The sequence below is a fragment of the Heptranchias perlo genome, chromosome 35, assembly GCF_035084215.1.
Source record: "Heptranchias perlo isolate sHepPer1 chromosome 35, sHepPer1.hap1, whole genome shotgun sequence".
In the NCBI taxonomy this organism is placed as follows: domain Eukaryota; kingdom Metazoa; phylum Chordata; class Chondrichthyes; order Hexanchiformes; family Hexanchidae; genus Heptranchias; species Heptranchias perlo.
Window position 1 is genome coordinate 24,002,375 of NC_090359.1, and position 72,089 is coordinate 24,074,463.

General features: G+C 46.1%; 2 protein-coding genes across 4 annotated transcripts in view; one reads left to right on the plus strand and one right to left on the minus strand.

Moving 5' to 3' along the window:
- The first annotated feature begins 547 nt into the window (after nt 1–547).
- On the plus strand, nt 548–19,485 carry tm4sf5 (transmembrane 4 L six family member 5). The gene is made up of 5 exons (XM_067971839.1): nt 548–837; nt 5,411–5,491; nt 7,843–7,988; nt 12,125–12,317; nt 17,341–19,485. Exons 1-5 carry the CDS (start codon nt 667–669, stop codon nt 17,353–17,355), a joined length of 606 nt encoding a protein of 201 aa, XP_067827940.1. The 5' UTR covers nt 548–666; the 3' UTR covers nt 17,356–19,485.
- A 48,352-nt stretch (nt 19,486–67,837) lies between these two features.
- The window catches only part of LOC137302460 (histidine N-acetyltransferase-like), a 28,492-nt gene continuing 24,240 nt past the window's right edge, over nt 67,838–72,089 (minus strand). For 2 of the 3 annotated variants that reach the window (XM_067972146.1, XM_067972145.1), the window contains exons 5-6: nt 71,034–71,243; nt 67,838–69,483 (exon numbers count right to left, since the gene is read on the minus strand). In XM_067972146.1, the coding sequence (XP_067828247.1) occupies nt 68,914–69,483; nt 71,034–71,243 (780 nt within the window). In that variant the 3' untranslated portion in view covers nt 67,838–68,913. The remainder of the gene's footprint in view (nt 69,484–71,033; nt 71,244–72,089) is intronic. The other variant, XM_067972147.1, reaches the window with a different exon arrangement.

Below are 72,089 nucleotides of genomic sequence, written 5' to 3' on the forward strand. Positions count from 1 at the left end.
ACCTCTATCAAATCACCCCTCAGCCTCCTCTTTTCGAGAGAAAACAGCCCCAGCCTGTCCAATCTTTCCTGATAATTATAACCTCTCAGTTCTGGTATCATCCTTCTAAATCTTTTTTTGCACCATCTCCAGTGCCTCTATATCCTTTTTGTAATACGGAGACCAGAACTGTGCACAGTGCTCCAAGTGTGGTCAAACCAAGGTTCTATTACCAGTTTAGCATAACTTCACTGCTTTTCAATTCTATCCGTCTAGAAATGAACCCCAGTGCTTTGCTTTTTTATGGCCTTATTAACCTGCGTCGCTACTTTTAGTGAGTTGTGTATCTGTACCCCTGGATCCCTTTGCTTGATGACTCCATTTAGACTCTTATTTTCCAATGGGTTGAATGGGTTAACCACACGTATGTCATGCACTTTGAATCTACAGCTGCGAGCCAGTTTTCTTTCCTATCTCCACTCACTGGTTATCTCTTCAGTTGGTATCTCAGGTTGTTTGCACGGTGAAGTAATTCGGCTCCCTTATCAGAGAGCAAATACTCACGACTGCGCAGCACCAAGAGGTACCAGCCCCCGAAACCTGGGCTGAATCTGCCGAGATACCAAGGAAGATACGGTGGCTTTCCAGTTCTGGTGGCGATCTTGGTTTGGATCATACTGAGGGACAATGTGCACAGGGAAATGTGCCCGATGTATTGGCCTGTTCCTGATTCCGCTGGCATTTATTTGTATTGTGGCCAACGTCCTTCTTATTTTCCCTAATGCAGAGAGGACATGGACTGATCATATCACTCTGCAAGTCTGGCTGATGGGAGGAATAGTCGGGGGAGGACTTTTTGTAAGTGTATTTTCTACTTTCTTTTCATTTCTTGGTTGTCTCCTTCTCCTCCCCCCACGCTCCTGTTTATTGAAAGTGTTGGGCACGGCTCCACAGGAGTTGGCCGCCATTCAGGACCCTGCCCGAGTGGCCCATTCTTGGACGGCGAGTATCGGCAGGTCATTCAGCTGTGGAGGGGGGTGAGAGTCCATCCCTACCCCCCCACCCTCTCTCTCCAATGGGCACCACTGGGTAAGTGCTCAGGAGCAGGAATGCCAATTCCATCCCCCGAACCCAGTGGCATTGAGTCTAATCATGGCATCCCCAACGTCTGCCTCGGCTGGGGCCAGCCAACTCAGCACAGACCAGGCTTCAAACCGGAAACCTTCTAGGCTGTGCACCAGGCAGAGTCTATCCCCACTCAACCCATCAAAGGAGCTTTTTTTTAATCAATGTTAAAGAAAAAGACATTGTTGCTTCCCTTTTGTTTAACCAGGGTGGTAAAGCAGCATTAACCCCTTTGGTATTTTGCTGTTTCATGCATTGCCCAACGAATGTGGGCGCAGCCTGCAAGGGATGTGATTATGGGGCCATTGTCCGCTCAACCCCACCCATGCTGCCCTTGTGGGGAAATGGGACATCTACTCCATTTGGAATGACTTTTATTGAATTAAGAAACTTTCATGCATCGCAATCCTAATTTGTATGATATATGAGTTTGAAGAAGTGACTCATTGGTACTCACAAAGTATAGAACGCGAGGTCTGGTTGAATCTTAATTCCCTCTCATATCGCCCACGTAGGTTACCTAATAATATTCCTCCATCAGGAATATCAAGAGTACATTTTGAAGACCTGTGGGGTGTGGGATGTATTGAATAATTCAGGACCATCAAAACCATTTTAACACTGAAAAACGGGTGGGTTGGGGGTCAGGGGGCATTGAAAATCGCACCTATTTCAGACCCGTCTCCAATCCGCCCATTTCACCGGGGCAGGACGAGAGGTGGGCAACCAACCCACTCCCAGGAGGCGGGTTGGTGATTAAAACCTTTCAAGGAGGCTGCGGGCCTGCCATTTTTACAGGCCATTTTTGCAATTTCAACCCCTGGGGGCCGGGATTCCCGGTCCTTCTTCACACCGCGTGAGAGGAGGCGAGAAGGCCCGAAACTGCAGGTAAGTGCCTTTCTGGCACAGCTTGTGGGTCCGGAGGAGCAGGGGTGCTTCCCCCAGGCCCAACAAGCCTACCTGCAGCGATCATGGACCTCCGCAATGACCCCCGATTTTACCCCCCCCCCCCCACGATCGCGGACCCCCGCAATGACCCCAGATCCCGATACCCCCCCACCCCATGACTGAGCCCAGATCCCTCCCCCCATGCCTGCCTCTCCCTCCAGTGAACCCCATGCCCATCAGTGCCCATCAGTGCCTCCGTGCCCCCACCCCTCATCAATACAATCAAAGCCTTACCTGAAGACTTACCTTTTCACACCCTCTCCCTGGCTGCTCTCCCGTCCGACTGAGGCCAGCCTGTCAATCAGGCCGGCCACTGGATCGGCAAACCGACAAAAAAAAGACATCCTTCCGTCAAAATCGTTAAGGTCGTCCGGGAAACCCGTACTTCCGGGTTTCCCGTCTGCAATTTGACCCCTCCTGCCCCCTTCCCGGCTCGGGGTCAAAATCATGCCCTAGGAGTCTAGACCAGAATCAGTCATAAGGTATAGCCATCGAGTATTTGTATTGAATTCTGCTCATCCCATCATTCACCCTACGGAATAGAATTCAGTAACTGTAATTTAGTGAAGATGTGAAGGGGCGTGTGAAAGTGGTGCATGTTATTCCTTTGTAGTTGGGCTGCACTTCATCTGGGGTGGTGTGAGTGCTGATAATTCTATTGCTGTGTGGTGTGGGTTCAGAATCATAGAATGATACAGCACAGAAGGAGGGCATTCGGCCCATCGTCCCCGTGCCAGCTCTTTGAAACAGCTGTCCAATTAGTCCCACTCCCCACAGCCCTGCAAATTTTCCACTTCAAGTATTTATCCAATTCCCTTTTGAAAGTTGCTATTGAATCTGCTTCCAAGCAGCGCATTCCAGATCATAACAACTCGCTGAATAAAATATTTTTCCTCATATCGTCTCTGGCTCTTTTGCCAATTATCTTAAATCTGTGTCCTTGGGTTACTGACCCTCCTGCCAGTGGAAACAGTTTCTCCTTATTTACTCTATCAAAACCCTTCGTGATTTTGAACACCTCTATTAAATCTCCCCTTAACCTTCTCTACTCTAAGGAGAACAACCCCAGCTTCTCCATTCTTGCCACATAACTGAAGTCTTTCATCCCTGGTACCATTCTAGTAAATCTCCCCTGCACCCTCTCCAAGGCCGTGTTGTACCGAACTGTTGGGGATGAACTGGGACAGATCCCAATTTAGTACCTCGGCTATGCCCTCTGCCTCCACGAGAAGATCTCCTTTTTGGTCCCTAATCTGCCCCACCCTTCCTTTGACTACCCTTTAACTACTTACATGTTTATTAAAGACATGTTAGTTTTTATTTTTATAATGTGTAGAACCCCTGAACTCCATCTGATGGTGTGGGTTTAGGATGTTAAAATTGTGAACATTACCTCATTCTATTGTGGATTTAGAAAGTTCAGATTGCTAAGAAAGAAAAGAATTTGCATTTTTTAGTGACTTTCATGACCTCAGGACGTCCCAAAACGCTTGACTGCCAATTAATCACTTTTGAAGTGTAATGTAGGGAAACGCAGCAGCCAATTTGCACACAGCAAGCTCCCACAAACAGCAATGAGATAAATAACCAGATAATTTGTTTCAGTGATGTTGGTTGAGGAATTAATATTTGCCCAGGACACCGGGGTGGGGGGAACTCCCCTGATCTTCTTCAAATAGTGCTGCGGGGTCTTTTACTTCCTCTTGAGAGGGCAGACGGGGGCCTCGGTTTAATGTCTCATCCGAAAGATAGTCTCTTGTTCTCTCGTAGGTGTGAACATTCTCTTTACTCCATTGGTTCGGTCTTCGATTTAGAATATTTACACTGTGAACACTCTCGTGCTCTATTCTTGTACGATGAGAGTTTAGAATGTTTACACTGAACGTTCTCATCGAAATAATTCTTATCGGAGAATTAAGTTCAGAAACGATATAATTAATGGTATGTAATCTGTTAATTTAAGCAAGATATTAGAATTTAATGTGGAAACAGTGAAAAATTAACATTTAAGTGAATGCAAAAAACTGTTTAAGTTTTCTGTAGAATAAAAGATCCTGAGAGTGAGTTACAGGCTGGAGTCCATTTAACAGGTTCTGGTGGTTTATATGTGGATCTTACAACACCAGGTTATAGTCCAACTGTTTTATTTGAAAATCACAAGCTTTCGGAGGCTTTCTCCTTCGTCAGGTGAGCGAGTGTGTCCTCCTGACGAAGGAGAAAGCCTCCGAAAGCTTGTGATTTTCAAATAAAACAGTTGGACTATAACCTGGTGTTGTAAGATTCCTTACATTTGTCAACCCCAGTCCATCACCGGCATCTCCACATCATGTTTATATGTGGAATAACAGATACTCCGACATGAATTACAGGCTGGAAGCTAATTGAGGGGGTTTTAAGCTGTGGGAGCAAACACCAGTAGTTTATATGTCACCTCAACCACGAAAGGGGATTGCAGGCTAGAAATCAACCCCTCATACACATTTTCTTACAGTCTAAATTTTCAGTGGTAGTTTTATTTTGCTTTCATTCTGCGTGTCCTTTTTTTGCCTGAGAACAGGTGTCAGGGCAAATGTTAACTTTTTTGTCTAAAATTAGGTTTATTGCTTAATTGGAGCTGATCTGCCTGGTGCTACCTAGTACTGAATGCAGTGACGCTGGGCCATAGCTGTCTTAGTAACAGGTGTGGATTTGGAAACACAGGTTAGTGATTAACCTGTTTCCCTCCAAATTTCTGCTCTCCCCTCCTAAGGGCACCGACTCTCACTCATTAGGCAGTGGCAGGCTCTCTGGTGCCTCATCCCAGTGCCCATTCTTTGCACGAGAGCCCAGACAGGGAGTGCTGGCAGACTATTGAATCACGGGGGGCATCACATCGGTGTCCCATCCTGCCCTCTGTGGGCGGTGAATCAGGAGTAGGGGCCTGGCTGTTCCTCAGCCTAGACCAATTGTAATGGCCCTACCGCTATGCTGGCATAGATCAGCCAACCCAGCAGAAACTGGGGATTCAGTCTGGGGCCTCCCTGCTCTGTGCGGCTCATTACCACACTTGGCAGTTCAAGTCGCCACCCGAGCCGCTGGAGGAGGCCGAAGGTTTTATTTCAAGTGTCCGTGCTTTCGTTTCCTGAACACGCGCGTCCGAAAGAGGGTTCATTAAAACAAAGGCAACCTGGCTCATCCACAGATCAAAGAAAACCTACTTGAATTCTTGCTTTACGTGGCCCGGCCCTGGGGAGGTCAGCTCTCGAAATGATATCTCATGCAGGGACTTTTCCCCTGTTTGGTGTGGGACAAATCTCTGCTTTCATCACCCTTTCAACCTTCAGCTTAAATATCGGGAATGTTTTTTTTTTATCCCCAGATCCTATGTCCCGGATGTGCTGCAATCCGGGCAGGTGGAAAAGGATGCTGTGGAGCCGGATGTTGTGGGAATCGATGCCGGGTAAGATTCCCGATGCCTTTCAAACTGACCTGTTGAACCTGACCACTTACTGAATGCATTGGCAGCACATTAATTTGAAGATAATATTTAATAGAGATTGTTCTCTAGCCAAGATAGCAACCAAGAGAAGATTAATGGCATTTAAGTTTCTTTGTGAATAATTTGAAGGTTTTTTGTGTTCATTAATGTGAGCACTTTGGGTAACGAACTTTAAACTCTGGTCCCAGGGCAGGTACCAAGTATGGACAAATGTAAGGAATCTTACAACACCAGGTTATAGTCCGACAGTTTTATTTGAAAATCACAAGCTTTCGGAGCTTTTCTCCTTCGTCAGGTGAGTGTGGGATTCCATGGAAGGTACCGCATATATAGTCAGAGAAAAATGCCTGGTGATTACAGATAATCTTTCCAACTGCCCGTTATCAAGGCAATCAAAGGAGTGTTCAGACAGAGAGACATTACATACAGGACTACTGAATATACAAACGGCCAGAACCCAAAGACAGAGAGAGAGAGAGAGTACTAAGTACGCAGAGGAAAGCTCTCTCTATGCTGTTCCTACCACTTGCCCTAACCGTCTCAGAGCATCTTCACTGTACAAGATTGATGCTTTGCGCAGGTTTTTGTGTTTGGTGCTTGGAACCTGCAACCAGGACAGAGGGCGTGGGGGGGAAGGTAGAAGGACCTTTGTGAACCTGGCAAAAGGGGAAGAGTAGAAACTTCCCATCCGTCTATTCCTCATGTGCACAATGGTGGAGAAGACTCCTAACAAAAGGCTGGTGTGCCTTGTAGTGTGTTAACCCTAGCGTAAGTGAACAGTGTTGCACTCCTGCGTGAGGGCCATGATTTGTAATCCAACGCACTAGAATTAGGAAAACCAGCAGAAGGAAGGACCTAGAGTTACGTTGACCAGTTAAAGTGTGACTTTTCAATCACATGGTAACAGTTCAATGTTCCTATGCTGATGTTACTTTCACTGGGTGCTATTTTTACTCTTATTCTTGTACTGTGATACTCTGCTTTATCATACTGATATTATACTTGATCCTTTACTGATACTGTCGTTAATTATTGACAAATGTTACTTTTGATCTTCACTGATGTTACTCTTGATCCTTTACCGATGTTACTCTTTATTCTGGCCTGCTATTATTCTTGATCCTTTGATGTTGTTACTCTTGATCCTACACTGATGTTATTCTTGGCGATGTACAGCTGTTACTCTTGGGTTGTTACTAATATTAAATTTGATCCTGTCCTGATATTACTCTTCCCCAGTATTAACCTTGTCATTCCTCATTTTTTTCCTGCTATTTGTTGGTCCCAGTATATCTCAAACCGACTGCAATGAACCATTGTCAAGTTGTTACTCTTGAATCTACCCTGATGTTACTCTTGACCCTTTACTGATGTTACCCTTGACCCTTTACTGATGTTACCCTTGACCCTTTAGTGATGTTACCCTTGACCCTTTAGTGATGTTACCCTTGACCCTTTAGTGATGTTACTCTTGAATTTGCCCTGCTGCTGACCTTGATCTTTTACTGATGATACCCTTGATCTTTTGTTACTCTTAACCCTTTACCGATGTTAATCTTCATCCTTCACTAAAATTCCCTCCCTGAACCTCCCCACCTCTCTCTCCTCCTTTTAAGATCCTCTTTAAAACCTACTCACCTGTCTTAATGTCTCCTTTGGCTCGGTGTCAGTTTTTGTTTGATTACGTTCCTGTGAAGCACCTGGGGGCGTTTCACTACATCAAAGGTGCTACATAAATGCAAGTTGTTGTCGATGCTACTCTTGATTCCACACTCAACTTACTCCTGATCTTTTAGTGCTGTTACTCTCGATCCTACACTGATGTTACTCTTGGCGCTTCACTGCTGTTCCTCTTTGTTTGTTACTCCTATTATACTTGATCCTGCCCTGATATTACTCTTCCACAATATTAACCTTGCCATTCCTGATTCTTTTTCCTGCTTTCTGATGATCCCAGTATATCCCAAACCAACTGCACTGAACCATTGTCAAGTGATATATAAGTAGCTTGTGTACTTGTAGCCTGCCTTCTGTAATAAATTGGATAGCCAGGTGGTGAAGGATAGACTACTAGAGCCTGGTCTTCAGTTGCTTCCAAGCCTTTATTCACAGAGATCCACTGTGCACCCCCTAGATAAGCTCTCATATAAATGGATACAAAAGAGTCCCCAATTGATAAGCACCACCTGAATATAATTAACACTAATTGATATAATTAACACCCATTGATTATAAATCATATGGATACAATTAACACCTGCCCGTTAAATCTTTTGCTGCTACACAGCTGATGATGTTTGCATTTCTTGCAGATGCTACGATCCGTGTTCTCTTCCATCTTTGGAACCTTCGGCTCTGCGTATTGTCTGATTGTGTCAGCTACAGCCTTAGCGCATGGCCCATTGTGTGATTTGGGGTCTGGGGACTGGCAATATCCTTTTAAGGACTATGCAAACGGGTAGGTCATGAATTCTGACAGCTGACTTTCGTTTGATGCTGCCCCGATTAACTCAAAACTCAAACGGTAAAGAAAGGGCCGTTATGGCTGGGGAGAATGGCTTGACACTAAACTGACTGTATCACTCACAAAGGGACTCCCTCAATGGCTCAGTCAGTCGATGTGCAACTTAACCATAAGAAAATAGGAACCTAGGAACAGGAGTAGGCCATTCAGCCTCTCCAGCCTGTTCCACCATTCAATTAAATCATGGCTGGTCTGTACCTCAATATGAGGAGAGGTTGAGTAGATTGGGACTCTACTCATTGGAGTTCAGAAGAATGAGAGGCGATCTTATTGAAACATATAAGATTGTGAAGGGGCTTGATCGGGTGGATGCGGTAAGGATGTTCCCAAGGATGGGTGAAACTAGAACTAGGGGGCATAATCTTAGAATAAGGGGCTGCTCTTTCAAAACTGAGATGAGGAGAAACTTCTTCACTCAGAGGGTAGTAGGTCTGTGGAATTTGCTGCCCCAGGAAGCTGTGGAAGCTACATCATTAAATAAATTTAAAACAGAAATAGACAGTTTCCTAGAAGTAAAGGGAATTCGGGGTTACGGGGAGCGGGCAGGAAATTGGACATGAAGCTGAGTTCGGATTGGTCAAGGCCCTGTGGGTGGCGGAGCGGGCCCAGGGGCTGAGTGGCCGGGTCCTGCTCCTACTTCTTGTGTTCATGGATCAGATCAGCCATGATCTTATTGAATGGCGGAGCAGGCTCGAGGGGCCGATTGGCCTACTCCTGCTCCTATTTCTTATGTTCTTATGTTCAACTCTATTTACCTGTCTTAGATCCATATCCCTCGATACCCTTAGCCAACAAAAATCTATTGATCTCAGTCTTGAAATCTTCAATTGACCTCCAGCATCCACAACCTTTTAGGGGAGAGAGTTCCCACTGCCCTTTGTGTGAAAAAGTGCTTCCTGATTTCACTGCTAAATGGCCTGGCTCTAATTTTAAGGTTACGCCCCCTTGTTCTGGATTGCCCACCAGAGGAAATAGTTTCTCTGCATCTACCCTATCGAATCCCTTTATCATTTTGAAGCCTTCGATCAGATCACCCCTCCGCCTTCTAAACTCAAGGGAATACAAAACAAGTTAATGCAACCTGCCCTCGTAATTTAAACCTTTAAGCCCTGGGTATCATTCAGTGCCCAAAGCTGAACTCAGCACTCCAGGTGGGGCTTTGTACAACTAAAGCCGTGTAGACTCAGACACTCGCAAGTTTGATCCCTACTTTATGTAGAGTTTGCTGCTCTCAGCATTCAGGTTGTTACAATTGTCACAAGCCCCCTCCCCAGGCTAAAGATGGGGCAAATTTAACCATGGTTCTCTTTCCAATGACCCCTGCTTGAAAGTGTGTGTGTGTGTGTGTGTGTGTGTACTGTCAGGAAACATAGAAACAGGAGTAGGCCATTCAGCCCCTCGTGCCTGCTCCGCCATTTGATAAGATCATGGCTGATCTGTGATCCAGCTCCATATACCTGCCTTTGGCCCATATCCCTTAATACCTTTGATTGCCAAAAAGCTATCTATCTCAGATTTAAATTCAGCAATTGAGCTAGTATCAATTGCCGTTTGCGGTAGAGAGTTCCAAACTTCTACCACCCTTTGTGTGTAGAAATGTTTTCTAATCTCGCTCCTGAAAGGTCTGGCTCTAATTTTTAGACTGTGCCCCCTACTCCTAGAATCCCCAACCAGCGGAAATAGTTTCTCTCTATCCACCCTATCTGTTCCCCTTAATATCTTATAAACTTCGATCAGATCACCCCTTAACCTTCGAAACTCCAGAGAATACAACCCCAATTTGTGTAATCTCTCCTCGTAACTTAACCCTTGAAGTCCAGGTATCATTCTAGTAAAAGTCAGGTCAGAACAGCACTGATTATGGCTGTAGTGGTGTCTCAGTAAAATAGCCTGAGGATTTCTGGGCTCACGTGTGACAAATTAAACAAAAATAAAAAGGTTTGCAATGGAGGGAGAAATGGGTGTGTGGTGGTGTAATGGTCATGTTACTGGACGAATAATCCAGAGAACGTGAGTTCAAATCCCACCACGACAGTTTGTGAATTGGAATTCAGTTTAAATAAAAAAAAGTTGGTATCAGCAAAAGTGTTTGGATTGTTGTAAAAACCCAACTGGTTCACCATACAGCAGAAAATTTACAGCACAGAAGGAGGCCATTCGGCCCATCGTGTCCGCGCCGGTCGAAAATGAACCACCCAGCCTAATCCCACTTTGCAGCACTTGGTCTGTAGCCCTGCAGGTTACGGCATTTCAGGTGCACATCCAGACACCTTTTTAAATGAGTTGAGGGTTTCTGCCTCTACCACCCTCTCAGGCAGTGAGTTCCAGACCCCACCACCCTCTGGGTGAAAACATTTTTTCCTCAGCTCCCCTCTAATCCTTCTACCAATCACTTTAAATCTATGCCCCCTGGTTATTGACCTCTCTGCTAAGGGAAATAGGTCCTTCCTGTCCACTCTATCTAGGCCCCTTATAATTTTGTACACCTCAATTAAATCTCCCCTCAGCCTCCTCTGTTCCAAAGAGAACAACCCCAGCCTATCCGATCTTTCCTCATAGCTAAAATTCTCCAGTCCGGGCAACATCCTCGTAAATCTCCTCTGTACCCTCTCTAACGCTTCTGACCAATGTCATTTAGGGAAGGAAACCTGCCGTCCTTACCCGGTCTGGTCAATATGTGACTCCAGTCCCACACCAAGGTGGTTGACTCTTAATTGCCCCCTGAAGCGGCCCAGCAAAGCCCCTCTGTTGTATCAAACAGCTACGGAGAATAACCACACGGCCTGTGGCGGTTCAAGAAGGCAGGCCCTCCACCGTCTTCTCTGAGCAACTAGCGATGGGCAAATAATGCCAGCCTTGCCAGTGACGCCAACATCCCGAGAATGAATATAAAAAAAATATATGGCACTGTGCAGCAGGAAGCTTCCTCTCGAGATGGCTGGATTTTCCTGATGGCGATGACCAATTGCATTAACAGTACAACTATTCCCAGTTTTTTTTAACTGTCCCTCCGCTCTCCGGTTCGATGCATGGAGTTCGAGCCGAGGACAGCTGACCATTCCAAAAGGGGATATGTTGGTGGGAATTGTTGCCCAGTGAGCAGTGTTGCTTTTCCCCAGTGGGGTGAACAGCATGAATACAACCCCACTGGGGCCAGGTTTGTCAAATGTAGTGGACATGCGTGGGGTCCTCCACTCACCAGGGCATCGACAGTAGGCTGCAAATTCATGGTTGTCCAAGAGATAAATTGCCAACTTGCCCATGTTGTCCAGGACAGTTGCCCCCGCCCCCCCCCACCCCATTTCCCCCTACTCAAAGTGCCATTCACTGGCACAATCACCCCACTTGGCACAGCGATTCTCCTGAGACAAGTGTCAACAGTCACAGTGAATCCCAGCTCCCTTTACGCCCTCAATCATTGGTGCATCACTCTGTAAGGAGTTCCATCACCGTCCTTCCATTGTGGTTTTCTTTAGGAATTAGAGATTGCGCTGGGTGTCCCGCGTTTGGCCACAGTGACCCATATAGGCCGATGTTTCTTTCTGTCATTAGACGGGCAGCAGAATCTTCCACACAAGTAGGTTGGTGATCTTGGATCATGTGGGATTTCATCGCTGCTGCCTCTCAGAGATGATACACTGCTAAATTCTACAAGGATCCAATGCATCTGAGGTGGCCACCATCCCTTTCCCCTCTATAACCGTTCTGCCTCTCCTACTTCATTCAATTTTGATGTCCTGCTCTGTGGAGCTTGGTCTTTCACCTAGCTTTCTTGGTTTAAAAAAAGTCAGTCCTGGAACAGTCACCCTGTGTGACGGAGAAACTCTCTCTCTCTCTCTCCCCCTCTCGCTATCTCTCACACAAATCTCCAACTGATGGCATATGTTATGGCATCATTAACAGGGCATGGGAACAGTTTCGCTCCCTGCCTTGACTCGCGAAAGAGTGGTGAGAGGGAGACGGGCACTAAATGGATAAGGGAGGGAGGACGAGAAAATGAGTGTTGGGGAATAAAATTATCATTTTCTCTCAACTAATGCCCCATTGAAATGCATTTATTTTCTCAACAGGACTAATTACCTAGTAAACCAGACTTTGTGGACGATTTGCAAACAGCCTAAGAATATCGTCATGTGGAATGTAGTCCTATTCTCCATTTTACTTGGGGCCAGTGCAATCGAGCTGGCTTTCTGCATGCTACAGGTTGTTAACGGATGCATCGGAGTTTTCTGCGGAGACTGCAGGAAGAACAAAAGGAAGGAAGTAAGTATTAGCTTTGCATTATCAACCTCGGTCAATCATTCTCTTCAATTTTATCTTCTACTTGGCACTTTGACAATCAATGTTGTGTCTCCAGTTGGGTCTAAGTCTCTGGTTTGAAGAGCAGGTGATTAGGATGACTCTTGTCTCCAGGCTTCTTTTCTCCACTACAAACTGTCTCCTTAAATCCCTCGCCCCTGCCCCCTCCACCCTCATCTCCAACAACAAGTGCGAGGAGCTCATGGACTTCTTTGTTACTAAGATGGAGACCATCCGTTCAGCTGCCTCTGCCGCACGCCTCCCATACCCTTGTGCTCCAAGTTACGCTTGCACCAAGGTTCCCCCCTGACCTAGCCCCGAGCCCGCATCTTTCTCTAGTTTCTCTCCTATCTCCCTGTAGTCCCTCACTGAGCTCATCTTGCCCATGAAACCCGCTTCCTGCTCTCTCAACCCCATTCCCACTAAAATGCTGGACACCCAACTTCCCTTCTTGGCCCCCATGCTAGTAGATATTGTAAACAGTTCCCTCTCCTCGGGCAATGTCCCCCTCCCTTTCAAATCTGCCGTCATCACCCCACTTCTCGAAAAATCAACCCTTGACCCCTTCTGAGCTTGCAGACAACTACCCCATTTCCAACCTCCCTTTCCTCTTCAAAGTCCTTGAACGTGTTGTCGCCTCCCAAATCTGTGCCACTCTTTCCCGCAACCTCATGTTTGAACCTCTCCAATCAGGTTTCCGTCCCTGCTTCAGAACTGAAACGGCTCTAATCAAAATCACAAATGGCGCCTTCTATAAATGTGACGTGGTGCACTATCTCTCCTCGTCTTTCCTTCTCTCTCTGCAGCCTTTGACCCGGTTAACCACTCCGTTCTCGTCCGTTGTCTAGCTGAGTGGAACTGCCCTCACCTTGTTCCACTCTTACCTATCCAATCATAGCCAGAGAATCTCCAGCAATGGTTTCCCGTCCCACATCGTTACCTCTGGAGTTCCCCCAACGATCTATCCTTGGCCCCTTCCTATTCCTCATCTACATGCTGCCTCTCGCGACATAACCGAAGACATGATGTCAAGTTCCGCATGTACACTGACGATACTCAGCTCTACCTCACCTCTCTCGGCCCTTCCACTGCCTCTGATTAGTCAGCCTGCACGTCCAACATCCGGGGCTGGATGAGCTGCAATTTCCTCCGATTAAACATCGGGAAGATTGAAGCCATTGTCTTCGGCCCCTGCGACAAACTCCGTTCCCTCGCCACCGATTCCATCCCTCTCCCTGGCCACTATCTGAGGCTGAACCAGACTGTTTGCAACCTCGGCGTCCTATTTGAACCTGAGATGAGTTTCCGATCTCATATCCTCTCCCTCACCAAGACCGCCTACTTCCACCTCCGTAACATCGCCCGTCTCCGCCCCCGCCTCAGCTCATCTGCTGCTGAAACCTTCATCCATGCCTTTCTTACCTCCAGACCTGACTATTCCAATGCTCTCCTGGCCGGCCTCCCATCTTCCACCCTCCATAAACTTCAGCTCATCCAAAACTCTGCTCTCCGTATCCTAACTGGCACCAAGTCCCGTTCCCCCATCACCCCCTGACCTGCATTGGCACCCGGTCCATCAACACCTTGATTTTAAAATTCTCACCCTTGTGTCAAATCCCTCCATGGCCTCTCCCTAGAACATAAGAAATAGGAGCAGGAGTAGGCCATACGGCCCCTCGAGCCTGTTCCGCCATTCAATCAGATCATGGCTGATCTTCAACCTCAACTCCACTTTCCTGCCCCATCCCCATATCCCTCGATTCCCCTAGAGTCCAAAAGTCTATCCATCTCAGCCTTGAGTAAATTCAATGACTGAGTATCCACAGCCCTCTGGGGTAGAGAATTCCAAAGATTCACAACCCTCTGAGTGAAGAAATTCCTCCTCATCTCAGTCTTAAATGGCCGACCCCTTATCCTGAGACTATGCCCTCTAGTTCTAGACTCTCCAGCCAGGGGAAACAACCTCTCAGCATCTACCCTGTCAAGCCCTCTCAGAATCTTATATGTTTCAATGAGATCACCTCTCATTCTTCTAAACTCCAGAGAGTATAGGCCCATTCTACTCAACCTCTCCTCATAGGACAACCCTCTCATCCCAGAAATTAATCTAGTAAACCTTCATTGCACCGCCTCTAAAGCAAGTATATCCTTCCTTAGATAAGGAGACCAAAACTGTACGCAGTACCCCAGGTGAGGTCTCACTAAACCCCTGTACAATCGTAGTAAGACTTCCTTACTCTTGTACTCCAACCCACTTGCAATAAAGGCCAACATGCCATTTGCTTTCCTAATTGCCTTAAGTACCTTCATGCTAACGTTTTGTGTTTCTTGTACCAGGACACCCAAATCTCTCTGAACACCAACATTTAATAGTTTCTCACCATTTAAAAAATATTCTGTTTTTCTATTCTTCCTACCAAAGTGGATAACCTCACATTTCCCCACATTATACTCCACCTGCCACCTTCTTGCCCACTCGCTTAATCTGTCTATATCCCTTTGCAGACTCTTTGTGTCCCCCTCACAGCTTACTTTCCCACCTAGTTTTGTATCATCAGCAAATTTGGATACATTACACTCGGTCCCTTCATCCAAGTTATTAATATAGATTGTAACTAGCTGAGGCCCAAGCACTGATCCTTGCGGCACCCCACTAGTTACAGCCTGCCAACCTGAAAATGGCTCGTTTATCCCTACTCTCTGTTTTCTGTCCGTTAACCAATCCTCTATCCATGCTAATATATTACCCCCAACCCCATGAGCCCTAATCTTGTGTAACAACCTTTTGTGGCACCTTATCGAATGCCTTTTGAAAATCCAAATATACCACATCCACTGGTTCCCCTTTATCTACCCTGCTAGTTACATCCTCAAAAAACTCTAATAAATTTGTCAAACATGATTTCCTTTTCACAAAACCATGTTGACTCTGCCTAATCATATGATGTTATAAGTGCCCTGTTACCACTTCCTTAATAATGGATTCCAGCATTTTCCCGACGACTGATGTCAAGCTATCTCTGTAAGCTCCTCCGGCCCTACAGCCCTCCGAGAACTCTGGATTTCTCCAAATCCGACCTCTTGTGCATCCCCCACTTCCTTTGCCCCACCTTTGGCGGCCGTGCTTTCAGCCGTCTCGGCCCTAAGCTCTGGAATTCCCTCCCTAAACTTCTCCACCTCTCTCTCCTACTTCAAGTCCCTGCTTAAAACCTACCTCTTTGACCAAGCTTTTAGTTGAGAGGCCAGGCCATGAAGGGATATAAAGACGAGGATGAGAATTTTACACTGGAGGACTGGCGTCAATGTAGGTCAGCGAGCACAGTGGTGATGAGTGAGCGGGACCTGACAGCCCAAACTGATGTGTTGGAAGTCTCCTCATTTGTTGGCTGATTTCTCCTCATTTCAGCTTGTCCTACCTCAAATGGGTTTGGCCAGAAATGGGCCTGAGGGCATAAAATGACCCGTAACACGCCACTGACTGGCAGTGTCGCTCATGCAGTAAAGGATTCTCTTCTGAGGTGGGAGATAGAGGGACAGATTCTCCTCTTGCTGCACCTGAGTCAATTGGATCGTCCGAGTGCAGCTCGGAGAGGAAAATTGGGTCGGAAATTACATCGAAATTATAAAACAGACAGGCCATTCGGCCCAGCGAGTCCATGTTGGTGTTCCTCCTCCATCCATAGAAACATAGAATATAGGAGCAGGAGCAGGCCATTCAGCCCTTCGAGCCTGCTCCGCCATTCAATACGATCATGGCTGATCTTCTATCTCAATACCATTTTCCCGCTCTCTCCCCATACCCCTTGATGCCTTTTCTGTCTAGAATTCTATCCAGCTCCTTCTTAAATATATTCAGTGACTTGGCCTCCACAGCCTCCTGTGGTAGAGAATTCCACAGGTTCACCACCCTCTGAGTGAAGAAATTTCTCCTCATCTCAGACCCAAATGCCCTACCCCTGTATCCTGAGACTGTGACCCCTCGTTCTGGACCCCCAGCCAGGGGAAACATCCTCCCTGCATCCAGCCTGTCCAGCCCTGTCAGAATTTTATACGTTGCAATGAGATCCCCTCTCATTCTTCTAAACTCGAGTGAATACAGGCCGAGTCGACCCAATCTCTCCTCATACGACAGTCCTGCCATCCCAGGGATCAGTCTGGTGAACCTTCGCTGCACTCCCTCTATGGCAAGTATATCCTTTCTTAGGTAAGGAATATCCTTTCTTAGCTAATCCCATTTTCCCGTCTTGTTCCCATATCCCTATATCCCCCTTCAACCACCTATCTAATGCTGATGTGGTCTCTGCTTCAATCACTAACTCTGGTCGTGCATTCCACAGCCTCTGTGTAAATAAGTTTCTCCTACTCTCTGTTACATTTAATCTTATATCTATGTCCTCTCATTCCAGACCCCCTCAACCACTGCAAACGGTCTGATTCTATCTACTCTCTACCAACTCTTCAAACACTTGTCAAATCACCTTCGACAACTCTGCATTCCTTCAACTCCGAACCTTTTGTGATTCCCCCACCCCAAGTCTGCCTTGGTGTTCCTATTTGCTGGAATGCACCCTCTCGAGGGACAGGGCCAGCTTTCCCTCTCTGTGCTGCACCCAGGCAATCCAAGGCGTAGAAAGGCGCGCGTCTGTCCCGCATTACTTGAAGCAGCATAGGTGGAGTTTTAAAGTGACAGTAAAAAAAAATAGTTGACGTGTTTCTTAATTTAATTCTTTGCGGCTTTCTTTTTTTTAAACAGTAAAGTTTAGTGATGAGTGGATTCCCGTAGATCTCAGTTACCCAAATGTTGGACCTCATTTTGAATCCTGAGGGGAGTCTGAGTGTGCGAAGCTTCCTATGGGAGTGTTTGATAAAAGCCCTGTCCACTCTGTGCGTGCTCAGCGTTAATGCTTCAGTTTGTGCGATTCTGAATGTTGCCTTTTAAGTCTCGCTCATTGTAACTTTGCTTTGTGCTTTTTTTTTGTGTGTGCAGGACGATGGTTTGTAAACACTCGGACCTGAGGTGGAGGCCCGACGCACTCGCGTAGATCTAGCAATTTGAAATGTGTTTGCGGCCCTCGTCAGTGGCTTTAGGCTCGCTCTGTCTCCTGTTTTTGCCTCTCCGTTTAATTAAAAAGACCGAAAATAAGTCTTGGACTTTATTTCGGTTCCAATCAGAGCCCTGCTGATTCACTCATTGTTCCACAGTGCCCCACTAGTGGGCATCCAGTGGCATTGCTCATTGAGGATCCATTCTCTCTCTGTCGCGCTCATCTTCGTTTGGCTGCTTCTCTCTTTCTCTCCTCTTCTGCCCCTCTCCCCGTTTCTTTTCTCTTCTGGGTTCCTCTCCTCCTTTTATTCCGTTTCTCTTTCTCTCGTTTCGTTTTTTTTTTTCTCCTCCGGTTCTGGGCTCTCTGTTCTGCTCTCTGTGGTGGGAGTCGGTGGGTGACGTGCTGAGGATAACGGTATTTTCCTGGTGGGGCGAGGGATCCAGCCAGTGGTCTAAGCCGGCGGGCTGTGGCTTTTGATGGCGGGAGAGGCCGAGGCCGTAGGCTGCAGCTTTTGGTGGGTGAATATGGAACTTCAGGTGGGCAGGAAGACGGTTTAGGAGTGGAAAGTGGGAAGAGGAATAGGGAAAGAGTGAGGAATGGGAGGGCAATGGGTGCACAGGGTAAGAGGGATAAGGAAAGGGAGAGGCTTGCAGGCATTTAAAAAGAGGTTGAGGCTATTCTCCGGGGCAGAATGTATTTTGGTAGCAGCTCTTTTAATGTAGAAATTGGTTCTTTATGAGGTCTGTAGGTAGCAGTGTGTGTGAGAGACAGGGAGAGAGAGCAACGCCACAGCACCACTTAGTATCATAGGAACAGGAGGAGGCCATTCAGCCCCTCGAGCCTGTTCCCCCATTCAATTACATCAGAGCCGATCTGTACCTCAACTCCATTTACCTGCCTTTGTTCCATATCCTTTGATACCCTTAACTAACAAAAATCTATTGATCTCAGCCTTGAAAATTTCAATTGATCCCCAGCGTCCACAGCCTTTTGGGGGAGAGAATTTCAGATTTCTGAGGCCTTAGGTGAGCATGTGTGCGTGTGTGTGTGTGTGTCTATTTATGTGTCTGTGCATGTGTATATTTGTGTGTGTGCACATTTGTGGTGCATTTGTATGTATACGTGTGTGTGTTTGTGCATTTGTGTGTTAGTGTGTGTGTGTGTATACATGTGTGTGCGTGCATGCATGTGTGCTCGTGTCCATGCGTGTTTCTGTGTGTTGCGCACGTGTGAGTGAAATTGTTCAGCCCATACTCTAAGATGGCTCTGTACTTGGACTCAATAATGAAGTCAGTTGCTTCAGTTCAGCCAGTCACTCACATCTCCCATGAGTTTGCTCATCTCTCTGTGACTCCCTTGAGATAGAGAGTGGGAATGTTTAAGTTAAGGGCTTGACCGTCAGTATCTGGGGAAGAGGAGAATTGCATAGAATTGAACAGCACAGAAACAGCCGGCCTTTATACTCCACACGAACCTGCTCCCATCTTTCTTGATATTATCTTATCAGCATATCCTTCTATTCCTTTCTCCCTCATGTGTTTATCTAGCTTCCCCTTAAATGCATCTATGTTATTCGCCTCAACCACTCCATGTGATAGCGGGTTCCACATTCTCACCACTCTCTGGGTAAAGAAGTTTCTCCTGAATTCCTCATTGGATTTATTAGTGACTATCCTATATTAATAGCCCCTAGTTCTGGTCTCTCCCACAAGTGGAAACATCTCTACGTCTACCCTATCGAACCCCTTCATAATCTTGAAGACCTCTATCAGGTCACCCCTCAGTCTTCTCTTTTCTGGCTCTTCTCAGCCAGAGAGAACTGACTGAGGTGAAATTCCCCCACCCCTTCTCCCTCCATGTACCCATCTAGTACAGCATGAAGCCCCAATTGGTGGCTCTGCCATCTTTGTAACTGGGAGTCAGCCGTGGGGCTAAAACCCACATGTAAAAAATGGCGTGAGCAGCACCGTGACCATTGGGATTCTTTGAAGGTGGATCGCCAAGAAATTATAGCTTGCAAGCCAGAAATTTCTGATGTAAACTTTGTACCTGGATTTGCTGACCAAATAAATGCAAATTTTTAATGACTTCTGGTGCATCCATTTCCAATTGGAGGAGGGGAGGAGACTCCCGCCCATTGTGCCAGCCTTGCTTTGGGCTCGAGGAATGGGCTTTGTATCAGGAGACCCGAGAGGCAGTTTTTAACTCTCTGGAAAAACCCTGAATCGTCCGACAGATTTTTGCCAGCGAGGATTGATTCAAAGCGAAGGAGACTTGACTATTTATGTACGATACCCTCTTAAAGTTCCATTAAGCCAATCTGGACATGTAAAGGAAGAATAAGCAGAACGGCGACCATGCCCTTCAATTTTCCTATTTCACTGCGTCGCTGTTGGAGGTAATTCAAGAACTGCTTGGAGATCAGCTCTCACGTAAAGCTTTCCAACACAAACACATTGTCCAAAGTTATTGAAGAGAGCTGCTAATGCTTAAGAACGTTTATTATTTGGAACCAAAGGTACAAAGTCAAGTGAAGTACTGTAATCTTTCTAATCTGTTGCTTGGCTCTTGCTTCTGTATAATCTTACTTCTTAATAAATACCAGTTAGTCTGTAGTAATGGTCAGCTGGGGACAGCAGGAGTATGCAGCGGTATTACTGTATTACTTCTAGTGTATACCCAAACAGTAAAAGGGTTCATTCTTCACATTGCACCATCCTGCAAGTGTCAGGCTTGTCTACGGAAGCCGACTGTTGTGTTAAGCACGAGTAAAATGTATCGGAACAGGAGCCAGAACAATGTTCTGGTGGTTGGATGGACCTTGTTTTGTCAGCCCTTTGCTTCCGTCTGTGTCTGCCATAAGGATGACAAGAGGGTAGTTCTGGTCTCCCAGGAACCATCCTCCCAGTCTGCATTCAACTTCAGATAGGCCTGGGACAGATCGTAGTATAGGAAGAGTTTCAGGTTGGAGAAGACTTCAGTCCAACTAACCCACTTTAAAATTGAAGTGTTTCTGGACAGGGAGTCAAAGTAGGTCAGCGAGCACGGGGGGTGACGGGTGAACGAGAGGGCCAATGGTAGACAGTTGAGAGTTTGAAAGTACAGTGGTAATTGACTTGGGGGAGAGTTTTTCCAGGGACGGAAGCAGAAGGAAGTGGTTTAGGAGTAGGGGGATGTAAGTGGTGAGGGATACAAGGAAGTGATCAGACATGGCCTTGTTCTGCGATCGAGACGAAGGGAGTAGAGAGGCCATATGAGATGGCAAGGTCAAGCTCCAGCCTCCGACTCATTGGCTGACACAGTGGTGTCAATAGTCACAGCGATAATAAAAGTCCAAGTAACATGCATCCAAATAAATCCAGCCCAGGCACGAGCGAGGAAGGGCTCCCCTCTTTCTCTGTTGTGGACTAGTGTAGGGGGGGGGGGGCCGACACTGTCCTTTTACCCTCTGCAGGTTGAGCTCAGATTAACAAAATTCACTCTTGTAAGTACGGGTCAGCCTCCACCGAACATCACGGTGACGATGTAGTTTTGCCCAGAGATAGTAACACCAGCCCTAAACCACAACACACACTGGAAATTCATTCCCACTTTCCTTCCCAGCCTCCAGGATTTTACCCATTTCAAGCCGTCACCAAAAAATTAAAGTTACCGCCAATAAATGCTTCGAGTCTCAAAGTTACCAGTTTTGTGGATTCTCGCCTGACAGTACGAAGATGCTACTGACGTGTTTTATAGTGTAAGAGAAAGTCATTCCTTTACAAATAATCAAACACGGTACAAGCATTTGTTCTTGAAATTCCCAGCTAGCTTTAAATAGCACAATAATATTTAGCAAATAAAAACAACAGCTACCTTAGGCGAAACATAATATAAAACACAATTGTGCATCAGAACAGTGGTAGGATTAGAGGGGCTGTCTATAAAACCCTTGGGCAGTGTTAGGTTCGATGCCAGGAAGTGTTGATTTTCATAGAGTCAGCACCCCTGGAACAGACCAGCTGAACATGCGAGGAGTTTGGATTCATGCAAGTTCCTGAGTGAAGAACATATTTTCAGGGTAGGTGGTAAATTGGTTGCTGGCTGGGATGATGATGAATAATGGGCTATCGCACTCTCCTGGAGCCTCCCTTGATTGCCCGTCCCCTCAACATTGAGCTCTCCACCAGTTCCCCGATACCTGTCCTGTGATCTATCCTGTAGCCCCCGATGCCATTGATCCCGCATCCTCATTGCTTATTCCTATCCCCAGTCCCATTAACTCGCAATCGCTCACACTAAGCAAGAGCTCGATTCCCCCAATCTCTCCAGGTGGCGCTGGCTTGTCCACTTGGCCTCTTTTATTTGCAACCTCCCCACTGCCCAGTTTCATTAAACCAGAAAACTTGGGCAGTTTGAACCCTGTTACTGTTGGATAGTTCATGAGATAATTTCACATGATCTGTCTCTATCTCCTCTGTCCCTTCCCTTCATAATCTTAAACGCCTCCATCAAATCACCATGAAAATCTCGTCTGTTCGGACAAAAACAGAATCAATTTTTCAAGTCTTCGTATTTGTGTTTCCTCATACCGGGCAGCACACTAGTGAATCTGCATTGTGCCCCCTCTATTGCTTAAACACACTTCCTATATGGTGTGGAACCCAAAACTGTACACAATGCTCCAACTGTGGTCTTACTAAGTTTCGATACAGATTCAGCAATACATCTCAACTTTTATATGCTCCACCTCTTGCCTTAAAACCCAATATTTCATTATCGTTTTTACAGCCTTATCCACTTTTAAGTCCCTGTGAACCTGGACTCCTAAATCCCTCTGCTCTACCACAGCACTCAGCCTTCCCCATTCAAAGTAGAATTATCACTTTTATTTGTTTTTAACCAGTAATGTACCATCTCACATTTTGTGGCACTGATATCCATCTGCCACTTTTTTTGTCCATTGCGCCATCTTGTCAATATCCCCTCGCAGCTTCCTTTGGTCTTCCAAAGTAGCGGCCCGAACACCCATCCATGCGGGACTCCATTTGCAACTGGTCCCAAGCAGAGCCACTACCATTAATGCCAACCCTTTTTTTTATTTGTTCATGGGATGTGGGCGTCGCTAGCAAGGCCAGCATTTATTGCCCTTGAGAAGGTGGTGGTGAGCCACCTTCTTGAACCGCTGCAGTCCGTGTGGTGAAGGTTCTCCCACAGTGCTGTTGGGAAGGGAATTCCAGGATTTTGACCCAGCGACGATGAAGGAACGGTAATTTTTTCCAAATTGGGATGGTGCGTGACTTGGAGGGGAACGTGCAGGTGGTGTTGTTCCCATGTGCCTGCTGCCCTTGTCCTTCTTGGTGGTAGAGGTCGCGGGTTTGGGAGTTGCTGTCGAAGAAGCCTTGGCGAGTTGCTGCAGTAATGTATCAGGAAAAAGCGGGAACACGGTACTGAGTTAGACGATCAGCCATGATCATTATGAATGGTGGAGCAGGGCCGAATGGCCTACTCTTGCTCCTATTTTCTATGTTTCTATGTACTAGAACACAATTCAAAAGACAGCTTCATTCTGTCTGTGGGCAAATTCTGTCGGTATTTCTATCTCACCCAGTGTCAAGTCTTTCTGCACTGCTGTCAAAGCTGACGTGTCCTGCTGTGTTCCCACTGATATTTTTACCAGCCCCGCCCACAGTTTCGGAAGCTGCTCTGAGATATATATCATGCTCTGAAAGGTGTACCGATTGCTGTGTGCCAGTCTGCTCCAAATACCATTTCATCAGATTCAATTGAACCAGCACATCAGCAGCAGAGAGCTGGGTTCAGTGGATCAGTATTCTGCGCACACACACACACACACGCGGCAAGAAGGACTCAAGAATATGGGGCTCTCTCTCTCAACTTGCAACAGGTAATTGTTTTATTGGGCACCAGGTAGATTCGTTAGCACAGAGAGAAATGGGGAAATCACTCCCTCAGTGTATTCTCTTTGTTTGTATTCCAACTTTCTCACATACTCTGCTCATCCTGTCTCCTGGTTTGTCATTTTGAGTTATTCTAATCAATAAATCTTTCTCTGTCTGCCATTTCAATGTCCTTCCAATTCCATCCCTAACCCTCTCTTTCTCCATGCTAACTGCTCTATACCTCGAGGCCAATGTTATGTTGCACTCCATAGTCAAAATAGCAGAGAACAAGTCAGAGGAAGTCGTGATCGAACTCTGGTCAGACCACAGCTTGAGGACTTGGTCCAGTTCTGGTCAACAAGACACTGTGGAGACATGGGGCATTGGAGGCAGTGCGGAGAAGAGTCACGAGGCTGATCCCTAGCAATAGGCTTCTGAGTTATGAGGAAAGACTGGAGAGACTTGGGCTTTTCAACCTGTCTGAGAGGTGATCTTATCGAGGGATATATGATAGAAAATCAATTGGAAAGGGTTAAACTGACAAGGAGACGCAGGGTTCAAACTAGGAAAAGGCAACTTTGGTTCTTCTCCACACAGAGAGTTATCAATACTTGGATTGGACTTCCGAGCAGAATGGTGGAGGTGAAGACCTTGGAATCATTTAAGAAAGGTTGGATAGGGAATTGGTCGTATTCTTGCGGACAAAGAGTTGTCATTAATGGTCGTGGCTCCGCGTTATGAGTGGAGTCCCACAGCAATGGGTTTTCTGGCTGCTACTCTTCACGGTCTATAACAACGATCTAGGCAAAGATGTTGGGGATACTGTCCACAAGTGCGTGGAGGACACAAAGATCTACACTGGTGTCAGAACCCTTGAGGAGAAAAAAAGATTGGAATCTTATCCAGATGTGATCTGGCAGATGACATTTAATGTAGATAAATGTAGCGTCATGCTTGTGGGTAGGGCTAATATCAGGGATCTGCATACCATGCTGGTCTCTGAATTAAAGTTTGTTGAGGGGGAAAGAGACCTGGGTTTTACTGTGCAGGGGTCTCCAAAGGTCCACGAACAGTGCTGAGGGGCTATAGAGTAAATAAGAGTATTCGGATGTATAGATAAGGTGGCCCAATATAAAACAAAGAGCTTTATAGGGGCCTTGTACCAGACTGTGGTTGGGCTCCATCGAGAATACTGTGTCCTGTTCTGCTCCACTCATGTGGTGGGAGATATAGAGACTCCAGGGAAGGTTCAGAGGAGAGCCACCAGATTAATACCGAGATTAAAAATCCTTAGTTATCACGATTGACTCAGGAAGTTGAATTTTCTTCTAGAAAAGCGTAGAACTTGGGGAGACTTGATTGAAGAATTTAAAATGATGAAGGGACTAAATTGTTTCCATGGGGACCGATTATTTGAATGGGGTAAGGTGGGGAGAATGAGGGCATTGGAAGTTTCTCGAAGTCCTCTTTTTGAAAAAGGTTAGATCACTCAAAATGCAGCGCTGTGTGCAGAAACAAAAATGGGCAAAAAGGTGATTTGTAAGAATGAGTAACGTCACTCTCCGGCCCCAGCTCCCGGTAAGGTCGTTAATCCAAGTTCCCAAAACAAACAAAGATAGTTAGTTGGAAAATGCCGGAGCTGAGAAGCACAACTGATGAAGGAAATATGTTGGAATTTGCCACGCTCTACCTTGGGTTTAATATGTGATCCTGCATGTAGTTTGCATTGAGTTCTCTCACAATGAACCAACCTGAATAACTTTAATAAGAGAGCATTCTGCCAATAGTCTGAATACATTGCAGCATTGTTTGAAAACCACTTAACTCTTGGCTAACCAGAGATCAAGAAATGAACAGCAACACAAGGCTGTATCTCCAACACTACTTTATTTTCCTAACTACGCACATAAAGATAACCTGGATATCAGAGTGAGCATCATGACAGTTACAACAGCCTGGGTCAGAGACACAACAGCCTAGCAGCTGAGTTCAATTTAATGTGATGTAACTGAGCTCAGCATTACAGCCTCGCAGCCTTTGCTGGGTTTAGCTTAATGTAATAACATTAAATTAAACTATGTCACTTTACATTCCATTGCATGATATAATGTAAAGAAACCGAATGTAATGTACTCTAAAATAACAATGTAATGTAACATAATGTAATGTAACAATGTAATGTAACACAAAATAAAACGGGTAATTTTAATTTTTGGCAGTGGCACGGGAATGCTTGTTATTAATCATTAATCCGTTTTCTGTATCCTCCGAAAGTTAAATTACCTTTAATATAACAATGTAATGTGACATAACACTTTATAAATTAAAATAACAATAGTGTAACATAACATGTAATGTAAAATAACAATGTAATGCAACATAACCACATCCTAGACATTTAATTATTTTTAGCACAATGATAAATTAATAATCACTGCTGAAAGGTGCATACTGTCTGTAGCTGTATAGCAGTATGACCATAGCAATCATATGGTCTCTGTTTAAGTCCGATTGTGAATTGTGAATTATTTGCTCTGGAAAATTGCTGCAGCATTGGGTTAAAATGAACCACATCGTAACTCGTTGGATTCAGTATTCTGCTACAATTTCTAAGAATTCCATTACGGTATTACGTGGTTTTGTTTTCTGTTCTTGTATTATGTTGTATGTTTCTGTGTTATATATTATTATATTATATTGTTCGTTTGATGAATGTAATACATGACGAACTAAACCGCTGAAAATGCATCAGTTCGTTACACTGCAGGAGGAAGTACATTTTACACATGCTTTAATACATTAAAGATTCTTTGTATTTGCCTCCATCCTCTGCCGTGCCACCTCCAACCCTCCTGCATCCAGGGGGCTGAGGCGTTTTGGTATCCTGGGAGCACCAGGCACACAATTAACGGACTGGTTAGGAGTGAGGAGGTGCCATACCAGAGGGGTAAGTTGCATTTGGCTCCCTTCTTGGTGCTTGTCGGTAGCAGTGCGGCCCTTATCACCATATTAGACCACGGTCTCTACTCTTACTCCTCTGACACCTTCTCCTCCTTCCAGCACCTCCATCTTGCTGGAGCCCTCACCCCTCTCCTTGTTCTCTACAATCAGCCCAAGCCTCACCCCAAGTTTCTCACCAATATATTCTCACTCCTCTTCTCCCTCAGCCTCTGCACTAAGCGACTTTCTCCCAAGTCAATTACCACTGCACTTTCAAACTCCCAATAGTCTAGCCTTTGGCCCTCTCGTTCACCCATCACCCCTGGGCTTGCTGACTTACTTTAAATCCCGATCCAGCAATGTCTCAATTTTAAAATTCTCATCTTCATCTTCAAATCTCTTCATGGACTTGCCCATCCCTATCTCTGTAACCTCCCGTAGTCCGAGAACTCTGCGTTCCTCTAACTCCGCCCTCTCGTGTATCCCCACTCCATTCACCCCACCATTGTCGGCCGTGCCTTCAGCTGCCTAGGCCCGAAGCTCTCCAATCCCTCCCTAAACTCTCAGCCTCTCTTTCCCCCTTTATGACCTTTTCCAAACCTCTCCACCTATCTCTCCTCCTTTAAGACTCAGCTTAAAACCTATCTCTTTGGCCAAGCTTTTAGTCGCCCCTCCTAATATATCCTTCTTTAGCTCGGAGTCAATTCTTGTCCAATTTAAGATGGGCGGGAGAGATAAACCAGGAAATTATAGACTTATTAGTATAACGTCTGTTATGGGGAAGTTACTAGAATCTGTCTTTAGGGGCAGAGTGACTGAGCATTTGGACAAATATGAACTGATCAGAGAGCCAGCATGGATTTGTAAAAGGTAAGTCATGTCAAAATAAACTAGTTGAATTGTTTGATGAGGTCCCTAACGTGGTCGGTAAGGGAGTGTCTATGGATGTTATTTATATGGATCTCCAGAAGGCATTGGATAAGGTTCCACACAAGAGACTGTTAGGAAAAATGGAGGCATATGGAATTGGAGGCAACCTTTTGACGTAAGTAGGGAATTGGTTAGGAGGTAGGAGACAGAGAGTAGGGACTCCAATTGGCAGGATGTGACTGGTGGTGTCCCCCAGGGATTTGTACTGGGGCCTCAGCTTTTCACTATATTTCTAAATGACACATAAAGGAATAGAGAGCCGTGTATCCAAATTTGATGATGACACTAAGTTAGGCGGCACAGTAAGTAGTGTAGATGGGAGTAGAAAGTTGCAAAGGGACATTGATAGGTTAAGTGAGTGGGCGAAACTGTGGCAGATGGAGTTTAATGTGGGGCAGTGTGAGGTCATCCACTTTGGATCCAAGAAAGACAGATCAGAGTATTTTCTAAATGGTGAGTAGCTCGGAACTGTGGAAGAGCAGAGAGATTCATGTACAGGGACAGAAATCACTTAAAACTAGTGGACAGGTACAAAAAATAATTTAAAAGGCTAATGGAATGTTAGCCTCCATCGCAAGGAGGCTGGAATACAAAGGGGTGGAAGGTGTGCTACAGTTATATAAAGCTCTTGTCAGACCCCATCTGGAGACACTGGGTTCAGTTCTGGGCACCGCACCTCAGGAAGGATATATTGGCCTTGGAGGGGGTTCAGCGCAGATTCACCAGAATGATACCAAGGCCAAAAGGGTTAAATTATGAGGACAGGTTGCACAGACTAGGCTTGTATTCCCTCGAGTGTAGAAGATTAAGTGGTGATATAATTGAGGTGTTTAAGATGATTAAAGGATTTGATAGGGTATTAAGAGATACAGAAACGAGGCGGGTAAATTGAGGTAATATACAAATCAGCCATGTTCGAATTGAATGGCAGAACAGGTTTGAGGGGCTGAATGGCCTCCTCCTGTGTAATTACGCTTCCATTAAACGGTTTCGATTGTTTTTCCATGTTTAACGTGCTTTATAAATGCAAGTTGTTGCTTGTCGACTCACCTGCCATCTAGTGGCCCAGACGTGAACCATCAAACCTAAATAAACACGGCTCTTTGTGCCTGAGTGACAGGCAGCCCCTGAGGCCCGGGATCAACACATTCTGTCTCTAAATCAAAACCCAAACCTCACGGCATATTCAGCGATGATATTAATCTTTGTGTTTCACTTGACTATGTCAAGTACTCAGCGTCGGAGCTGGACTTTTGCCTGGCTAAAGAAGAGGATTTTGAGCAGGTTCGGTCAATTTATGTCGATGAGATAGATTACATGACAGGCACTGACCATTACTGGCTCCAAGAGACAAACCCAATGGCCATTTTGGCAAAACGGAACAGTCGCGTGGTGAGTTCCGTTTATATCAGACGCTGATTAAAATTGTCAAAATACTCCCATTATAAACTTTCAGATTTCATTTTGCGTCAATCTTAATTCACATGTTCTCTTTTCACTTATGTCCATTTAAAATATTTTACAAACAAACATGATACTGAAATCAAACTGTGATATTAGTAATAATTAGAGGGTACTGTAGGAAATTCACAAGCCTGTTGGCACAAGGTTTAGAGATTAGGGAAATCCTTCCCCCCTGTCGATAGTGGATGCATGGAGCAGACGCCCAGAAAATTATGAGGGGCCCAGATAGAGTAGACAGGAAGTACCTGTTTCCCCCAGCAGAGAGTTCAAGAACTGGAGGACACAGATTTAAGCTGATTGATGGAAGGATTAGAGGGGACATGAGGAAAAACGTTTTTACCCAGAGGGTGGTGGGTGTATGGAATTCACTGCCCGAATTGGTGGTAGAGGCAGGGACCCTCAACTCTTTTAAAAGTACCTGGACCTGCAGCTAAAGTGCTATAACATAGAAACATAGAAAATAGGAGCTAGAGTAGGCCATTCGGCCCTTCGGGCCTGCTCCGCCATTCAAAATGATCATGGCTGATCGTCTAACTCAGTACCCTGTTCCCGCTTTTTCCCCATATCCCTTGATCCCTTTAGCATTAAGAAATATATCTATCTCCTTCTTGAATACATCTAAAGACTTGGCCTCCACTGCCTTCTGTGGTAGAGAATTCCACAGGTTCACCACCCTCTGAGTGAAGAAATTTCTCCTCATCTCGGTTCTAAATGGCATCCCCTGTATCCTGAGACTGTGACCCCTGGTTCTGGACTCCCCAGCTATCGGGAACATCCTCCCTGCATCTAGTCTGTCTAGTCTTGTTAGAATTTTATATGTTTCGATGAGATCACCTCTCATTCTTCTAAACTCTAGTGAATATAGGCCTAGTCGACCCAATCTCTCCTCATACGTCAGTCCTGCCATCCCAGGAATCAGTCTGATAAACCTTCATTGCACTCCCTCCATGGCAAGGACATCCTTCCTCAGATAAGGAGGCCAAAACTGCACACAATACTCCAGATGTGGTCTCACCAAGGATCTGTACAACTGCAGTAAGACATCCCTGCTCCTGTACTCAAATCCTCTTGCAATGAAGGCCAACATACCATTCGCCTTCCTAACTGCTTGCTGCACCTGAATGCTCGCTTTCAGTGACTGGTGTACAAGGACACCCGGGTCTCGTTGCACCTCCCCTTTTCCCAATCTATCGATTCAGATAATAATCTGCCTTTCTGTTTTTACAACCAAAGTGGATAACCTCACATTTATCCACGTTATACTGCATCTGCCATGTTCTTGCCCACTCACCCAACTTGTCTAAATCACATTGGAGCCTCTCTGCATCCTCCTCACAGCTCACATTCCACCCCAGCTTTGTGTCGTCTGCAAACTTGGAAATGTTACATTTAGTTCCCTCATCCAAATCATTGATATATATTGTGAATAGCTGGGGCCCAAGCACTGATCCCTGCGGTACCCCACTAGTCACTGCCTGCCACCCGGAAAAAGACCCGTTTATTCCTACTCTCTGTTTCCTGTCTGTCAACCAATTCTCAATCCATGCCAGTATATTCCCCCCAATCCCATGTGATTTAATTTTGCACACTAATCTCTTGTGTGAGACCTTATCAAAAGCCTTCTGAAAATCCAAATACACCACATCCACTGGTTCTCCCCTATCTATTCTACTCGTTACAGCCTCAAAAAACTCCAGTAGATTTGTTAAGCATGATTTCCCTGTCATAAACCCATGCTGACTTTGTCCAATCCCGTTAATGCCGTCCAAGTGTTCTGTTATCACATCTTTTATAATAAGACTCTAGCATTTTCCCCACTACTGATGTTAGACTAACTGGTCTGTAATTCCGTTTTTTTCTCTCCCTCCTTTTTTTAATAGTGGGGTTACATTTGCCACCCTCCAATCTGTAGGAACTATTCCAGAGTCTATAGAATTTTGGAAGATGCATCCACTATTTCCAGGGCCACTTCCTTTAGTACTCTGGGATGTAGATTATCAGGCCCTGGGACTTGTCGGCCTTTAGCCCCATTAATTTCCCTAGCGCTATTTTTTTTTACTAATACTGGTTTCCTTCAGTTCCTCCCTCTCACTAGACCCTTGGTTCCCTAACATTTCCGGGAGGTTCTTTGTGTCCTCCTTTGTGAAGACAGAACCAAAGTATGTGTTTAATTGTTCTGCCATTTCTTTGTTCCCCATTAGAATTTCCCCCATTTCTGACTGTAAGGGACCTACATTTGTCTTCACTAATCATTTTCTCTTGACATATTTATAGAAGCTGCAGGGCTACGGATGGGTGCTGGCAGGTGGGATTAGAATGGGCACCTGGTTGTTCTTCGAGCCGGCACGGACTTGATGGGCCGAATGCCCCCCTTCTGTGCTGTATCTTTTCTATGGTTCTATGGTTCTAAAAGGGAGCCGATTGAAATCTTTGGCTTCTTTAAAAGGAGCGAGAAGGGATTTTTCAACAGTTAGGGAGGGAGATTAGGGGAGGGCAGTCGGTGATGGAACAATCAGACACAGGGTCTGTACTGAGGGGGGAGCTGATGGGCTGAGTGGCCTTTTCTCACTCTGGATTTGCTTTTCTTTAAAAGCAAAAGCAAAAAACTGCAGATGCCGGAAATCTGAGCCAAAAACTGAAAATGTTGGAGGGTTTGATGAAAAGCCAATTTACACCCACAGCACCAGCTAGATAGAGCAGGTCCATCACTACCTGGGTTTTTGGCACCTGGGCTTTTGGCACTTAGGCACCAGTGAGAAATCTCCCTGTATTCCTCTCTATTTCCAGATCGCTCTGTGTTCCGCTCACGTCGTGGATTACGGACAGACAGCCCTCATCCAAGGTATAAAAGTAGAGCGTTCAGAAAGGGGCAAAGGAATCGCACAACTGACTCATATGCACACCCTCGAGCGCGTAAGACCCTGAGGTGAAGGAGCAGAGGGCTCTCGTGAAGCAAGGGATCTTTAGGCGAACTCGTGTGATAAACAAACAGGTGCGATTAGTGCTAACTGTTACCATGCAATTATACTGTAGATATTCCCATGCTAGTTAATACAAATCTGGCATACGTTAGCATTTAGTATAATGATTTTACCTGGACTATATTAACAAACACCAGTACTAAACAGTCTCTAACAACTGGAAAACAGTTTCAAATAAGGTTTGGCAGAAAAACCCATCAGAAATTGAATTTCACAGGGAGGAGATTCTATAAGTATTTTTCCCATTAAACATTTTATGAGTGAAGAACAATATTTAATCTTCATTCCCCATTTCATCACTAATCCTTTCCCTGATCTCTTTTGTTTGTAGGCCTTGATTTCTCTTCACTTTCCATCGATAAATGTCCCCACTCTGATGAACGAGGTGATCAGTAGAATGAAGAAAAGTGGGGCTGAATATTGGGAACCGATTTCCCTCCAACCTGACGATGTGAGGTCGATATTCCTGAACAGAACCGTGATTGACACAGTGCTGCCGGGCAGGAGAATCATTCAAGGAGGAGCAGTGTTCAAACCACTGGACAGCAACTTGGATATTTTACTGAAGCGAGATGTAGTCTGGGTAGCAGATAAGAAGACAAACACATGCGCTGTGAGTTTGGGCGCAGCTCCTTACAAAGGCCCAATGGGAAACCATGTTTTCAGAATAGACGTGTTTGGGAAAGATTTATCAGCTGTGAAAAGTGTCTTCCTCTCTCAGCTGCAAAAACCTGCCTCCTTTACAAGGGCAACATAATCTGCCTACTCTGTGTGAATCCATCACTGTCCCACCAGATGTGGGAATTCTGCACCAAAGAGGTGGGGCTCAAAAAAGGGAAACAATACTGGAAGGAGGAGTTTGTGCGAGAGGGGGATATATTCCAAACCAGTCCTGGATTATAATGGGGCCTAATTAAGTCCCTGACTCACTCTCCCTAATATGTTGAAGTCAAGACAACGCAGTTTGCTCGTCTGATTCAACTCCACAATCACAAAGCTCTGAGAATCCTTATCTCCCTCAGTCATTCTGTCCTCCTACAATCATCGGGTTTTAAAACCCAAATTAGTCACACTAATCACACCTGCCGGATTTAAACAGCCTTCTCTTTTATTATTTCTTGATGTTGTCCATCACTGTGGAATTTGTTTTACACCCTCGTTTCTCATTTAAAAAAAATGCGAGTATAGATTGAGAGTCGGTGAAAACAGAAACTTTTTAAAGCGCTGATTGAGAGTTAAAATCGAGCGGCACTTTTCCTGCTCCGATACTGTCTTGCAGCGATTTTAGCGGTTGAGTTGTCCTCCTTACTATTAATATTATATTGTACGCACATATATACTCACTCACATGTATACACACACCCTCACTGACACATTCACCCTCACTTACACATATATACACAAACACAACCTCACACACATATACGCACACACTTGCACCTACTGACACGTGTACACGCACTTGCATCTACTCACACATATACACACTCACTTGCACTCAATCACTTACTCACACTTCACATCTGCACACAGACACATTCACAGATACACTGTCACACGTTCACTCAAGCACACTTGCACACGCTCACACAAATCACACACAGGCTCACAAACTCGCACGCAGTCACACACATACATACACACATCCATATTTTCCCACTCGCACTCATGCACACACACAGGGCACTCATACACACACCATATACTCCCAATCCCTGAATTGTTACGATAGTTGTGAATTCCCTTTCCACAGATTTGTTTATTAATCTTGTGTCTGTGGGCTAAACTTGTTTAAAATAGGTGGAGGTTTGTGATCTACTATTAGATGTAAGGTGAAAATATTCAGCACCAAAAGGTGAAAATTCCTGTTTTGGTGATTAATAAATGACTTGTTAATGTTGGACAATTTGTGAAATGGAGCCCAAAGTAATTTCAATTAAAAAAAACTTACATTAACATCGGAATAGTCGAGTCTGGTGGTAACAAAAGCATGGATGAGGATAGCGTTTTAAACATTGTAAAACGTGCCAAGGCGGTTCGCTGTAGCTTAATAGGACAAAAATTGACACCGAAGCAAAGGAGACATTAGGACAGGTGACCAAAAGCTTGGTCAAAGAGATAGGTTTTAAGGAGCTTCTTAAAGGAGGAGAGGCGGAGAGGTTTAGGGAGGGAATTCCCTCCCTCTCAGCAGATGGGCTGAGGCAGGGGTGGAGACGGGCCATATTGCAGAGGTGGAAGTAGGCGGAATTGGTGATGGAGAGGATATGGGGTCGGAAGCTCACCTCAGGGTCAACTAGAACGTCGAGGTTGACAACATACTGGTTCAGCCTCAGACGGTGGCCAGGGAGGTGAATGGAATTGGTGGCGAGGGAAAGGAGTTTCTGGCGTGGGCCGAAGATAATGGCTTTGGTCTTTCCAATGTTCAGTTGGAGGAAATTTCTGCTCGTCCAGTACTGGATGTCGGACATGCAGTCTGACAACACAGAGGCAACGGAGGGGTCGAGAGGGGTGGTGGTGAGGTGGAGCAGGGTGTCGACAGCATACATGTTGAACCTGACGTCGTGTTATCCGATGATGCCGCCAAGGTGCAGCATATAAATAAGAAATAGGAGGGGGCCAAGGATAGATCCTTGGGGGACTCCAGTTGTATCGGTGCGGGAGCAGGAATAGAAGTTATTGCAGGAGATTCTCTGGCTACCACCGGAACCAGGCGAGCGTAGTCCCACCCAGCTGGACAACGGAGAAGAAGGATCGGAGGAGGATGGTGTGGTCAACCGTGTCAAAGGCTTCAGACCAGTCGAGAAAGATGAGAAGGGATAGTGCACCATGGTCACAGTCACCATAGGATGTCATTTGTGACTTTGATAAAGGCAGTTTCAGTGCTGTGGAAGGGGCGGAAACCTGCTTGGAGAGGTTCAAACATGGAGTTGCGGGAAAGATGCACATGGATTTGGGAAGCAACAACACGTTCAAGGACTTTTGGAGAGGAAAAGGATTTTGGATATGGGGAAGTAGTGTGCAAGGACAGGGCGGTCAAGGGAGGATTTTTTGATTAGATGGGTGACGCCGGCAGATTTGAAAGGGCGGGGTCACTACCAGAGGAGAGGGAGCCAATTACAATATCAGCTAGTTGGGGGCCAGGAAGGCAAATTAGGTGGCCAGTAGTTTAGTGGGAATAGGGGTGACAAAGCAGAAGGTGCGTGTCAAGAACAAGATAGGCTCGGAGAATGCATGAGGGGAGATAGGAGAGAAACTAGAAAATGATGCGAGTTTAGGGCTAGGGCAGGGGGAAACATTGGGGGAAGCTTGACTTGGTGGGCTAGGGGAAGGGAGGGATGCGGCAGATGCAGCTGAACGGATGGTCTGTCTTAGCGACAAAGAAGTCCTTGAGCTCCTCGCAATTGTTGTTGGAGGTGAGGGTTGAGGAAGGGAAGATGGGTTTAAGGAAATGGCTTGTAGTGGAGAAAAGAAGCCGGGGGTTATCTTTACATTCCAGGATGTTTGCACCCTTTGGACTTAAGGGAGCGAAGGTGTGGGGTCATACCAAGGGGAACGACCAGGGTGAGAGGGAGTAATGGTTTTAATGGGGACAAGTGCATCAAAGCTGGAGGTGAGGGTGTGATTGAGATCAGTAGCTGCATTGCGCTCTAGACGTGGCGACGATGGAATCGGTAAGAGTGGAACAAAACGAGGCCAGTCCCGCCGATCTGGACAACGCAGGAGTGGCATTGGAGGAGGATGGTGTGGCCAAACATGTCAACAGCTACGGTGAGATCAAAGAGGATGAGCAGCGTTAATGCACTATGGTCAGACACACAGAATTTCATTGATGACTTTGGTTAGGGCTGTTTCAGTGCTGTGGAAACCTGATTGGAGAGATTCATATAGGGAATTTGGCTAAGGATGGGCACAGATTTGCCAACCACCAACACATTCAAGGACTGTGTGGAGGAAAGGGAGGTTGGAGATGGGGCAGTAGTTTCGAGGACAGAGGGTTTTTTGAGGCAGAGAGTGATGAGGGCGGTTTTGAGAGGGAAGGAGACAGCATCTAAGGAGAGGGAACCATTTACAGTGTCAGCTAGTATGGGGGCCAAGAAGGAGAAGGGGTAGTTAGCAGTTTAGTGCGAATGGGGTGAAAGAAGCTGAAGGTGGGACACATGGACCAAGTGAGCTCAAGGAGGGCATGGGGAACTTGGCAGAGAAGCTAGAGGGAGTGACACGGATTCGGGGCCTGTGGAGAGGTTTGACTTGGTGGGCTAAGGGAAGGGAGGAAGCAGAAGAGGCGGCTGAACAGGTGATCGTAATCTTGGTAATGAAGTAGTTCATCAGCTTGTGCACTTGTTGGTGGAGGCAAGGCTAGAGGGGGCAGGCAACAAGAGCTTGATGTAGTGGGGGCAGGGAACAGGGGTTTGATGCTGATCCTTGAGTATTGCGTGATTCTGGCAGAGGAATTTGAGGCTCAGAGGTTAGTTGTAGGCTTGTCCAAAGCAGATTCAAGCCTGGTACGGTGCCGGGAGATTAGGAAGGCAGAGGAGCAGTAATGGGTTGGGGTCGGGATTGGGGGCAAAGTGCCCGAGACTGGAGATCTGAAAGGTGGCATAACTGGGTGGCAGGAAGGAGAGCCTTCAGGAGAGAGGGGCTCAAGAGAGGAAAAGGGAGGGAAGTCACGGGCTAGGGTCGGTGAAGAAGTCCCACAGGCTTTTGTTTCAAAAAATGAATTTATTTTATCCATGCAGATGTTTTTCTCCCTTGTATGCAGGATGTGAGGTCACAGCCTCTGCTCTCCCGCCCAAACCGAGCCAGTCACGTGCAAGGGTCAGAGGTCAAGTGGCAGCTCGGGAGAACCCTATGGTGGAGTAGTGAGGGTTTCTCCGGCACCGCTTCCCACCCCTGACCACAGGCCCGCCGCCTCCGCCATTTACTACCAGTCATCGCCGCACTGAGTGAAAGTTGCCACCACAGTTGAAGGAGTTCATCAAACACCACAGCTCTGGGAGCTAGTAACCGGTTCCCCCACCGGCCCGAGCGAAACGAAAAGGCAGATCCGTGAGGCACCAAATGGCGGCCGCCCGACTACCAGCAACGGACTGCAGGAGCACGAGGCACGCGGAAGTGATGTCATAGTGCATATGCTCAGTGATCGCGCTAAACATGACGTCACCAACCGTGCAGTTTAGAAGAGAGAGTCGGGAGGAGCAATGGCCTCGGCCCTCAATAAATTAGAGAGACAAGGATGTGATGGAGTGAGATTTGGAAGCTGGTGGTGAGCGAGGGGCGCCTTGCAGATGCCAGGTGTTGCCAACTGTCTGTGCCACGGACACTGCTATGTGTGGGATTGAGACACAGACTCACAACAGTAACATCAACAAAAAAGGACTGTGACCAAAGTGGGAGTTGGGAGGCGAACAGCAGTTTTATTTCTTACCGATTGATTTATTCTCGATTTTATTATCTACACATTAAAAGTACAAAACAGCAGCATCAGCATTAACTGTGAGGATTTCCGATTTGGCGGGGGTTCCATTGTAGAGCAGGGCTTCTCAGAATAGGACCTGGGGGTACTTGAACATGGGCCCCCCTTCCCGTGAGCCTCGGCGCACCTGCTGCTCTGTGCTTCAGGACCTGTATTCATGCCCTGTCCACTTGGGGGATGTCGGCTGACCTGGGATTTCAGGGGTCTGGTCTTTCTCCCTCTCTTGTTCCAGTTGAAAGTAGACGAGGAGATGGGTTTGAGAGGCCCGGTTATCCGAGCCAAATGGCCGACTGGAATAGGAGGCATTCAAAGGACCGTTGGGCCGGACTCTGCCCCCTACAGCCTGTCACTCTAAAAAGAAGCTTCAGGGATCCAGACTAGCACAAGATGAGAGGGCTGAGGGTGTCACGGTCTCTCGATGGGGTGGGGGATCGTGGGGGGGGAGACCTGAACAAACTTTCAGGGAGACTTGGGGCAAAGAGGAGCAGGTTGTAAAATTGGGACCTGCTGTTCTGAAGTTGGCAGAGTGTTAAAACTGACCAGCCCATTGGGAACGTCTCAATGAAACTGGGGCAGTTGAGAGGGATTGTTGGGAGTCCTAACTAAATATTCCCTCCTTGCCCCGAGGGGCACTGAGTCCAAGTGTACTGTCCGACCCTCTCACTCGCTGAGATCAGTTAACGGAGCAGGGATCAAACCCGGGACCATCCAGGTTTGTGTGACTCAGGACCTCACCAGGCACAGCAAATACCAATTGAGGCACTGAGGGGGACCCGGACTCCTGCATTATACTAGAACTTTCCACTTGAGGCTTCAATTCAAAACTTCCCACCCATCTCCCGTTATTTGTGTAATGTCCCACTGAGTGGTTTTAACAGATAGGAATTCCAAGTGATTTTGGCGACAATTACTGCTTCGGTGTTTGTCCAGTTACAGATTTCTGCCACCCTGGATTCACAGGTAGCGTTTGGGATTTATGGAAGTGTCGCACATCTGGATGTGGACGTGGGAAGTGATCCCGGGGTAAACACTTTGCATCTTCAGCATACACCCGATCTTCTGACCTTTCAAAAAATTCCCAGTGTAATTGTCTGGGGCGATGTAGAAAATCTTAACACAGTAACCTGGAATTAGAGAGAGAACATTTATTAAAGGAAAACTGATCCCACACAGAGGGGTCTATCATTGTAATGCTGAGTCAATACAGAGGGATCCATTACTGGAAGAATAATTACCGTAATAACTACACCATCCTCCTCCAACGCCTCACCTCCATTGTCCAGCTGAGTAGCACTGCCCTCGTCTGGTTACATCCCTGTCTCTCCAGTCGTAGCAAGATGATTCACCTGCAATGGCTTCTCTTCCCACTTCTGCACCGTTACCTCTTGATCTATTCGTGGCCCCCTCCTATTTCTCATCTACATGCTGCCCCTCGGGGACATCATCCGAAACACGACGTCAGGTTCCACATGCATGCTGATGACACCCAGCTCTACCTCACTACCGCCTCTCTCGATCCATTGCCTATGATGTGTCATGCTGCTTGTCCATCATCCAGTATTGAATGGGCAGAAATTTCCTCCAATATTGGGAAGACTGAAGCCATTGTCTTCGGTCCCCACCACAAACTCCACTCTCTATCCACCGACTCCATCCCTCTCCCTGGCCAGTGTCTGAGGCAGAACCAGACTGTTCGCAACCTTGGCCTCCCATATGACCCTGAGCTGAGCTTCCGACCCCATATCCTTTTCATCACCAAGACCGCCTACTTCCACCACCGTAACATCACCCATCTCCGCCCCTGCCTCAGCTCATCTGCTGCTGAAACCTTCCTACAATTCTGGTCTCTTGCGCATTCCCAGTTTCCTTCGCTACACCACTGGCGGCTATGCTTTCAGCTCCATAGGCCCTAAGCTCTAGAATTCCCTCCCTAAACCTTTCCGTCCCTCTCTCCTCCTTTAAGACACTCCTTAAAAGCTACCTCTTTGCCCAAGCTTTTGGTCACCTGTCCTAATAACTCCTTATGTGGCTCAGTGCTAAATTTTGATTGATAATCGCTCCTGTGAAGCACCTTGGGACATTTTACAACGTCAAAGGCGCTATATAAATGCAAGTTGTTGTTGTCACACTAGCTCTTGTACACTTGTGCCCAGTGATTCACAACATGAAGACCCCACCTCTAACCTACCCTCTAAATTACGCGTGCTGCCAGTCTCTAAGCTGGTGCTTGCTAGGGACAGATTGAGTGACTACATCTTCAGGAAGGCTAGCCTCCTCTTCCTGGAGTGGCTTTGGGGCCCCGACATTTTCATGAAAGTCTCATGAAAGAGAGGGACAAGGGTTAGCTTTTAGTGTGACGGGGAGAAAGAAATAAAGACTTACATCTATATAGCGCCTTTCACAATCTCAGGACGTCCCAAAGCGTCAGCCAATGAAGTACTTTTAAAGTGTAGTCACTGTTGGAATGTAAGAAACGCACAGCAAGCTCCCAGATGATAATCAGATAATCTGTTTTTGCTGATGTTGGTTGAGGGAAAAATATCTGCCCAGGAAGAACTCCGCTGCTCTTCTTTGAGATAGTGCTATGGGATCTTTTACATCCAGTGTGAGGGCACACAGGGCCTCAGTTTAAAGTCACATCTGAAAGACAGTACCTCCAACAGTGCAGCACTCCCTCAGTACGGCACTGGAGTGTTAACCTAGATTATGTGTTCAAAGTCCCTAGAGTGGGACTTGAACCAACAACCTTTTAACTCAGAGTCAAGAGTGCTACTAACTGAGCCACAGTTGACAGAGATGACTGGCTACTGAAAGCAGTTGAAGTTTGTCATGCAGTGTGTAGGGTAAAATAGAAGAGGGAAAAAGAGGATAAGATTTGAAGAAACCCTGCACGACATCTCCTCCAGTGTTCCCATTCGCCAAGGTCATGTCTCTTCCCCTGCCTGTGATGGCCAGCATGTCTTCCTCCAGTGGGGCTGGCGGGATCGGCCTCCTCCAGTCGCTGCCCCATGTTGTGCGTAACCTTCTGCTGTAAGAAGGGAGTGTGTAGAGACAGCCTTGTGAGCTGCTTTGAGAATGTGCCTATCATGCTTGAATACTGCAGATGTGTGCAAGATGTGAGCTGTGGGTAAGTGAGAGCTGCAATCATGGTTAGTGTGTGATTATGAGGAGAAGGAGGTGGATTGAAGTGTGATGCAGTAATTGTAGGAGAGAGAAGGGAAGTGGTGGAGGGGAGTGTTGAGTGTAGTGAGGCTGGAGGCGGTACTGGTGTGAGGAGAGAGTAATTGAGGTGAGAGATTCTTGCCTTGACAACTCTGGTGATGTCATTAAACTTTTTCCAGCATTGCAGCCATATCCTGGGAACTAAGCTTCTGGCATTGACCTCCTCAGTGACCTCTTCTCACTGGCGGCAGAGGTGTTGCCCCCCCGGGGGTAATACGATCTCCCTCCGCCTGTCGATCAACTGGACCAGGGCTTCCAACACTGCATCAGGGAACCCGGGTGCCCTCCCTAGACCTCTTCCAGCCATTTTTCCACTTTTCAAGTTTCCCTATTGTCTGTAACTGTTTAAGAGGTGCAGGTTGCCTTTAAGTGGCGTCAGTGAAGCCTGATTTCCCGTCCCAGGTGTGCAGCCAGTAAGAAGCGTGGGTAGTTGCCAGCAGGAATTTCAAGTCGTCCCTGCGCCCACGTGAACAGGTGCCTGCAACGTGTGCCCCGCTCCCTGCATGCCTGTTTCTGGGTGTGACTGAATTTCTGGGCCATGGAGACAGGATAACAAGGAGCAGGCAGGCTGGAATGGAATGGAATCCTTGTCACCTGATCCCTCCAACAATACTCCATTGTCGATCGCATTTCCATTCCCATAGGGGTTCTCCCGTCTCACCAGTATGCCGCTGAAGGGGGCGTAAACTGTCGATCCATCTGTGCAAACCACATCGACCCCCTTGTGTTTGCTTCCACCCCTGGAGACAACGGAAAACAGTCAGCCCTGAATACGACCAACTCTCTGTTGCACTCTTTCTGTGGAATATTCACAATGTCTGATGGACTCGCCCATTTTACACAACACCCGCAGCACTGAAATCTCACATTAGAAAAATACCGGTAGATTTCCCATGCCATTGCTCACAATCAGAGTCATCACAGGAAATGAGTGTGATGCTTATAGAAAGTGCGCTATAGCTGAGACTTTAATATATTACAGATTATTAAGTATGCAGCCTGTCGACCTGTGTTGCAGGCTTCATGCAACCGTCTCAGTTTTTAGGATTAGGCCATTCAGCCCCTTAAGCCTCTTAGAAACATAGAAAATAGGAGCAGGAGTAGGCCATTCGGCCCTTTGAGCCTGCTCCGCCATTCAATATGATCATAGCTGATCCTCTATCTCAATACCATATTCCCGCTCTCTCCCCATACCTTAAACCATTCAATTAGATCATGGCTGCTCTGTATCTCAACTTGATTTGCTCCATATCTCTTGATTAAACCCTTTTAGCCGATATCATTCTGGTGAATCTGCACCCCGCCCCCTCCACAGCCAATATATCCTTCCTGAGATGTGATGGCCAGAACTGAATGGAGTCTCCAGGTGGGGTCTGACCAAGGCTCTATACAACTGAAGCATAACTTCATCCTCTTTGTATTCCAGCCCTCTTGAGATAAAGGCTAACATTCCATTAGCCTTTTTGATTGCTTTTTGTACTCGTCCATTAGCTTTTAGTGATGCGTATACTTGGACACCCAAATCTCTTTACTCCCCCATACTTCCTAGTTTCTCACCATTTAGAAAATACTCTGATTTGTCTTTCTTGGATGCAAAGTGGATGACCTCACATTGATTAAAAAAAAAGAAAAAAAAGGAGAGAAAGAGTTGCATTTATATAGTGCCTTTCACAACCTCTGGACATCCCAAAGCGCTTTACAGCCAATGAAGTACTTTTGAAGTGTAGTCACTGTTGTAATGTAGGAAACCCGGCAGCCAGTTTGTGCACAGCAAAATCCCACAAACAGCAGTGTGATACTGACCAGATCATCTGTTTTCGTGATGATGGATGAACTCCATTTGGCACAGTTTTGCCCACTCACTTAATCTATCACTTAAGCCCTTCAAAACTTCCTGCTCCCATCTGCACTATTTACTGTCCCTCCTGACTTAGTGTCGTCGGCAAACTTCGATATACGACTCTGTTCCTTCCTCCAAGTCATTGATAAATATGGCGAAGAGTTGAGGCTCCAGTACAGGTCTCTGGGGAAAACTACTTGTCACATCCCGCCAATCAGAGTGTGTACCCTTTATCCCTAGTCTGTCTCCTACCTCCCAACCAATTTCCAACACAAGCTGCAAGGTTGCCTCAAATTCCATACACTTTAATTTTTGCTGATAATCTCTTGTGCGGAACCTTGTCAAATGCCTTCTTGAAGTCCATATAGATAACATCCATAGGTAATCCCTCATCCACCATATTAGTGACCTCAAAAAATTGAACTAAATTAGTCAGACGTGACTGACCCTTCCCAAATCTGTGCTGACTCCCTCTGATCAGCTCAAATTTGCCCAAGTGCACCAGGCACTCTGTCCCTAATGACAGATTCTGGTAATTTCCCTACAATTTTCTCCCCCTTCAGCCTGCCAGCCCTTGCCACCTGTACTACAGGCTCCGATGCCACCACCAATGCCCCAAGTAACAGGCACACGGAGGTGGTCAAAAGTGGGGGGGGATTCAGTCCTCAGATACTCCCTCCCCCTGAAGAAATACACAGCAACGACCCCCACAAGGATCAGCCTGTTTCCACCCCAGCTCTGGGTGTGAGTCTAAAGTTTAGACCCGCCCCACCCCACCCCAGTGCTCTTTAAAATCAAAGTGTTACCCCTGCAGTACCAGCCACAGTGGCACATCCCAACACCTTTATTACTGGTCACCAACATTACATTCAAAACTCTACCACGCTCAGGGCAACATGTCACATACTCACTGCTCGAGACTCGTTCCTTCAAATGTGCGAGTGATTCATTGACAACATTAACAAAATTCACCACTATAAGCACAGGTTAGTCACTTAATTTGAAAACCCAGATTATAATGAACATCATGGTGACGATGTAGTTTTGCCCAGAGAGAATAACACTGACCCTAAACCACAACACACTGGAACTTCGTTCCTATTTTCCTTCTTTGTCTCTAATCACCAGGATCTTAGTGAAGACCCTCCCTCCATTGCTCCACTTTGGTCCACCACTATAACTGATACTAACTTTTACCCCTCTATGTCTGTTGGATCTGCTGCTCTCCGGACTTCAATAAGGCCCTGATGGTGCTGTCCTAATATCCTCAGGGTGTGTGTGACTGCACTCACCAGGCCCTATGCTGTCTCTTCAATCTATCCAATCCCACTCCATCCTTGTTTCTCTTTGTTTGTGTTCACCCTATCTTTAAGAAGACTGATCCCCCTGACCCTTCAGATTTTAATTCATTCATGGGATATGGGTGTTGCTGGCAAGGCCAGCATTTATTGCCCATCCCTAATTGCCCTTAAGAAGGTGATGGTGAGCTGCCCTCTTGAACCGCTGCAGTCTATGTGGTGAAGGGTCTCCCAGTGCTGTTAGGTAGGGAGTTCCAGGATTTTGACCCAGCGACGATGAAGGAACGGCCAATATATTTCCAAGTCAGGATGGTATGTGACTTGGAGGGGAACATGCAGGTGGTGGTATTCCCATGCGCCTGCTGCCTTTGTCCTTCTGGGTGGTAGAGGTCGCGGGTTTGTGTTGCCCCTGATTGCCCCCTGTCACCCTTACATTGGGACTTTCCAAAGTTATGAAAGGAGCTGTTCACTCACAAATTATCCATCATTTCGAAATTTCTGGCCTGACCCATGTTTGCCAGTGGGGGTTTTGCCATGGCCTTCCCTCTGGTGATCTTTCTGTCTATGTTATGTGCCACCGGAACACTGCTCTTGAAAACTTTGATGCTTCATTTGTCAACACCTTGGACATCTCCAGAGCCTTTGATAATGTTTACCACCATACACCTCCAAACAAGTTACCAACACAGGGTCCCTCCAGTGCCATGTCTGTAGCTATCTATAATCCACCACACAACTTCAAACAAGTTACCAACACAGGGTCCCTCCCCAGTACTATGTCTATAGCTATCTATAATCCTGTCTGTGCTACAGTCACTGGCTGATCATGTGACGCAAGAGGTTGCTGAAATCTCGACTCGGTTTCCCACTCTGGCCCTCTTTCCGTATGAAGGACCATTCATCACCCCACCAAGAGCTACCATCTTTTACCTATCTCCGTACTTGTCCTTCCTCATGTACTGGTTTCAGGCTCACTTTCTGCTCCAAACTGGAAACCAATGTTGAAGCTGAGTCTGCAAATTGTTTTAAACAGGGATCAATTCTGGGACCTAATGCTCTGTACGGCTTAGCAGCAGAGTTTGAACTCCAGCTTTATAATTCACTAACAGCCACCCATTACTGTATGTTTCGTGGCTGGATATTTTACTGTGTCATTTGTACTGAAGGATATTTCATAGATGGGAATAGACTGACAGGGTCTATTCATTCTCTGTGTGAATTAATAACGACAATGTGAAGATTACCTGCTAGCACCGTACGCTACACTGCCAAATTTATCGGTTCCTCTCACTTTGTTGCTCGGGTTCCCTGCACAGAGGCCCCCCCAGCTGTCAGCTGTAACTGTACAAAGTAGAATTTAATACAGAAAAGGGGAAAGCTTAATTACTGTTGTTGGTACACATTTTAAGATGGAAAGGCACAATATTAATGGAACTCTTTCTGTCTGTACATAGAGGGAGGTCAGAATGTGGAATTCTCTGCCACAAACCAATGTTGAAGCTGAGTCTGCAAATTGTTTTAAACAGGAATCAAACAGTTGATTCAAAAAGAGAACTATTAAAGGGTATGGGGAGTGAACAGGAGAGTGGGATTAGACTGGGTGGGATATTAAAGGGGTAGAGAGGAGAGTGGGATTAAACTAGGTGGGATATTAATCATTGATAAGGTTCCATACAACAGATCATTAGCAAAAACAAAAACGCCTGGAGTTGAAGGTAACCTTGTGACATGGGACAATAATTGGTTGGGAGGTAGGAGACAGAGAGTAGGGATAAAGGCGATGTATTCTGATTGGCGGGATGCGAGAGATGACGTTCCCAGGGATCTGTACTGGAGCCTCAGCTTTTCACCATATATAGCAATGACTTGGATGAATGAATAGAGAGTTGTATATCCAAGTTTGCAGATGACGCTAAGTTAGGAGGCACAGTAAATTGTGTAGATGGGAACAGTAAGGTGACAAAGGGACATAGACAGATTAAGTGAGTGGGCAAAACTGTGGCAGATGGAGTTCAATGTGGTGAAGTGTGAGGTCATCCACTTTAGATCCAAGAAATTGGATTTTTTTTAATGGCGAAAGACTTTGAACTATGGAGCAGAAAAGGAACTTGGGTGTCCAGGTACACATATCAGTAAAAGCTAGGTCACATGTACAGAAAATAATCAAAAAGACTGATGGAATGTTAGCCTTTATGGCAAGGGGGCTGGAATACAAAGGGATGGGAGTTACCCTTGGTCAGGCACTATCTGGACTACTGCATTCGATTTTGGACACTATACCTCTGGAAGGATATACTGGCCTTGGAGGGGATACAGTGCAGATTCACCAGGATGATACTGGGACTTAGAAGGTTAAATTATTAGGACAGGTTGCATAAATCTGGCTTGTATTCCCTTCAGTATAGGAGATTGAGGGGTGATCTGATCGAGGTGTTTAAAATGTTAAAAGAATTTGATAAGGTAGATAGGGAGAAACTATTTCCTCAGGTGGGGGAAATCAAGAGCAAGGGGGCTTAATCTTAAAATTAAAGCAAAGCCATTCAGGAGTGAAATCATGAAGCACTTTTTCACACAAAGGGCAGTCAAAATTTGAAATTCTCCCCAAAAGGCTGTGGATGCTGGGTCAAATTAAATTTTTAAGATTGGGATTGACAGATTTTTATTAGGTAAGAGTATCAAGGGATATGGATCAAAGGCGGGTAAATAGAGTTACAGATTAGATCAGCTATGATCTAATCAATGGCAGAACAGGTTCAAGGGGCTGAATGGCCTACTCCTGTTAATATTTTCCTATTAAAGGGGACTGGTAAAGCAGCAGAGGGTAATATACTAGGTAGGATATTAAAAAGAGTCTGGGAAATAAGCAGAAGAGAGGGTTCAGACCAGGTAGGATATTAAAGGGTATGGCAAGAGTGCAGGAGACTGGGATTAGTCTAGGTGGGATATTAAAGAGTATGGGGAGAGAGGAGAGTGGGATTAGACCAGGTGCCTCATGCGGAGAAAAAGCCCAGCACACAATTGATGGGCCATTTGGCCTGTTTCTGTGCTGGAACATTCTATGAAAACATTCACAAAAAAGGACAGAGAGCTGTAAATAGTGGCCAGTTTGAGTTACACACCTATACAGCATTGGCGGCTAGAGGGACTTGAGCATTTCCCTTTATGATAAGTTCCACGGCAGACGATGGGTGTGTACTGGCATGTTCCTCCCTCATTGGTACACTTGGAATCACCTGAAGCCGAGCCTGAGAAACCAGATTCACTTGTAAATGTACAACTTAAGCATCGTCCTTAATGTCATGTTCTGAACCTCATAGTGGGCTGTCACTCAGCAAACTGAGGGCGGAGTCAGCCTTATGGTGGACATGTTTCTTCGCCAAAGCCCCACTTGGACCTCTATGAAGCAGTTGGTGATGACTGAGCCTCGTGCACTACAATGAAATCAGGATATATACGTGAAGGTTGCTGGCATATTGCAGGCAGCTCTCCATGGGACCTTCCATGAAGCTGGCAAAGCACTCACTCACCTGGGTAAGTTGTGTTGCTCATAGGAGGGGCTCCTGGTACCTGTGGGCCTGCCCAGTGAGGGCTCAAACCCAACACTCCTCAATTGTCTCATGACTGACTTAGTGGAAGAAGGTAAATGGGGCTGAGATGGCTGCAAGGTGTCACACCTGGTGATGGAAAATTGGAATCGTCAGCCCCTTTTGGCAGGCTCAGGCCTCCAATACCCGAGCCAGGCCGATCCTAGTATCTGTGGCTCTGCTGATTTGACTGGCCAATGTGGCTCATCAATGGGTCCTGGAGGAGAGATCAGTCACTGGGGGCTAGGACTATTCCCACTTGGCTCCAGAGAACCCTTAAGGAAATGTCCAACTGTGCAGGTGGCTCCCAGTTGGAGAATCAGTGGGAAGTTTACCAGCACTCTGCAGGTTTAGCTGGTTAAACTCCAGTAGGGTCTCTACTGAGGGGCCCGAAGCTTGGCCAAACAAACCTTCATCTGTCGGTGTCTCTCGGGAGATTGATTTGGAGATTCTCCGACATGGGGTTGGAGTTCCAGGCATGTCAGACAGATGGCTGTCTAGCAAATTCCAGTCACTGGATCGAGGGATTTCAGCAGTGATGATGATTAATGGAAAGGGCTGAAGTGTACCTTAAAGTACTCAGGCAACAAACCCTCGTATAACTGACTGAGCGCCATCGAGAAAAGGAATGCTGTCATTTCAGTTCCTGCGTATTTTGCCACTGTGAACTTTGAAATGTTTCTTTAAATATTTTGAGCAATAAACCTGTTTGTAAGTCACAAATAATTCTACAGCAACATCTCCACCCACACTGAACACATGCCGACTTACCCTGAGCCAATAGAGTGAAGAGGATGAGTCCCCTCAGCATGACTCAGGCTCTGAATATCTGGGGAGCAAGATTCATTTATTAATGGATTAGCTTCACAAACTAAGAATGTTTGAGGTGATGATTAAATATTCTACACATCTCGATCTAGCTTTAACCCCTAGTCTGTTAGAGGTTACTTTAATTGGATGTTCTACGCTCAGCTCTCTGCCACAGTTACTGTGCATCTCAGTGTTTGACAAAGAATGAACATACATTTCCACAGCCTGGCTCACATCTTCAGGGCATCCCAAAGTGTTACACCAGCAATGGATTACTTTTGAGGTGTAGTCACTATTTATATGTAAATAAATGGGACTGCAAGTTCATGCAACCAACAATGAGTTAAATGGCCAGTTAATCTTTTTTGGTGGTGTTGGTTGAGGAAAAACATTGGCCAAGACACCGGAAAGTTCCATCCTCATCTTTGAATAGTGCCATAGGATCTTTAACAATGTTTTTATCAATATCGACAGAAAGAACGAGTTATATGTCTATATGCTTACTAGCAGGATATCCATTGGGTGCCCCAACTATTAACCAATCCAGGTGAGTTCTCAGCACAGAATACCAAAGAATTACTGCAAGTGAACCCATTTATACACCTAGATGAACAATGTCAAATGAATTGCTCTAAACCTATCAATTTTAAGATTATCATGTGATCTTCATGTCATATGCTACAGTAGATGCCAATGGCACACCACATACACTCCATTCTCACTAGAATGTGTTTTGTTCGTGTAGATGTGTTGTTTCCAAACGAGCTATAATTCTTACACAAGCCCATTGATGCTTCTTAAATTGCATTAATCTGGATTTAACACTTTTGTCTAACAGTTGCAGAGAATTTTCATCTGAACCAACAAAAGGATTTGTTGCTAGTTTGTCACAGTAACGTACAACATAAGTAGCTTCTCATCCAGTCCCCTAAGAAACCTAAGTCCCTCTAAATCTGGCTCCATCATTCCTCGTTAATTGACCTGCCTCATATCTTGTTCTGCTCAGGAATATTTTCTTTAGATACCTGCCATCTCATTAATTCTCATAACCCAGAGACTGTTGCTATAATACCCGTGGATGAATGCTGAAAGCGTCTGTATGAATTCGGGGCTTCTGTTTTAAAACAGCCAGGATCCAGAGGCCAATCCCTGGTATCCAATTTGTGATCTCTTGCGGGTTTCGCAGGTTCCCTCTACTTTCTGTTCTTAGGCCAATTCTCAATTCACTGCCATTCTTCCCCTTCTATTTTGAGACACCTTACCCAAGACATTAAACAACAGTATGAAACCTAATCAAAAGCTGTCCAAAGTAAATTGTGTCAACTCCCTGTCCACTGTCTACTAGGTCAGTGATTCTTCAAAGACCATCAGTAAACAGGCTATTCACCTAGGGCAATAAGCACAGGCCTAGAGGGTACTGAAGGAAATTCACAAGCCTGTCAGCACAAGGTTAGAGATTAGAGAAATCCTTCCCGCCTATAGGATAGTGGATGTATGGAGCAGGCGTCCAGAGAAGGGACCTGATTGAGATCTTTGGCACCTTTAAAAAGAGCAGGATCAATATCTACTGAGGAGGGATTTGTTAACGGTTAGGGAAGGAGATTGGGGGAAGGCAGTTAGTGATGGAAATATCAGACACAGAATCTGGGTGGAGGGGGAGCTGATGGTCTGAGCTGCCTTTACTCTCTCTGGGTTTCCTCATCTGAAACAAAGAGAGCACAGAGTGACACACACATACAAATGGAGACAGAAAGATGGGGCAGTGAAAGAGAGATAGAGACAGACAGAGAGGGAGAGAAATGAAAGAGTGTTACAGAGTTACAGACAAACAAACAGTGAGGAGAGACATAGAAAGACAGAAAGTGAGTGAAAAAACGAGAGTGGGAGAGAGGGGGGCGGCGGCGTGGAGAGATTAAGAGGGAAAGTGCTAGAGGTAGAGATGGAGAGAGAAGGAGGGACAGTGAGAGAAATGGAGATAGGGAGAGATATAGAGAGGGAGATGGAGAGAGAAGGAGGGACAGAGAAAGTAGAGATTGGTAGAGCTGGAGCCAAAGGCAGAGATGGCAAGAGGATGAGGGTGAGATGGAAAGAGGCAGATATGGACTGAGGTAGAGATGGAGAAAGGATGATGTGGAGATAACCTAGTAAGAATTTCAACTGTCCGACCAAGTGCAACCTGCAAATGGTAAAAAAATTATTATTATGAATGTAAAACTGTGTAGAGAGGAGCCTTTTTTTGCAATCTGACCTGACTTCTGGTGTCTAGCAAACATACCTGTGAAGCACATTATGTGCCAGGGCCCAGGGCCCAATTTGGAGTCAGTTCTAAATGATGACCTAGTGCTGTGCACTTTCTGCTCTGCTCTCTTGAATGTAAACATTCAAAGGAAAGAAACTGGTTGTGAGACAAACAAGACTTGCCTCTGTGGAGTTCCTCTAACAGGAGAGAGCATTACAAATGGTGTAGTGTAGTTGTTATGTTACTGGACTAGTGATACAGAGACCTGGACTAATAATTCAAATGACATGAGTTCAAATCCCACTGGTTTGAAAATTTGACCAATTTAAAAAAATGGAAAGAAGAAGCTGCCATCAGTAAAAGTGACCATGAAGTTATTGGATTGTTGTAAAAATCCATCTGGTTACTAATGTCCTATAGGGAAGGAAACCTGCCACCCTTACGTGTTCTGGGCTAAATGTGACTCCAGTTCCACACCAATGTGGTTGACTCCTAGAGGTGGCCCGGTAAGCCTCCACCTCCTCAGAACAACCAGGGATGGGCAATAAATGCTGGCCTTTCCAGCAATGCCCACATTGCAAGAATGAATAGGAAAAAAGCTCCGCTCAATCAGCCAACATAGATTCATTTGCTGAGCTTGGATTAAGGTGCCAGAGTTCTGTAGAAAAAAGGCACTTTCTCTCACATTTTTACATTCTAAAACTAATTCATTTTACAGCCTATGATATAGTTGTAAACCAGCCAGTTACAATAAAGTAGCTCCCTGCAGTCTATGCAAAGTTAGGAACATAGAAACAGGAGTAGGTCATTCAGCCCCTCGAACCTGATCCACCATTCAATGAGATCATGGCTGATCTGATTCCTAACTCCATTTACCTGACTTGGCTGCATATCCGTTAATACCCTTGGCTAGCAAAAATCTATTGATTTCAGATTTAAAATTATTAATTGAGCTAGCATCTACTGCTTTTTGTTGGAGAGAGTTCCAGACTTCTACCACCCTTTGCATGAAGAAGTGTTTCCTAACCTCTGCTGAATGTCCTGGCCCTGATTTTAAGGTTATGTCCCCTTGTCCTGGACGCTCCCAACAGCAGAAACAGTTTCTCTCTATCTATCCTATCAATTCCTTTCAAAATCCTAAAAACCTTAATCAAATCACCCCTTAATCTTCTATATTCCAGGGAATAGAAGCCCAATTTATGTAATCTTTCCTCATAATCTAACCCTTGGAGCCCTGGTAACACACTGGTGAATCAGCGATGCACTCCTTTCAAGGCCAATATATCCTTGTTGCTGATGTTTTTGGGTAGCTTGCAATAGATTTTGTCCTTAGTCACTCCAATCCTGGCACATATAATAAATGCCCACATAACATGATTCCAAAACATTTCGGTTTTTAAAAAGTCTTGTGTACTGTGACATAATTATCTTCCATTATCTTAGGAATACTAGAGCACTGAGACACTCAACTAAGGTAAATGCAGTAACATTTGCAAACAGTGGGCAAATGCCACGTGATCAAACCTCCAGGAACACGTCCAACCAGAGTTGGCAACCCTACCTACCTCTCTCCAAAGATGCTGCCTGACCTGTTGACTGTTTCCACCATTTTCTGTGTTAATTAGAGACAAAGATAGTCAGAAGAACAGAGAAAGTCAGACAGAATGGGTAATAGAGTGAGGGAGACAAAAAGTGGGAATGTTATAGAGTCAGAGAGAGAAACAAAATAAAAGACAAGGAAAGTCAGACAGGGGGATAGAGAGAAAAAGAGAAAGAAAGGGAAGGGCCACCCCGGAAAGTTCACTGTGGGGTCAGGGCGTGTATATCGCGGGGATCACTTTGGAACTGAAACCCCTCGGACACACAGAGCAGGGGCCAAATCCCCCCCGTTGCCACATGCCGGGGGGTTAAATCTTTCTCACATCTCCTGGTGTCGAGGGGAAAGGGAAAAAAGTTTGGTTTGGGGCCCAGTCGGTGCTCCCATCTGCTGCGACGGGATTGATCTTTTTGTTTTAAAAAAGAAACTGGTACGGTGGCAGGAAACTAGGAAGGCAGAGGAGCAATGGGTTGGGGTCAAAGTGCCCGAGGGCTGGAGATCTGAAAGGGTGGCAGAACTGGGTGAGAGGAAGGAGAGCGGACAGGAGAAAGGAAAATGGTGGGGAGTAATGGGCTGGGGTCAGTGAAGAATTCCCACAGGATTTTATTTCGAAAAATGAATTAATTTTATCCATGGGACGTTCTGCAGATGTTTTTTCTCTCCCCTGTATGCAGGTTGTGAGGTCACAGCCTTTGCTCTCCCGCCCAAACCGAGCCAGTCACGTGCAAGGGTCAGAGGTCAAGTGGCCGCACTGAAGCACCCCACGGTGGAGCAGTGAGGGGTTTCTCCGGTACCGCTTCCTACCCTCGGGGTTTAATTCAGCCCCCCACTCATCCCACCCCACCCCTACCCTAACCACAGGGCCCGCCGCCTCCGCCATTTATTCCGAGTCATCCCCGCGCTGACTGAAAGTTGCCGCCGCCGTTGAAGGAGTTCATCAAACACCGCAGCTCCGGGAAAGACTCACCGAACCAACCGAGTTAGTGACCGCCCTCTCTTCTTCCCTTCTTCCCCCGGCCTGAGAGCGAAACAAAAAAAAAAGGCAGAGACAGCGTGAGGCGCCAAATGGCGGCCGACCACCAGCAAACGGACGGCAGGGGCACGAGGGCGTGGAGGTGACGTCACCGAGCGCGTGCCAACAATGAGGTCACCGGCGCCATCGCGCACGCGCTAAGGATGAGGTCACCGGCGCCGTGTTCGTTCGCGCTTTTTTAAAAAAATATTTAGACTGGCCGACGCTGCGAGTGACGGAACGAAGGCAACTCGCCCCTTGGGTTTATCGTTTGAACGGTTAATTCTATTTGATTAAAGGTAAGGACTGGCGATTGCATTCTTATGTGTAAAAATCACTTCATCGGCGCCGTCTTCCCGGAGGCTCCCGTCGGTATCCAGGATGTGACATCATAGAAACTAGGAGCCAGGAGTCGGCCATTCGGCCCTTCGAGCCTGCTCCGCCATTCGATATGATCATGGCTGATCCACTATCTCAATACCGCATTCCCGCTCTCTCCCCGTACCCCCTTGATGCCTTTTGTGTCTAGAAATCTATCTAGCTCCTTCTCACTGCCTCTGAGGTCGCAAGGGTCAGGTGGGAGGGCAAGAGGTCAGTGTTCAACCTCCAGAGAAATCCCGCCCACCTTGGTTGAGCATTGGGGGTTTCTCCGCTCCACCAACCACCCCCCCCCCCCCCCCCACCCGGGTTTAATGCCCCCGCCGGCCTGTTGTCGCCTCAAATCTCTATCCGCCACCCCTGGGAACTGGTCATTATATTCCACTTGGGTTGGCGGCTCCTGTTAAATCCGTGCCTGTGGGAATTGGAGGGGAACTCGATAACTCATTGATGGGAATAGACCGACAGGGTCTGTTCATTCTCTGTGTGAATTAATAACAACAATGTGAAGATTACCTGCAAGCACCGTATGCTCTGCTGCCAAATTTGTCGGTTCCTCTCACTGTGTTGCTCGGATTCCCGGCACAGAGGCTCCCCCGAACCTGTCAGCTGTAAATCTACAAAGTAGAATTTAATACAGAAAAGGGGAAAGTTTACTTACTGTTGTTCGTACAAAATTTAAGATGGAAAGGCACAATATCAATGGAACTCTTTCTGTCTTTACATAGAGGGAGGTCAGAATGTGGAATTCTCTGTCACAAACCAATGTTGAAGCAGAGTCTGCAAATTCCTTTAAACAGGAAGTAGATATTTGATTGAAAAAGAGGATTATTAAAGGGTCTGGGGAGTGAACAGGAGGGTGGGATATTAAAGGTTAGGCGGAGTGAGGAGAGTGGGATTAGACTGGATGGGATATTAAAGGTAATGGGGAGTGAGGAGAGTGGGATTAGACTGGGTGGGATATTGAAGGATATGGGGAGAGAGGAGAATGGGATTAGTACAGGTGAGATATTAAAGGGTATGAGGAGTGAACAGGAGAGTGGGATTAGACTGGGTGACTGATGTGGAGAAAAAGACCAGCACAAACTTCATGGGCCTTATGGCCTGTTTCTGTCAGAACATTCTATGAAAGCTTTCACAAAAAATGTTTACTGCAGACATAGAGCTGTAAATAGCAGCCTGTTCTAGTTTGAGGTACACACTGATACAACACCGGTAACTGGAGGGACCCGAGCATTTCCTTTAACTGTAACTTCTAGGGCAGACGATGGATGTGTCCTGTCATGTTCCTCCCTCACTGGTACACTTGGAATCACACGGGGCCGAGTCTGAGAAACCAGATTCACTTGTGTATGTACATTTGAAGCATTGTCTTTAATATCATATTCTAAACCTCCCAGAGGAGTGTCGTTCGTTGAAGTATGGGTGGCGTCAGCCTTATGATAGGTGTGCCTCCGCAAAAGCCTCACATAGACCTCTATGAAGCAGTTGGAGATGAGTGAGTCTTGTGTACTGCATTGGAATCGGGTCATAAAAATGAAGGTTGTTGGCATATTGCAGGCAGCTCTCCATGGGACCTTCCATCAAACTGGCAAAGCACTCTCTCACCTGGGTGAGTTGTGCTGCTCATAGGAGGGGCTCCTGGTACCTGGGAGCCTGCCCAGTGAAGCCACAAACCCAACGCTCCACAATTGTCCCATGACCATGTGTGACCATTAGTGGAAGAAGGTTAATTATCGCGTTTAGGGAGTTTGGGGCTGAGGTGGCTGCAAGATGTCACACCTGGCGATGGAAAGTTGGAACCGTCAGCCCGCTTTGGCAGGCTCAGGCCTCCAATACCCAAGTCAGACCGATCCTAGTATCTGTGGCTCTGCTGATTGACCGGCCAACGCGGCTCGTCAATGGGTCCTGGAGGAGAGATCAGTCACTGGGGGCTGGGACTATTCCTGCTTGGCTCCAGAGAACCCTGTAAGGAAATGTCCAACTGTGCAAGCAGCTCCCAGTTGGAGAAGCAGTGGGAAGTTTACCAGCACTCTGCAGGTTTAGCTGGTTAAGCTCCAGCAGGGTGAGCTTGGCTGAGAATGGGGTTAGAGTCAATCAGTTATTAAGGAGTATGGGGAGTGAGGAGAGTGGGATTAGACTGGATGGGATATTAAAGGTAATGGGGAGTGAGGAGAGTAGGATTAGACTGGGTGGGATTTTAAAGGGTATGGGGAGTGAGGAGAGTGGGATTAGACTGGGTGGGATTTTAAAGGGTATGGGGAGAGAGGAGAGTGGGATTAGACTGGGTGGGATATTGAAGGATATGGGGAGGGAGGAGAGTGGGATTAGACTGGGTGGGATATTGAAGGATATGGGGAGTGAGGAGAGTGGGATTAGCACAGATGAGATATTAAAGGGTATGAAGAGCGAACAGGAGAGTGGGATTAGACTGGTGACTGATGTGGAGGAAAAAACCAGCACAAACTTCATGGGCCTTATGGCCTGTTTCTATCAGAACATTCTATGAAAGCTTTCACAAAAAATGTTTACTGCAGACATGGAGCTGTAAATGGCAGCTATTTCTAGTTTGAGGTACACACTGGCAACTGGAGGGACCCGAGCATTTCCTTTGACTATAACTTCTAGGGCAGACGATGGATGTGTCCTGTCATGTTCCTGCCTCACTGGTTCACTTGAAATCACCCGAGGCCAAGCCTGAGAAAGCAGATTCACTTGTAAATGGACATCTGAAGCATAGTCCTTAATGTCATGTTCTAAACCTACTAGAGGAGTGTCACTCATCAAAGTATGGGCGGAGTCAGCCTTATGGTGGGCATGCCTCCGCCAAAGCCTCACAAAGACATGGATGAAGCAGTTGTTGTTGAGTGAGTCTTGTGCACTGTATTTGGAATACAGTGGCGTATTGCAGGATGCTCTTTATGGCACCTTCCATCAAGCTGGCAAAGCACTCTCACCTAGATGGGTTGTGCTGCTCATAGGAGGGGCTCCTGGTACCTGGGGGCCTGCCCAGTGAGGGCTCAAACCCAATAAGCCTCAGTTATCCCATGACAGACTTAGTGGAAGGCGACATGCCTGGCGATGATAAATTGGAACCATCAGCCCCCTTTGCCAGTTTTGGGTCTCCAATACCAGAGCCAGGCCGATCCTTGTATCCGTGGCTCTGCTGATTGACCGGCCAATGTGGCTCATCAATGGTACCTGGAGAAGAGATCAGTCACTGGGGACTGTGACTATTCCCACTTGGCACCAGAGAACCCTGTAAGGAAATATCCAACTGTGCAGGCTGCTCCCAGTTGGAGAAGCAGTGGGAAGTTTACCAGCACCCTGCAGGTTTAGCTGGTTAAACTCCAGCAAGGTCTCTACACGATATTGGGGGCCCTGAGCTTGGCTCTGGCAGCCCGTGCACAATCTCTCTGGTTTAGGGTACGTCCCTATTAGAGAGATGGTGCCCTCCAGATCGACCTGACGACCTTCCATCTGTCTGTGTCCCTCAGGAGATTGATTTGGAGACTCTCTGACATTGGGATGGAATTCCAGGAAGTTAGATAGACGGCTGTTCAGAAAATTCCAGTCACTGGAAAGAGGGATTTCAGTACTGATGATGATTAATGGAAAGGGCTGAAGTGTACCTTAAAGTACTCAGAGGGACCTCAGGCAACAAACCCTCGTATAACTGACAGCGCCATCGAAAAAAGGCATCCTGTCATTTCAGTTCTTGTGTATTTTTCCATTCTGAACTTTTAAATGTTTTTGAAAACCATTTTGAGCAATAAACCTGTTCATAAATCCCAAATAACTCTATAGCATCATCTCCACCCACACTGAACACGTGCCGACTTACTCTGAGCCAATTGAGTGAAGAGGATGAGTCCCCTGAGCATGACTCAGGCTCTGAATATCTGGGGAGCAAGATTCATTTATTAATGGATTAACTTCACAAACTAATCATCACCTCAAACATTCTTAAATATTCTACACACCTCGATCTAGCTTTAACCCTTAGTCTGCTGGAGATTACTTTAATTGGATGTTCCATGCTCAGCTCTCTACCATAGTTACTGTGCATCTCAGGGCTCGATTTTCCGATGTCCCAATGGGTGCGTTCATGGCGGGGGGGGCTCCGAAAATTGGGGATTCCCGGGGCGGGTGCGGAGCCCGGCTCCAACCCGCCCACTTCTGGGTTCCCCAATGACGCGCTTAAATGTGCACGCAGCCCCTGCATGCAGGACTCCCGCTGGCAATTAAAGTGGGCGGGATCCCACTTAAATCAATTAATTGGATACTTCAGGTCATTAGGAGACCTGATTTGTAGGATATTTTAGGAGGGGTGGGATTTTCAGGTCAACTGAGCATGTTTTCCATACTGGGGGAAACGCTCCCAGTTGAAACGGACGTGTTGCAGCCACCAGCCTGTGGCAGCTGCAAAGATCCATTTGACAGGTGGTGGGGGGAGACCCTCACTCATTGCAGGACTCTGTCACTTTGGACAAAGTTTGGCCTGCACCACCCTCCTCCTAACACAAAAAATCATCAACTTGCAACCTCAACCCCGGTGTGCAGACACATTTACCTGCCTTGCGGACCCCTCAAACGTACATCTTCCGGATGGGGGCCGCCATAGCTGCAGTCATGACCTCCTCGGAGGACGAACAGCATCACCAGCCTCGCTGGCCACCTCTGACACGTGGAGCTCCACAACACAGTGATGTGACACATCCACCTGCACAGCAGGAGGGTTGGAAACCGCAGGGAGAGATGCGTCGCAGAAGGCAGTACCCTCACCACAGGGTCTACAGACCGAGGCTCAGTTTCCTGGACCTCTCTGAGGAGCAGTGCACACAGAGGCTCAGAGTCACTCGACATGTAGTCGTGGACATCTGCAGCCTCCTTGATGCCGAGCTGCTCCCGGCTGGCCCGAGCACCATCTTCTTACCTGTCGCTGTCAAAGTCACCACTGCCCTCAACAACTTCTCCTCTGCATCCTTCCAGGGTGCCACCGGGACATCGCTGGTGTCTCTCAGTCATCTACACAAAAGAGCACTGCAAATACACCTACACCCACTCTGCAGTGACACACAGGATGGCATCAGGTGTGGGTCTTCATGGTGATCCTCAGGAAAGGGCATTATTGCACAAACCTAGACAAGATTTGCAAAGATGGGGCAGTAAAGGTGATAACAAATTTTTATGTTTTTTTGCAAAACAAACAAAAGTAAATTAAAAACATGACATTTTGTCTTACACCCTTGTGCATCCCCTTTGTGCTCACAAAACCTTCACCTTATATTTATGGGAACCCCTACGTGGTGCTACCCCTGTGGCTTCAGCAGAGGTAGTGGCAGGTTGCTCTTGTCCATGCCCTGATCGATGAGATGCTTTGCGCGGATGCCCTCTGGGTTTTGGTGCCCGTGAGGACCCTCTAAAGACTGCTCCACCTGCACCTGTGCAGGGGCAGACTCGAGCACCTGGAGAGGAGGCAGCACTGTGGGTACTGGTTAAGAGGGGGGCAACGGGTGAGATGTGGAAGTGCTTTGAGTGGCATCCCCACTTCCATGTCCCCTTTCGCCATCATCCCTCTCCTGGGCCTTCTGGCATCTCTTCTCCTATCAAGGCAAAACACAGAGAGGCGTGATTGAGTGATGGTTGCATAGTGACGCTGCATGCATTGGTGTGGGTGGAGGTGACCATGAGGGAGATGCATGGGAGGGTGCGTGTGAGACATAGCCATGAGATTATATGAGGATTGGGTTGCGTGGTAGTGTTGGAATGGGAACTGGGGCAGTGAGTAAGTGCAGGCAAGGTGAGGATGATGGTTGAGTGGATGTGAGGAGTGATGCAAGAGTGTTGTGGTGGCAATGCAAAAGGAGTTGTGTGGTGGTGGAGGTGATGTGGAAGACGGAGTGTGGTAGAATGTGTAAGTATACTCATTTTGGCTGACCTGGTTAGGTCATTAAAGCGCTTCCTGCACTGGACCCAGGTTCGGGAGATGTTACTGCTGCTGCTGGCCACCTCCAGCCAGACCTTCTTGGTGGCAGAGGCAGGCCACTTCCTCCCATCCGCTGGGAAAAACGGTTCCCTCCTCCTCCTGACCCCATCAAGCAGCACCTGGAGTGAGGAGTCTGAGAACCTTGAAGCAGCATTGCCTCTGGGCTGCTCCATGCTGCCAATTTGGTTGTTTGCTGCAGGAGGAGCATTGGAGGACTGCCCCTTTAAATAGGGCTCCTCCTGCTGACAGCCTGTGATGCGGATGTGCAGTGCGCCCGCTGCGCCGGTCTGGAACGGGAAACCCGGAAGCCATGGTAAGTGCCTTCAATTAGGCTGCGATCGCGTGCGGAGCGCCCCGAATTCAGTCGACCCCCCGCTGCCAACCCGCCTCCCTCCTAATATCGGGCCCTCAGTGTTTGACAAAGAAAGAACTACAGCCTGTCTCACATCCTTAGGACATCCCAAAGTGTTATACAACCAATGGATTACTTTTGCGGTGTAGTCGCTGTTGATATGTAAATAGATGGGACAGCCAATTCCTGCGAATAGCAATGAGATAAATGGCCAGATAAATGTTTTGGTGCTGTTGGTTGAGGTAGAACGTTGGCCAAGACACCGGAAAGCTCCATCCTCTTTTAGTAGTGCCACAGGATCTTTAACATCACCTCAAAAGGCAGATGGGGCATTGTTAGATCAACCGAGTAGATTCATCCAAATTCTATCGGTACGGACTCCAGAGATAGAACTTGTTGGCTATACTAGTATCGACAGAAAGCACAAGTTATATGTCTATATACTTACTAGCGGGATATCCATTGGGTGTCCCAACTACTAACCAATCCAGGCGAGTTCTCAGCGTGGAATACCAAAGAATTAGTGAAAGTGCGCCCATTTATACACATAGATGGACAATGTCAGATGTAATGCTGTAAACTTATCAATTCTGATATTCTTATCATGTGATCTTCATGTGTCGTATGCTACTACACCAGTAGATGCCAATGTCGCACCACATACACTCCACTCTCACTGGAATGTTTGTTTTGTTTATGTAGAAGATAACACACCCATCTAACATTCTTAAATGTAGTGCATTCCACAGCCTCACAACTTTGTGTAAAAAAAAATGTTTCTCCTGCTCTCTGCCCTAAATCTCTTACATTTAATCTTTTATCTATGTCCCCTCATTCTAAACCTCTCAATCCCTGGAAACAGTCTGTTTCTATCTATTTTGTCTCATCCCTTCATAATTTTAAGCACCTCTATCAAATCACCCCATAATCTCTTCCGTGCTAACAAACACAGCCCCAGTTTTTCAAGTCTTCATACCAGGCAGCATCCTAGTAAATCTACACTGTACCCTCTCCATCCTTCATATAGCGTGGCGCCCAAAACTGTACACAATATTCCAACTGTGATTTTACTAAGGTTTGATATAGATTCACCATTACAGCTAGACTTTTATATTCTATACATCTTACCATAAAACCTAGCATTTCATTAGTAGCCTTATCCATTTGAGGTGCTGCTTTTAAGGTCTTGTGAACCTGAATCCTCAAATCTCTCTGCTCTTCCATATCAAAGTATAATTATTACTTTTATTTTTTTTTAACCAAAATGCACCACTTCACATTTATTGACATTGAGTTCTATCTGCCACTTTTTTGCCCATTCCACCATTTTATCAATGTCCCCTTGCAGCTTTCTTTGATCCTCAGAATTATTTATGGTGTCTCCTATTTTAGTATCATCTGTAATTTTGGATACCACTTCCTCTAGCCCTTTATCTAAATCTTTGATGTGCACTGTAAACAGAAGCAGTCCCAGAACAGAACTCTGTGGAACACTGTTTTTATGAGGTGATTGTTTAATAGGTAAATTTATGTTTATTAAAAGGCTGTGTAAATTACCAAACTCATGGATAGTGCACAAAATCTTACACTTCTGCATTCTTGACACATCAAACCTGGCTTAAAGAGGGGGATAATTGGCAGCTCAATATCCTTGGATGTAGAGTTTTCAGGCAGGATAGAGTGGGTGATAAAAAAGGAGGGGGGATAGTATTATTGGTTAAAGAATCAATTACAGTTGTGAGAAGGGATGATATCCTAAATGGATCATCAATCGAGGCCATATGGGTTGAGCTAAGAAATAAAAAAGGGGCAGTCACACTACTAGGAGTGTACTATATACCTCCGAATAGCGAAAGGGAGATAGAAGAACAAATATGTAGGCAAATTTCTGAGTGCAAAAATAAGAGGGCAATAATAGTAGGGGACTTCAACTACCCTAACATCAACTGGGATTCAAACAGTGTGAGGGGCACAGAGGGCGCAAAATTCTTCATCGGTGTCAAGGAGAATTTTTTTAGCCAGTACATGACAAGCCCAACCAGAGGGGATGCAATTCTAGATTTAGTCCTGGGAAATGAAGACGCGCAAGTGGGAAGTGACAGTGGGTGACCATATTGGGGATAGTGACTACAATTCTGTTAATTTTAGCATTATTATGGAAAAGGACAGAGTTAAATCAGGAGTAAACGTTTTAAATTGGGGGAAGGCAAATTTTACAGAACTAAGAGGTGATTTGGCAGAAGGGACTGGACACAACTACTTGAGGAGAAATCAGTGGCAAGCCAGTGGGAGGCACTAAAAAGTGAAATTCTATGGGTACAATGCTGACACGTCCCCTCAAAGAAAAAGGGTAGAACTGCCAAATTTAGAGCCCCCTGGTTGTCTAGAAGTATACGGGGCAAGGTAAAGCAGAAAAAGAAAGCTTATGACTGTCATAGAAAACTAAATACTGCAGAAAGCCTAGAGGAATATAGAAAGTACAGGGATGATGTAAAAAGGAAATAAGGAAAGCAAAGAGAAGGCATGAAAAAATATTAGCTAGTAAGATTAAAGAAAACCCATAAGATGTTTTATCAGTACATTAAGAACAAGAGGATAGCTAAGGAAAAGGTGGGACCTATCAGGGATGATAAGGGTAACTTGTGTGTAGAAGTAGAGGATGTGGGTAGGGTTTTAAATGAATATTTTGTCTCCGTATTCACAAAGGGAGGGGATGATCCGGACGTAGTAGTTAAAGAGGAGAGGTGTGATATTGGATACGGTAAACATTACGAGAGAGGAAGTACTAGAGGGACTGGAATCCTTGAAAGTTGATAAGTCACCAGGGCCGGATGGATTGTTTCGTTGGCTATTGAAGGAAGCCAGGGAGGAAATAGCGGATGCTCTGAGGATCATTTTCCAATCCTCACTAGATACAAGGGAGGTACCAGAGGACTGGAAGACTGCAAACATAGTACAATTGTTTAAAAAGGGTACGAGGGAAAGGCCGAACAATTATAGGCCGGTCAGTCTTACCTCGGTGATGGGCAAAATATTAGAATCAATACTGAGAGATAGGATAAACTGTCACTTGGAAAGGCAAGGTTTAATCAGGGATAGTCAGCATGGATTTGTTCAGGGAAGGTCATGCCTTACAAATCTGATTGAATTCTTTGAGGAAGTGATGAGAATTGATGAGGGTAGTGCAGTGGATGTTGTCTACATGGATTTTAGTAAGGCATTTGACAAGGTTCCACATGGCAGACTGGTCAGAAAGGTAAAAGCCCACGGGATACAGGGAAATGTGGTGAGTTGGATCCAAAATTGGCTCAGTAACAGGAAACCAAAGGGTAAAAGTCGATGGATGTCTTTGGCAATGGAAATCCGTTTCCAGTGATGTGCCACAGGGCTCAGTGTTGGGTCCCTTGCTGTTTGTGGTATATATTAATGATTTGGACTTGAATGTAGGAGGCACGATTGGCAAATTTGCAGATGACACAAAAATTGGCCGTGTAGTTGATAGTGAAGTGGATAACTGTAGACTCCAAGAAGATATCAATGGGTTGGTGGAGTGGGCGGAAAAGTGGCAAATGGAGTTCAACCCGGAGAAGAGTGAGGCTGCACTTAGGAGGGCAAACAGTAAAAGGGAATACGCAGTAAACGGGAATATATTGAGAGGGGTAGAGGAGGTGAGAGACCTTGGAGTGCATGTGCACAGGTCCCTGAAGGTGGCAGGACAGGTAGACAAGGTTGTGAAGAAGGCATACGGAATGCTCTCCGTTATTAGCCAAGGTATAGAATACAAAAGCAGGGATGTAATGATGGAACTGTGTAAAACACTGGTAAGGCCACAGCTGGAGTACTGTGCGCAGTTCTGGTCACCACATTACAGGAAGGACGTAATTGCTCTGGAGAGAGTGCGGAGAAGATTTACAAGAATGTCGCCAGAGCTTGAAAATTGCAGCTACGAGGAGAGATTGGATAGGCTGGGGTTGTTTTCCTTGGAGCAGAGGAGGCTGAGGGGTGACTTGATTGAGGTGTACAAAATTATGAGGGGCCCAGATAGAGTAGACAGGAAGCACCTGTTTCCCCTAGTGGAGAGTTCAAGAACTAGAGGACATAGATTTAAGCTGATTGATGGAAGGATTAGAGGGGACATGAGGAAAAACTTTTTACCCAGATGGTGGTGGGTGTATGGAATTCACTGCCCGAATTGGTGGTAGAGGCAGGCACCCTCAACTCTTTAAAAAGTACCTGGACCTGCACCTAAAGTGCTGTAAGCTGCAGGACTATGGACCGGGTGCTGGAAGGTGGGATTAGAATGGGCACCTGGTTGTTCTTTGAGCCAGCGCAGACACGATAGGCCGAATGGCCCCCTTCTGTGCTGTATCTTTTCTGTGGTTTTATGGCTCCCATTCTCCTGCTCCCTTCCCCACAAAGCTGACAGACCTTGTTCCCCCCCAATACCACCAGAATCCAGTAGCTTCCCCCCCCCCCACCCCAGTACTACTGTACCAGACTCTGGCCCCACAATACTCCAAACCTGCTTCCCAGCCAAATTAGACCCCAAGATCCACCTCCTCAGACTCCTCCATCCTTACACAGTTCCATCATTACATCCTGGTACCCTTTCGCAGTGCTCATTCACCCATAGACTGTATTCCCAGTACGTTTTGGTCCCCAAACTCCCCCCAGTGCTCACAAGTCTCTGAGACCTTCCTCCTAATATCCCAAATCCCAGGATTCCTCTTCTAGTGATGCCAGATTCCAGAGTTTCTAGAAACACCTTCACTGATGTTCCTGGAATTGTTGGACCCTCCCAGTGCACCCAGATCTTGGGTCCAATCCCAGTATTCCCCAACCCTGGGAGTCCCCTCACAAAATATGGCTAGACCCCCCCCCCCCCCCCCAGAACTGCCAGACCCTGGGGAGCCCTCTCAAAATAAGGCTAGACCTTGATACCCTGCTACCTGTACTGCCAGACCATGGTGAGTCTCCCTCAAAATAAGGCAAGGCCCCAAGACACCCTGTCCCAGTACTGCCAGAACCCGGGGAGTCTCCCTCAAAATAAGGGTAGACCCTGAGACCCCCCCCCCCCCACTCCCAGCACTGCCAGACCTTGGAGAGTCTCCCTCAAAGAATTGCTAGACCCTGAGACTCCCCCCCCCCCCCCCCCCCCCCACCATCCTGAGCCTTCTGCACATACAGAATTCTTTCTCAGACCTGACTCTTCACTTTAACACATTGAACATGCCTCTTTGTTTTGCCCCACAAAGGGCTCTGTTCATCTCCCAGTTTCCAGTCTTGATGATCCGATGTGAGTTGAGGGACCGACATCAAAATTTGCCAGTGATATCTAATTGAGGAGCGTGGGAAGTTGTGACAAGGATTATGAAAGGCTGAGGGAGAATGTGGTTTGGTCCAGCTGGAAATCATAGAATAGAATCATAAAATGATACAGCACAGAAGGAGGCCATTCAGCCCATCGTGCCTGTGCTGGGTCTTTGAAAGAGCTATCCAATTAGTCCCACTCCTCCCTGCTCTTTCCTCATAGCCCTGCAATTTTTCCCCCTTCAAGTATTTATCCAATTCCCTTGTGAAAGGTATTGAATCTGCTTTAACCACCCTTTCAGGCAGTGCATTTATAATGGATTCTGAACTACCCAAGCTCTCTGGGCAAGCCATTTTTGTGTCTGTAGCCTGGTCAAAATAGGGTGCAGGGCTTATATATTACAAAGTTTGCCCATCACTGCTTGGCCTGGTCCACCCTGTAAGCTACGGGGGCAGGTGTGCCTCCACATTGGGGCCAAACCCCATTTCCACAAGAGCGGCACTCGAGCAGGTTGTTCTCATTCGTTTTCCTGATAGGTGATAAAATTAAGCAAAGCGGACATAAAAAAACTAGCCTCTTACCAGCTCATGACATAGTGACCGGCTTAATCCCCCTTAAGAAACGCTCTTCCTCTCCTGGTCCCCCTATAACAACTCCACAGCTCTCTCTAACGGCTTGGCCTCCATCGCGCTTCGTGTATGCACCCACTCCGATGGCCTGCGCTGCGGTCGTGTGCACAGCCGTTGGGATTTCAGGGTGGGGGGGGGGTGGCAGCGATTGGTACAAGGCGCGAGGGTGGCATGCTTGCGTTTGCCATCTGGTGGTCAGGAGCGATCGAACTGAGGCTGGGGGAGTAGCCGCGGTGTGAGCCCTTAAATTGGCGACCTTGTGAGGAGCCAGGATCAGCGCAGGGGAAAGATGGCACCGCTCTCTGGGGGGCAGTAAGTACTGGACGGGCCTCGGCGCCATGTCCTTCCCCATTGCACTCACCCCACCCCCTCAGTGGGACCGCCCGGACCAACCCCCAGTAATGTAGTAAATGCGGCAGCCAATTTGCACACAAGCAAGGTCCCACAAACAACAATGAGATAATGACCAGATTTTAGTGATTTTGGTTGAGGGATAAATATTGGCCAGGACACTGGGGAGAACTCCCCTGCTCTTCTTCGGAATAACGCCATGGAATCTTTTACATCCACCCAAGAGGGCAGATGGGGCCTTGGTTTAATGTCTCATCTGAAAGAAGGCATCTCCGACAGTGAAGCACTCCCTCAGTACTGGGAGTGTCAGCCTGGATTATGTGCTCATGTCTTTGGAGTGGGACTTGAACCCATGACCTGCTGATTCAGAGCCAAGTGCTACCCACTGAGCCAAGGCTGATACCGTGCGAGCGCAGGAGATACAACACCTGCCCTTTCACCTCCTCCCTTCCCACCGTCCAGGTCCCCAAACACTCCTTCTAGGTGAAACAGTGATATACTTGTACTTTCAGTTTAGTATACTATAGTCGCTGCTCATGATATGGTCTCCTTTACATTGGGGAGACCAAACTCAGATTGAGTGATTGCTTTGCTGTACACCGTTCCAATGAAGCTCAACGGAAGCTCGAGGAACAGCACCTCATCTTTCGATTAGGCACTTTACAACCTTCCGGATTCAACGTTGATTTCAATAACTTCAGATCATAACCACTGCTCCCATTTTTTTGGACAGCAGGTGCCGGAAATGGTTCTGCTGTTGCTGTTTACAGCTTGTCCCATTACTACCCGCTTTTGCCTTGCACCATCATCCCTTTGTTATTTAATCACTCCTGCCTTCCACCTTATCTCAGACCTTACCTTTTGTTCTTTTCTGCCTTTCTTCCTCCACCGCACCCCCCCCCCACCCCCCACCCCCCACCCCCCACACACCTTTTCCCTGGCTCTGTTTAAAAACTGTTAAATCTTTACTTCATTCAGTTCTGATGAAAGGTCATCGACCTGAAACGTTAACTCTGTTTCTCCCTCCACAGATGCTGCCTGACCCGCTGAGTGTTTCCAGCTTTTTCTGTTTTTATTTCAGATTGCCAGCATCTGCAGAATTTTGCTTTTTGGCTATCCTTTGATAATTGAAAACATGAATACTCAGAACATTAAAGATGTGAAGGTTTCAGTGATGCTTAGGTCACTGAGGTTTAATTGAATTTTGCATCTTGCTACAAAACATTTGAGATTATTTTTTAAAAAAAATTTCCCACCTTTTTTTGCATTTTATTTTGCCTCCATGATCTGCACTTCTATATATTTCACCTCCACATCCTCCTGGATAAATATTGGGGCAGATTTTCCTATTCCTGTCCTAGATCTGGGCACAGCGAATAGAGGAAAATTTTGTGGAGAGGAGCATACAACCCTAAGGGAGCCTTCCCGATTTTATCCCTTTTAAGTTAAGGGCACTTCATGTATCTATAACACTCATCTGGAGATGTGTTTGTCCTGTTAAACTTGTATAGAAACTTGGTTAGACCACACTTGTTGGAGTACTGTGCACAGTACTGGTCTCTATATTATAAAAATGATAGAGGCATTGGAGACGGTGCAAAAAAAGATTCACAAGGATGATACAAATACTGAGAGGACATCCTTATCAGGAAAGGCTGAACAGGCTGGGACTTTTTTCTCTAGAAAAGAGAATTCTGAGGGGTGACCTGATAGAGGTCTTTAAGATAATGATACGGTTTGATAGGGTAGATGTAGGATGGGTCCAAAACTAGGTGCCATAAATATAAGCTAGTGACGAATAAATCCAATAGGGAATTCAGGAGAAACTTCTTTACCCAGAGAGTGGTAAGAATTTGGAATGCACTACCACATGGAGTAGTTGAGGCAAATAACATAGATGCATTTAAAGGGAAGCTACATAAGCACACGAGGGAGAAAATAATAGAAGGGTATGCTGATAGGGTTAGATGAAGTAGGGAGGAGGCTCGTGTGAAGCATAAACACTGACATAGACCAGTTGGGCTAAATGGCCTGTTTCTGTGCTGTAGACTTGATGTAACTCGATGTAAGGGCACTTAATGTATCTATTACACTCACCTGGAGTTGTGTTTGTCCTATACAAGGGCAGTTCAATACATATTTAATAATCTGAAAGCATGATTTCATAATTTAAAATTTATTTTACTTATAATACACAAAGTGTGTTGATTTAATTAGTGTTGTCAAACTACAAAAGTTCCCTGGCAGTATATGGTACATATTAAAATTAAGCAGAGAAACAACCAGTAAGCCCCAATTAGTTCTACTTGTTCCTGGCAAAGTTAGTGCCGAAAAGAAACACTTTCACTTATTATGTTTGTGAAGTCCAGTCCAAAAATTACTGTGGATAAGGAGCACTGTGATGTTTTACTGAATAATTCTCCATGTTTTTAAATAGGTCTCAGAGCTCTGCGAGTCCCCAATAACGAGTCAGCTGTTTGCATTATTTATCTCTGAAATTACTTCGGGGTCCATTTCACAAATTATCCAACATTAACAGGCCATTTATTAATCACCAAAAGAGGAATTTCACCTTTCGGTGCTGAATATTTTCACTTTACTTTTAAAAGTAGATCACAAACCCCCAACTATTTTAAATAAATTTAACCCGCAGACACAGGATTAATATACAAATGTGCGAGAAGGGAACCAACAACTGTTGTAACAATGCAGGGATTGGGTGTGTCTGGTGTGTGTGCGTCTGTCTGTCTGTGACAGAGAGATCAGAGGTAAAGATGGATTGTCCAGAAAGAGAGAGAGTGAGAGAGGTAGGGACAAGGACAGAGTGAAGTAGAATTCACCTACAGTGGTTAATGAGTAAATGCACTGTGGTCAGTCTATGGCTCAGATACACAGATCAGGAAGATCCCAGGTTTGGTCTGGTTTCTGAGTCACCTGAGACAGAGCTATAGTTGGGGTAACACTTTTATTTTGAGAAATGAGGGTGAAGAGCAAATCCCCTCATGAAGGATAGCACCAAGATTGGAAAGAATAAAAGAAAATCTGGCAGGCATGATTAGTGTTACCAATTTGGGTTCTAAAATCTGATGATTGCAGGAGGACAGAGTGACTGAAGGAGATAAGGAGTCTCAGAGCTTTGAGATTGTGAGGTCGAATTGGAGGAGCAGATTGTGCATTGTCTTCATTTCAATATATTGGGGATAGAGGGAGAGTCGGGACTATGCTTGGTCTGATTATAATATAGCAAAGGTTTGGAATTTATCCCCCTCTAGCACAAACTCCTCCTTCCAGTATTGTTTCCCTTTTTTGAGCCCCACCACTTTGGTGCAGAATTCCCACATCTGGTGGGACAGTGATGGATTCACACAGAGTAGGCAGATTATGTTGCCTTGTAAAGGAGGCAGGTTTTGCAGCTGAGAGAGGAAGACACTTTTCACAGCTGATAAATCTTTCCCAAACATGTCTATTCTGAAAACATGGTTTCCCACTGGGTCTTTGTAAGGAGCTGCGCCCAAACTCACAGCGCATGTGTTTGTCTTTTTATCTGCTACCCAGACTACATCTCGCTTCAGTAAAATATCCAAGTTGCTGTCCAGTGGTCTGAACACTGCTCCTCCTTGAATGATTCTCCTGCCCGGCAGCACTGTGTCAATCACGGTTCTGTTCAGGAATATCGACCTCACATCGTCAGGTTGGAGGGAAATCGGTTCCCAATATTCAGCCCCACTTTTCTTCATTCTACTGATCACCTCGTTCATCAGAGTGGGGACATTTATCGATGGAAAGTGAAGAGAAATCAAGGCCTACAAACAAAAGACATCAGGGAAAGGATTAGTGATGAAATGGGGAATGAAGATTAAATATTGTTCTTCACTCATAAAATGTTTAATGGGAAAGATACTTATAGAATCTCTCACCGTCTCTTTCCTGTGAAATTCACAGGAGCAGGAGAACGCAATTCAACCCCGCGAGCCTTTTCCGTTATTCAGTTAGATCATGACTGATCTGTATCTCAACTTCATTTACCCACCTTGGTCCCATATTCCTGAATACTCTTACTTAACAAAAATCTATCAATCTCAGTCTTGAATATACTCGACGACAGCATCCACAGCCCTCTGGGGTAGAGAATTACAAATGTTCACGATCCTCTGAGTGAAGAAATTCCTCCTCATCTCAGTCCTAAATGTCCGACCCTTTATCCTGAGACTATGTCCCCTATTTCTAGATTCTCCAGCTGAGGGAAACATCCTCTCAGCATCTACCCTGTCAAGCCCTCTTAGAATCAAACAACTCTATTAAATTTGTCACACAAGATTTACCTTTTACCAATGTATACTAACTGTCCTTAATTAACACACGTCTTTCTGGGTGAGTATTAACTTTAACCTGTATTAATGGCCTTTAGAAGCTTGCTGACAACCAATGTTAGGCTGGCTGGTCTATAGTTACCTGGTTTATCCCTTTCTCCCTTCTTGAACAGAGGTGCTACTTTGGCAATCCTCCGGTCCTCTGGCACAACTTCCATGTCCCAGGATGTTTGAAAGATTGTGGTTAGAATCTCTGCTTGTTCCTCTCTGACTTTCCTCAGCATCATAGGATGCCGCCAGGGCCTGGTATCTTGATTACTTGACTTCCACCATCTTTTTATTCGATCATAATCCTACCAAATTCTTCCTCCTCCTCTTGTACCCATTTCCACCACCACCACCACACTCTTCTGTGAAAGCTGGGACAAAGTACTCATTTAGTATCTCTGCCATTCTTTCATCCTCCATAAAATTTCTTTGTTTGTCCCTTTCTCTAACTATTCCTTTTTCTGTATGTATAAAATCATTTAATACTTCGCTTTGTTACCTGTCACACCCTTAGCCTTCCTAATCATTTCTTACCTCCCCTCTGTATTTCCTACATTCCACTTGATTTTCTTTTGTGTTATTAGTCCTAAATTTGTTGTGTCCCTCTTTTTTTAAGTCTCATTTTACTTTTATTTTCTCCTCTCATCCAAGGAACGCCAGCTTTTGCTGTACCCTCTTTTACTTCTTGAGGGAATATGTCCAATCTGATCATCTCCCTATTTGAACATCTCCCATTGTTTCTCTACTGTCTTTTCTGCCAATTTTTCTTTCAAATTTATCTGGGCTAGTTTACATTTTCATGTCACTGAAATTTTCATTTTTAAAGTCAAGTACTTTCATTTTTGACTGTCCCCTCCTTTCAGTTTTTATATTGAACCTAATTATGTCACGCTCAACGTTTCCTAGATGTTCCCCAACCCTTACGTAACCTCCTTGCCCCACTTCATTTTGTATGTACAGTTTAGCAGCATCAGAACAATTAAAGCTAGTTGCACCTGTTTGTTTATCACACGAAATCTGGAATTCGGTAAACCCGTTAGCAACCTCTGCTCCATCACTGCCGGGTACTTCAGTCTGGCCAAATTGAGGGTGTGTCTGTGTAACAATCTCAGGATTCCTTTGCCTCTTTCTATTGTAACTACTCTTAATCCTTCCATGAGGGCTGTCTGTCCATCATCCACTATATGGACAGACAACAGAGCTACCTGGAAATAAAAAAGGTTTTAATGCATTCAGTGCACACCAATAAATAGAGATTTCTCACTTGTCCCAGCCGTGTCAAATGATCTAGTGCATAATAGGTAGTGATGGTGTTGTTGTATCCAATTTTAGCTGTGTATATTACATTGGCATTTCATCTAACATCCCAGAGCAGAGACAGAGTATTAAATTAGTATAATTTTGTAGAAGTTACTGTGATTGGAAGGTAAGGGCGGGTAAGTGACCTTTTGATATAGTTGAGTTGGACGCAGGTGCCTTTTTCCCCAGCACGCGAATGGGCCGAAAGCAGCGCCATTTGTGGAAGGTGAATGTAAGAAGGTGACCCCGCTCCTTTGCTAAGTTGGTGATTGTTTTCTGCACCACCAAGGTTGGGGTGGAGTGGAGCAGCTGACTGCCATAAGGGAATCAAGGGGTATGGGGATAGGGCAGGAAAGTGGAGTTGAGGTAGAAGATCAGCCATGATCTTATTGAATGGCGGAGCAGGCTCAAGGGGCCGTAACGCCTACTCCTGCTCCTATTTCTTATGTTCTTATTGGAACAAAGGAGATGGAGAGTGAGATCAGTTCCATAATCTTTGTGTTGTGGTATGTTCACGGTCAGCAGTGTTTTGAATGGCAGGGAGGAGGCTTGTTGTCTAAACTGACTGCAGATTCGGAATGAATGATGAGCACTCTTGTAGAGTATGGTTAGTGTGCACTGGGAGATCAGTGAGTGTGACCGGTCTATTGAGGATACACGGCTGGTGGGCTCATTTAGAAACCACGGTTAGGGGTCAGCAAGTCAGCACCAAGATTCAGAAGACTTAAAAGCGAAGACAAAAAGACCAATTT

Excerpts from the sequence above, each read along its gene's own strand:
- tm4sf5 (XM_067971839.1), top strand. The coding sequence starts at position 667 with ATGTGCACAGGGAAATGTGCCCGATGTATTGGCCTGTTCCTGATTCCG. Across the intron at positions 838-5,410 it reads TAGTCGGGGGAGGACTTTTT|ATCCTATGTCCCGGATGTGC; the intron begins GTAAGTGTATTT and ends TTTTATCCCCAG. Across the intron at positions 5,492-7,842 it reads GTTGTGGGAATCGATGCCGG|ATGCTACGATCCGTGTTCTC; the intron begins GTAAGATTCCCG and ends CATTTCTTGCAG.